The sequence below is a fragment of the Hemitrygon akajei genome, chromosome 8 (genome assembly GCF_048418815.1).
Source record: "Hemitrygon akajei chromosome 8, sHemAka1.3, whole genome shotgun sequence".
Classification (NCBI taxonomy): domain Eukaryota; kingdom Metazoa; phylum Chordata; class Chondrichthyes; order Myliobatiformes; family Dasyatidae; genus Hemitrygon; species Hemitrygon akajei.
Window position 1 is genome coordinate 179,851,481 of NC_133131.1, and position 72,089 is coordinate 179,923,569.

General features: G+C 44.5%; 1 protein-coding gene across 4 annotated transcripts; it reads right to left on the reverse strand.

Annotated features, from left to right (window-relative positions):
* Positions 1–201: 201 nt before the first annotated feature.
* Positions 202–57,921, reverse strand: eppk1 (epiplakin 1). 4 transcript variants are annotated; one of them, XM_073055251.1, is made up of 4 exons: positions 57,775–57,921; positions 53,501–53,610; positions 46,561–46,663; positions 202–19,219 (listed from the first exon to the last, which is right to left on the reverse strand). In XM_073055251.1, exon 4 carries the CDS (start codon positions 19,136–19,138, stop codon positions 6,635–6,637), a length of 12,504 nt encoding a protein of 4,167 aa, XP_072911352.1. In that variant the 5' UTR covers positions 19,139–19,219; positions 46,561–46,663; positions 53,501–53,610; positions 57,775–57,921; the 3' UTR covers positions 202–6,634. The 4 variants fall into 4 exon arrangements, with proteins under 4 accessions (XP_072911352.1, XP_072911350.1, XP_072911351.1 ...); XM_073055249.1 differs by lacking the exon at positions 46,561–46,663; XM_073055250.1 differs by lacking the exon at positions 46,561–46,663 and having other exon boundaries at positions 53,488–53,610.
* Positions 57,922–72,089: the final 14,168 nt, after the last annotated feature.

Consider the following 72,089-nt stretch of genomic DNA (forward strand, 5'->3'; position numbering starts at 1 on the left):
AGCTCTAGGATCACTTCAGAGTAATAAATCCCCAGGAGAAGATGGTTTTCCACCCGAATTTTACAAAAAGTTTAAAGATTTACTAATTCCTCCTTTTATGGAGTTAAAACACCAAGCAGAAAGAATGCATAAACTTCCAGAATCTTTTTCGACAGCTATTTTAATAGTATTGCCAAAAAAAGAGATCTTTTAAAGCCAACATCATATAGACCTATTTCTTTATTAAACACCAATTATAAAATAATAGCAAACATTTTATCCAGTAGATTATCTAAATACTTACCAAAATTAATACATATGGATCAAACAGGATTTATCAAAAATAGACAATCGGCAGATAATGTAACCCGGTTACTTAGCATAATTCATTTGGCACAAAAGAGGGAGGAAATGAGTGTGGCAGTTGCTTTAGATGCAGAAAAAGTATTTGATAGATTGGAATAGGATTTTCTTTTTAAGGTATTGGAAAAATACAGATTAGGAGTATCCTTTATAAAATGGATTAAAACCTTAAATACTAATCCCAAAGATAAAGTAGTGACAAATGGTCAAATTTCAACATCATTTCAGTTAACAAGGTCAACTAGACAAGGTTGTCCATTATCACCTGCTTTATTTGTGTTGGCGATAGAACCATTAGCTGAATTAATTAGAACGGACCCAGATATTAAGGGTTTCAGAGTTAACCAGGAGGAATACAAGATTAACTTATTTGTTGACGATGTTCTGATTTATTTAACAAACCCATTGTATTCGCTATGTAAATTATCTTCTAGATTGGAAGAATATGGGAAAATATCAGGCTACAAAATAAATTGGGATAAAAGTGAAATTCTATCTCTTACTAAAGGAGATTATAGTCAATATCGATTAATAACTCAATTTAGATGGCCGATTAAATGGTATAAAATATTTAGGTATAAGAGTTGATAATGATATAAAGAATTTATATAAATTAAATTATTTACCATTATTGAAAAAAACTTCAAGAAGATCTTGATAAATGGATGATGTTACCAATAACATTAGTAGGCAGAGTAAATGCTGTAAAAATGAATATATTCCCTAGATTACAATATTTATTCCAAACACTACCAATACAATTACCCCAGAAGTTTTTTCAAGGGTTAAATAAATGTGTGAGGAAGTTCCTTTGGAAAAGTAAGATGTCAAGAATATCGTTGGAAAAATTGACATGGAAATTTGATCTAGGAGGGTTACAACTTCCAAATCATTGACATACAGGTCTCCATTGTCCTAGAATGAAAAGCCTTATCCTGAGAGCAGATGTGGTGGAGATGGAGGAATAGAGAGAAGAAGTGGATGGGGAGAGGTATAGTCCAGGTAGCTGTGAGAGTCTGTGGGTTTATAATAGACAATAGTAGATAAACTGTTTCCAGAGATAATGAGATTGAGAAAAGGGAGGGAGGTGTCGGAAATGGACCAGGTAAATTTGAGGGCAGGTTGGAAGTTGGAGGCAAAGTTGATGAAGTCGATGAGCTCGGCTTGGGTGCAGAAATCAGCACCAATGCAGTTGTCAGTGTAGCATAGGAAAAGTGGGGGACAGACACAAGTGTAGGCTTGGAACATAGACTGTTCCATGTAACCGACAACAAGGTAGGCATAGCTAGGACCCATGTGAGTGCCCATGGCTATACCTTTCATTTGAAACAAGTAGAAGGAGCCAAAGGAGAAATTATTAAGAGTGAGGACAAGTTCCACTAGATGGAGAGGAGTGGTGGTGGAGAGTAACTGGTTGGGTCTGGTGTCCAGAAAGATATGGAGAGTTTTGAGGCCTTCCTGGTCGGTGATGGAGGTGTATAGGGACTGGACATCCATAGTGAAATTAAGATGATGGTGGCCATTGAAAAGATCCAGAGTGTGTGAAGTATCACGGATACTCTCCCCACACCCTCAACTTTTAAATCTTCTCCTCATCTTTTTTCTCCAGTCCTGCCAAAGGGTCTGGGCCTGAAACTTCAACTATACTTTTTTCCATAGATGCTGCCTTGTCTGCTGAGTTCCTCCAGCATCTTGTGTGTGTTGCTCAACATTACATCCTTGCTTTTATATTCTAGTTCTCTTGAAATGAATGCCAACACTGCATTTGCCTTCCTCACCACAGACTCAACTTGTAAATTAACCCTCTGGGAGTCTTGCACGAGGACACCTTCATTTGAATTTTCTCACCATTTAGATAACAGTCTGCACTGTTGTTCCTTTTAGCAAAATGCATGATCATACATTCCCCAACACTGTATTTCATCTGCCACCTTCCCATTCTCTCAATTTGTCTAAGTCCTGCTGCAATTACATTGCTTCCTCAGCACTCCCTACCCCTCCACCTATCTTCGTATCATCCACAAACTCTGCCACAAAACCATAAATTCCATTGTCTAAATCATTGTCAAACATATGATAAGTAGCGGTCCCAATACTGACCCTCAGGAACACCACTAGTCACTGGCAGCCGACCAGAAAAGGCCGCTCTATTCCCACTCACTGCCTCTTGCCTGCCAGCCATTCCTCTATCCGTGCCAGTATCTTTCCTATAATGCCATAGGATATTGTCTTGTTAAGCAGCCTCGTGTGTGGCAGCTTATCAAGTGCCTGTGAAAATCCAAGTAAACGACATCCACTGCCTCTCCTTTGTCCACCCTGCTTGTTATTTCTTCAAAGAACTCTAACAGATTTGTCAGGCAAGGTTTCCCTTTACAGAAACTATACTGACTTTGACTTATTTTCTCATTAGTGTCCAAATAATTGTACCCCAAAACCTCATCCTTAATAATAGACTCCACCACTTTCCCAACCACTGAGGTTAGGCTAACTGGCCTGTAATTCTCTTTCTTTTGCCCTCCTCCCTTCTTAAAGAGTGGAGTGACATTTGCAAACTTCCAGTCCTCCACGACCATGCTAGAATCAAGTGATTCTTGACAGATCATGACCAATGCATCCATCATCCCTTCAGCAACCTCTCTCAGGACTTTGGGATGTTGTCCATCTGGCCTAAGTGTCTTATCCACCTTAAAGCCTTTGAGTTTGCCAGCACTTTTACCTTTGTAATAACAGTGGCACTCACTCCTACTCCCTAACACTCACAGACCTCTGGCACACTGCTAGCGTCTTCCACACTGAAGACTGATGAAAAGTACCCATTAAATTCATCTGCCATTTCTTTGTCTCCCATTACTATCTCACCAGCATCATTTTCCAGTGGTCCAATATCATCTCTCGCCTCCCTTTTACGCTTTATATAACTGAAAATACTATTAATATCCTGCTTTATATTATTGGCTAGTTTGCCCTCATATTTTATTTTTTTTCTACTTATAGCATTTTTAGTTGCCTTTTGTTGGATTTTAGAAGCTTCCCAATCATCCAATTTTACACTTATTTTTGTTACCTTATATGCCTTTCCTTGGCTTTTATGCAGTCCTTAACTTCTTTTGTTACCTAGCCCTGTCATTTGAGAACTACTTCTTCTGTGGGATTTATCTATCCTGCACCTTGTGAACTATTCCCAGAAACTTCAGCCACCTCTGATCTGCCATTATCTCCGCCAGTATCCTCCTATCACTTGGGCAAGCTTCTCTCTGAAGCCTCTGTAATTCCCTTTATTCCATTGCGGTATTGATACATGTGATTTATGCTTCTCCCTCTCAAAATGCAGTATGAATTTAATCATATTATGATCATTGCCTCCTAAGGGTTCCTTTACATTAGGCTCCCTAATAAGAACTGAGATTTTACAAACACCCAGTGTAAGATCACCTTTCCCCAAGTAGGCCCCAGCACACTTTTGCACAGGAAGCATGGCTACACTTGCAGTCTGCCCAGCAAAATCCTCATTGATTTGATTTGACACAAATGACGCATTTCATACATGTTTTGATGTACATGTGACAAATAAAGCTAATCTTTCAGATCTTTTATCTTCAATCAAATGTACTTTGATGAAAGGTTAAATGCCCCTCTGTTCCACAACAACCCCCAGTGACCGACTATTCACTGTACAAGAGATATCTGGTTTAACTTACTAAAATTCAACACTTTACAGTTCTCTGAATTTGCCAATCTCCTGCTCACTTATCCTGCTTATCAACATCACCCTATTATTTTTGATAACCATTTTCATTGTCGATTTGCACCTATTTCAGTTTCATCTGCGGGCTTACTATTCACATTGACCATCCATATTCACACACTGGAATTAGCTATACAAAGTGATAGTGAGGTAAAGAAAGTATATGGCATGTGTTAATAATTACAGGAGATTCTGCAGATACTGGAAATCCAGAGTAATACACACAAAATGTTGGATGAACTCAGGAAGTCAGGCATTTCTTTGGAGAGGAATAAACAAATAAAATTCAGACTGAGACCCTTCATCCAGACACAGCATATGGCATGCTTGTTTTTTTATTTAGGCCCTTAAACCAGCATGTATAACTTAATTCACCCCAAGCTGGACTGATTTTATGAGCTGCACACTCACTTTCAAAGACGCTTTACAACTTGACTTCTCAGTATTTTTAATTTTCACAATTTGTCTTCCTTTCAACATCAGTTGTTTGTCAATTTTGATCTCTTCATGTATTGATTTTCTAAATTCTATTGTACATCTTTATTTTTCCTGTAGTTGCCTGCAAGGAAGTTGTCATACACACTGTAATTGATAATAAATTTATTTTGAACTTTGAAGTGAACTCAAGAGTTGGTAATCATGTTACAGCTTAATAAAACTCTGGTTAGTCCGCATCTAGTTTTGGTCATCCCATTAACAGAAGGATGTTGAGGCCATGAGAGGGTTCAAAAGAGGTGATTACTGGAAGATTAGTTGGACATTTGAATACTAATTAATTTAGCTTAGTAGAACATTATGGATCAAATCCCCTACAGTATAGGAAAATGAGGGGAGATCATATAGGTGATACACAATGGTGAGGGGTGTAGACAGGGTAAATACATGCAGGCTTTTCCCCCTCGTGTTGGGTGGGACAAACTAGAGGTCATAGTCACAGAATTATGAAGCGAAATATTTGATGGGGAGCCTGAGCGGGAGCTTCTTCACTCAGTGGCTGTTGCGGATGTGGAACAATTTGCCAGTGGAAGTGGTAACTGTGGGTTGAATTGTATTATTTAAGAAATGTTTGGATAGGTACATGGATGGGAGGGGTTTGAGCAGTGTGGTCTTTGTCAATGTAGATTGGACTAGACAGAAGATCAAGTTGGCAATGTCCTCTTTCTGTATGGTAGTACATATGCCTCTATAGTTTATTGACTACAGTTCTGACTTTAGTACTCCAAATAAAAAAATTAATCACCAAAATCCTAGACCTGAGGTGTCAATGCCTCACTCTGCAACTAGATCCTTAACTTCCTAACCAACAGACTGCAACCATTAAGGATTCACAGCAACAGCTCAACTATAATTATTCTCATCAATGTTACCCCATACGGTTGTGTCGTCGCACCCCCCTGCTCTTCCCCTGTATATTCATTACTCCATGGCCATATTGTGCTCAAACTCCATCTCTAACTTGGCAGATGATACCACCATAGTCAACATACTTCAAATAATGATCACTCCGGATACAGGAAGGAGATAGATAGCTTAGTGTCATTTGTCATGACAAAGGAGCTGGTCACTGACTTCAGAAAGTGTGTGGGGGGGAGAGCACATGCTGCTGTCTACATCAATGATTTTAATGCTGAGAGGGTCGAGAGCTTCAAGTTCTCACAAGTAAACATCACCAATAGCCTGTCCATTACTCAGCGCCACAACTAAAAAAACTCAGCAATGTCTTTACTTCCTCAGGAAATTAAAGAAGTTTGGCATGTCTGTCAACACGGAGTCATTTATGATTCGCCACGGAAAGCATCGGATCGAGATGGACGATGGCTTTGTACAGCTTTGAAAATTAATACAGGAACAGGAAATCAGGCTCTGTTTACACTTCTTGCTGAAGCAGTCAGCATAACCAAAGACCTCAACAAGCCTGGATTTTCTTCTTTCCAATTGCCAAATCCAACCGTATGCCTCCTTTCTTTTGCTAACCACAGACTCGATATCGGATAATGGCCTGAATTCCCCAAAGCTGTCCACATTACCCTGTGCTCCAATAGGATCATGCTGAACGTGTACAACACAGAAGGTCTGAATGGAACTGCACAAACTGAAGAAAAGCCATATTACAAAGAACTTCTCTCACAGCTGCTCAACCATCTTATTTGCCTCCTCTCAGTTCTGAGGGAAATTCTTCAATGTGTCCTCTATCCGCAGATGCAGCAGGACAATGGCGAGTGAAATGCCACAATGCTAATTATATTGGGGCTTGAAATGAAATGTGTTAAAGTCCTCATCAGTCTCATATCAGATCTGGAGTCAGGTGAGGGGGACAGTATGAATGGAAAGAGAAAGACAGGAGAGGAAACTTAAAGACAATGGAGCACACAGGCATGGGGGAAGAAGGACCAGTTGTTCCATTGAAGAGGGGAAGATACAAGCTTAGGACTGCAGAGCTATGGCATGTGGACATGACAGGGAATTAATTAAAATTATATAATACACTTAAACAGTAGTACCTAATAATAATAATAAGATTAGTCAACAAGACTATTCAACTATTTATCAACTCAGTAACAAAAAACACAGATCTGTCATAGGATCCTGAATACATCTCTGCTTCAGCTGTAGATAGGTGAGGTTCTCCTTGGTGTTGGGGTCCAAGAATCCCTTGGTGTCATCTCCTGCATCGGCCAGAATCTTGTTCATCTCCTCGTTAAACATCCCTCTCTTGTACGCCACATCGACAGGGAGGCGATGGCTGTGTACCGGGTCGATGATGCCTCCCGTGGCAATCTGTGCCTCCAGCAGGCGAATCCCATGTTCCTTGACGATCAAATCCTGCTGCAGAGCCTGGAACAAGGAGATGATGTTGCCGGTGTAGGGGTCTTTGTATCCAGTAACTGCCCTTTCTGCAGACAGCAGCTTCTGATGGAGCTCTTTTCCAATGAGACCGCTCTTAACCGCCTCATCCACTGTGAGCTTCACGTTTTTGACTGGGTCAATGAGAAAGCCGGTCGCCGCCTGAGCTTCCAGCAGGATCAGGGCCGTTCCAGGCATCAGCAGACCTTTCTTCATGGCTTGGTAGATGCTCATCTTCTCACTGGTTGATCCTACCAGGATGCCGGCAATGCTGTCTGATCCCTTCAGGTAGACCTTCACCGACTCCAGCTCACTGACTTCTTGCACAGTCTTCTTCCCCTCCTTCAGATCCAGCAATGTTGCTTCATCAATAACCTCTGACTCCACCAATTCCTGAAGGGAAATATCTGCTCGGAGACCGGCGAAGGTGACAGAGGTGTCCAATTGGATTTGTCTTGCCTCAACTCTTGTGGTGATGGTTGCGATCACCGTTGCCATATCAATCTCCTTCCTGATATACCTGTCAATCAAAGTAATGCGCTCCTCTTCAGTGAAGAGCTTAGAATGAAGAAGACACCAGAGCGTGAAGGTGAGTGTTGTCTTTTTAAAGGCGGCTTCAGTCTCTTCTGCAGTGTAGACCAGGGGGCTCTGACATGGCACAGCCACAGAGGGTGTCACAGCAATGGTCTGGTCTTGAGTTTGCTCAATAATGGTGTTTATTTTTGTTATGAGGGTCTTTATGTCAACTTCCCTCAATCTGTACATCGCCATCAGCTCCTTCCTCTTTTCCTCTGTGAAATATTCAGAGTGGAGGATTTCCCAAATTGAGATAGATCTGCCTTTGAACTTGCCACATGATACAAACATGGTCTCCTTCTGAAATGCGCTCATTATTTCATCAATGGTATATCCCTGGTGAGTCTGCATGCTTCCATTTGATATCTTCAGCAAGCACAGACCAGTGTCCTGGTCACTGACACATCTCTGTTTCAGCTGTAGATAGGTAAGGTTCTCCTTGGTATTGGGGTCGAAGAATCCCTTGGTGTCATCTCCTGCATCATCCAGAATCTTGTTCATCTCCTCATCAAACATCCCTCTCTTGTACGCCACATCGACAGGGAGGCGATGGCTGTGTACCGGGTCAATGATGCCCCCTGTGGCAATCTGTGCCTCCAGCAGGCGAATCCCATGTTCCTTGATGATCAAATCCTTCTTCAGGGCCTGGAACAAGGAGATGATGTTGCCGGTGTAGGGGTCTTTGTATCCAGTAACCGCCCTTTCTGCAGACAACAGCTTCTGATGGAGCTCTTTTCCAACGAGACCGCTCTTAACCGCCTCATCCACAGTGAGCTTCATGTTCTTGACTGGGTCAATGAGAAAGCCGGTCGCCGCCTGAGCTTCCAGCAGGATCAGGGCCGTTCCAGGCATCAGCAGACGTTTCTTCATGGCTTGGTAGATGCTCATCTTCTCATTGGTTGATCCTACCAGGATGCCGGCAATGCTGTCTGATCCCTTCAGGTAGACCTTCACCGACTCCAACTCACTGACTTCTTGCACAGTCTTCTTCCCTTGCTTCAGATCTAGCAATGTTGCTTCATCAATAACCTCTGATTCCACCAATTCCTGAAGGGAAATATCTGCTCGGAGACCGGCGAAGGTGACTGAGGTGTCCAATTGGATTTGTCTTGCCTCAACTCTTGTGGTGATGGTTGCGATCACCGTCGCCATATCAATCTCCTTCCTGATATACCTGTCAATCAAAGCTATGCGCTCCTCTTCAGTGAAGAGCTTAGAATGAAGAAGACACCAGAGCGTGAAGGTGAGTGTTGTCTTTTTAAAGGCGGCTTCAGTCTCTTCTGCAGTGTAGACCGGGGGGCTCTGACATGGCACAGCCACAGAGGGTGTCACAGCAATGGTCTGGTCTTGAGTTTGCTCAATAATGGTGTTTATTTTTGTTATGAGGGTCTTTATGTCAACTTCCCTCAATCTGTACATCGCCATCAGCTCCTTCCTCTTTTCCTCTGTGAAATATTCAGAGTGGAGGATTTCCCAAATTGAGATAGATCTGCCTTTGAACTTGCCACATGATAAAAACATGGTCTCCTTCTGAAATGCGCTCATTATTTCATCAATGGTATATCCCTGGTTGGTCTGCATGCTTCCATTTGATATCTTCAGCAAGCACAGACCAGTGTCCTGGTCACTGACACATCTCTGTTTCAGCTGTAGATAGGTAAGGTTCTCCTTGGTATTGGGGTCGAAGAATCCCTTGGTGTCATCTCCTGCATCATCCAGAATCTTGTTCATCTCCTCATCAAACATCCCTCTCTTGTACGCCACATCGACAGGGAGGCGATGGCTGTGTACCGGGTCAATGATGCCCCCTGTGGCAATCTGTGCCTCCAGCAGGCGAATCCCATGTTCCTTGATGATCAAATCCTTCTTCAGAGCCTGGAACAAGGAGATGATGTTGCCGGTGTAGGGGTCTTTGTATCCAGTAACCGCCCTTTCTGCAGACAGCAGCTTCTGATGGAGCTCTTTTCCAATGAGACCGCTCTTAACCGCCTCATCCACAGTGAGCTTCATGTTCTTGACTGGGTCAATGAGAAAGCCGGTCGCCGCCTGAGCTTCCAGCAGGATCAGGGCCGTTCCAGGCATCAGCAGACGTTTCTTCATGGCTTGGTAGATGCTCATCTTCTCATTGGTTGATCCTACCAGGATGCCGGCAATACTGTCTGATCCCTTCAGGTAGACCTTCACCGACTCCAACTCACTGACTTCTTGCACAGTCTTCTTCCCTTGCTTCAGATCTAGCAATGTTGCTTCATCAATAACCTCTGACTCCACCAATTCCTGAAGGGAAATATCTGCTCGGAGACCGGCGAAGGTGACTGAGGTGTCCAATTGGATTTGTCTTGCCTCAACTCTTGTGGTGATGGTTGCGATCACCGTCGCCATATCAATCTCCTTCCTGATATACCTGTCAATCAAAGCTATGCGCTCCTCTTCAGTGAAGAGCTTAGAATGAAGAAGACACCACAGTGTGAAGGTGAGTGTTGTCTTTTGAAAGGTTGCTTCAGTCGCTTCTGCAGTGTAGACCGGGGGGCTCTGACATGGCACAGCCACAGAGGGTGTCACAGCAATGGTCTGGTCTTGAGTTTGCTCAATAATGGTGTTTATTTTTGTTATGAGGGTCTTTATGTCAACTTCCCTCAATCTGTACATCGCCATCAGCTCCTTCCTCTTTTCCTCTGTGAAATATTCAGAGTGGAGGATTTCCCAAATTGAGATAGATCTGCCTTTGAACTTGCCACATGATAGAAACATGGTCTCCTTCTGAAATGCTCTCATGATTTCATCAATGGTATATTCCTGATGAGTCTTCACATTTCCATCTGATATCTTCAGCAAGCACAGACCAGTGTCCTGGTCACTCACACATCTCTGTTTCAGCTGTAGATAGGTGAGGTTCTCCTTGGTGTTGGGGTCCAAGAATCCCTTGGTGTCATCTCCTGCATCGGCCAGAATCTTGTTCATCTCCTCGTCAAACATCCCTCTCTTGTACGCCACATCGACAGGGAGGCGATGGCTGTGTACCGGGTCGATGATGCCTCCCGTGGCAATCTGTGCCTCCAGCAGGCGAATCCCATGTTCCTTGACGATCAAATCCTGCTGCAGAGCCTGGAACAAGGAGATGATGTTGCCGGTGTAGGGGTCTTTGTATCCAGTAACTGCCCTTTCTGCAGACAGCAGCTTCTGATGGAGCTCTTTTCCAATGAGACCGCTCTTAACCGCCTCATCCACTGTGAGCTTCACGTTTTTGACTGGGTCAATGAGAAAGCCGGTCGCCGCCTGAGCTTCCAGCAGGATCAGGGCCGTTCCAGGCATCAGCAGACCTTTCTTCATGGCTTGGTAGATGCTCATCTTCTCACTGGTTGATCCTACCAGGATGCCGGCAATGCTGTCTGATCCCTTCAGGTAGACCTTCACCGACTCCAGCTCACTGACTTCTTGCACAGTCTTCTTCCCCTCCTTCAGATCCAGCAATGTTGCTTCATCAATAACCTCTGACTCCACCAATTCCTGAAGGGAAATATCTGCTCGGAGACCGGCGAAGGTGACAGAGGTGTCCAATTGGATTTGTCTTGCCTCAACTCTTGTGGTGATGGTTGCGATCACCGTCACCATATCAATCTCCTTCCTGATATACCTGTCAATCAAAGCTATGCGCTCCTCTTCAGTGAAGAGCTTAGAATGAAGAAGACACCACAGTGTGAAGGTGAGTGTTGTCTTTTGAAAGGTTGCTTCAGTCGCTTCTGCAGTGTAGACCGGGGGGCTCTGACATGGCACAGCCACAGAGGGTGTCACAGCAATGGTCTGGTCTTGAGTTTGCTCAATAATGGTGTTTATTTTTGTTATGAGGGTCTTTATGTCAACTTCCCTCAATCTGTACATCGCCATCAGCTCCTTCCTCTTTTCCTCTGTGAAATATTCAGAGTGGAGGATTTCCCAAATTGAGATAGATCTGCCTTTGAACTTGCCACATGATAAAAACATGGTCTCCTTCTGAAATGCGCTCATTATTTCATCAATGGTATATCCCTGGTTGGTCTGCATGCTTCCATCTGATATCTTCAGCAAGCACAGACCAGTGTCCTGGTCACTCACACATCTCTGTTTCAGCTGTAGATAGGTGAGGTTCTCCTTGGTGTTGGGGTCCAAGAATCCCTTGGTGTCATCTCCTGCATCGGCCAGAATTTTGTTCATCTCCTCGTCAAACATCCCTCTCTTGTACGCCACATCGACAGGGAGGCGATGGCTGTGTACCGGGTCGATGATGCCTCCTGTGGCAATCTGTGCCTCCAGCAGGCGAATCCCATGTTCCTTGACGATCAAATCCTGCTGCAGAGCCTGGAACAAGGAGATGATGTTGCCGGTGTAGGGGTCTTTGTATCCAGTAACTGCCCTTTCTGCAGACAGCAGCTTCTGATGGAGCTCTTTTCCAATGAGACCGCTCTTAACCGCCTCATCCACTGTGAGCTTCATGTTCTTGACTGGGTCAATGAGAAAGCCGGTCGCCGCCTGAGCTTCCAGCAGGATCAGGGCCGTTCCAGGCATCAGCAGACCTTTCTTCATGGCTTGGTAGATGCTCATCTTCTCACTGGTTGATCCTACCAGGATGCCGGCAATGCTGTCTGATCCCTTCAGGTAGACCTTCACCGACTCCAACTCACTGACTTCTTGCACAGTCTTCTTCCCCTCCTTCAGATCCAGCAATGTTGCTTCATCAATAACCTCTGACTCCACCAATTCCTGAAGGGAAATATCTGCTCGGAGGCCGGCGAAGGTGACTGAGGTGTCCAATTGGATTTGTCTTGCCTCAACTCTTGTGGTGATGGTTGCGATCACCGTCGCCATATCAATCTCCTTCCTGATATACTTGTCAATCAAAGCTATGCGCTCCTCTTCAGTGAAGAGCTCAGAATGAAGAAGACACCAGAGCGTGAAGGTGAGTGTTGTCTTTTGAAAGGCGGCTTCAGTCTCTTCTGCAGTGTAGACCAGGGGGCTCTGACATGGCACAGCCACAGAGGGTGTCACAGCAATGGTCTGGTCTTGAGTTTGCTCAATAATGGTGTTTATTTTTGTTATGAGGGTCTTTATGTCAACTTCCCTCAATCTGTACATCGCCATCAGCTCCTTCCTCTTTTCCTCTGTGAAATATTCAGAATGGAGGATTTCCCAAATTGAGATAGATCTGCCTTTGAACTTGCCACATGATACAAACATGGTCTCCTTCTGAAATGCTCTCATGATTTCATCAATGGTATATCCCTGGTGAGTATGCACACTTCCATTTGATATCTTCAGCAAGCACAGACCAGTGTCCTGGTCACTGACACATCTCTGTTTCAGCTGTAGATAGGTAAGGTTCTCCTTGGTATTGGGGTCGAAGAATCCCTTGGTGTCATCTCCTGCATCATCCAGAATCTTGTTCATCTCCTCGTCAAACATCCCTCTCTTGTACGCCACATTGACAGGGAGGCGATGGCTGTGTACCGGGTCAATGATGCCCCCTGTGGCAATCTGTGCCTCCAGCAGGCGAATCCCATGTTCCTTGATGATCAAATCCTTCTTCAGAGCCTGGAATAAGGAGATGATGTTGCCGGTGTAGGGGTCTTTGTATCCAGTAACTGCCCTTTCTGCAGACAGCAGCTTCTGATGGAGCTCTTTTCCAACGAGACCGCTCTTAACCGCCTCATCCACTGTGAGCTTCATGTTCTTGACTGGGTCAATGAGAAAGCCGGTCGCCGCCTGAGCTTCCAGCAGGATCAGGGCCGTTCCAGGCATCAGCAGACGTTTCTTCATGGCTTGGTAGATGCTCATCTTCTCATTGGTTGATCCTACCAGGATGCCGGCAATGCTGTCTGATCCCTTCAGGTAGACCTTCACCGACTCCAACTCACTGACTTCTTGCACAGTCTTCTTCCCTTGCTTCAGATCTAGCAATGTTGCTTCATCAATAACCTCTGACTCCACCAATTCCTGAAGGGAAATATCTGCTCGGAGACCGGCGAAGGTGACTGAGTTGTCCAATTGGCTTTGTCTTGCCTCAACTCTTGTGGTGATGGTTGTGATCACTGTCGCCATATCAATCTCCTTCCTGATATACCTGTGAATTAATGATATGCGCTCCTCTTCAGTGAAGAGCTTAGAATGAAGAAGACACCACAGTGTGAAGGTGAGTGTTGTCTTTTGAAAGGTTGCTTCAGTCGCTTCTGCAGTGTAGACCGGGGGGCTCTGACATGGCACAGCCACAGAGGGTGTCACAGCAATGGTCTGGTCTTGAGTTTGCTCAATAATGGTGTTTATTTTTGTTATGAGGGTCTTTATGTCAACTTCCCTCAATCTGTACATCGCCATCAGCTCCTTCCTCTTTTCCTCTGTGAAATATTCAGAGTGGAGGATTTCCCAAATTGAGATAGATCTGCCTTTGAACTTGCCACATGATAGAAACATGGTCTCCTTCTGAAATGCTCTCATGATTTCATCAATGGTATATTCCTGATGAGTCTTCACATTTCCATCTGATATCTTCAGCAAGCACAGACCAGTGTCCTGGTCACTCACACATCTCTGTTTCAGCTGTAGATAGGTGAGGTTCTCCTTGGTGTTGGGGTCCAAGAATCCCTTGGTGTCATCTCCTGCATCGGCCAGAATTTTGTTCATCTCCTCGTCAAACATCCCTCTCTTGTACGCCACATCGACAGGGAGGCGATGGCTGTGTACCGGGTCGATGATGCCTCCTGTGGCAATCTGTGCCTCCAGCAGGCGAATCCCATGTTCCTTGACGATCAAATCCTGCTGCAGAGCCTGGAACAAGGAGATGATGTTGCCGGTGTAGGGGTCTTTGTATCCAGTAACTGCCCTTTCTGCAGACAGCAGCTTCTGATGGAGCTCTTTTCCAATGAGACCGCTCTTAACCGCCTCATCCACTGTGAGCTTCATGTTCTTGACTGGGTCAATGAGAAAGCCGGTCGCCGCCTGAGCTTCCAGCAGGATCAGGGCCGTTCCAGGCATCAGCAGACCTTTCTTCATGGCTTGGTAGATGCTCATCTTCTCACTGGTTGATCCTACCAGGATGCCGGCAATGCTGTCTGATCCCTTCAGGTAGACCTTCACCGACTCCAACTCACTGACTTCTTGCACAGTCTTCTTCCCCTCCTTCAGATCCAGCAATGTTGCTTCATCAATAACCTCTGACTCCACCAATTCCTGAAGGGAAATATCTGCTCGGAGGCCGGCGAAGGTGACTGAGGTGTCCAATTGGATTTGTCTTGCCTCAACTCTTGTGGTGATGGTTGCGATCACCGTCGCCATATCAATCTCCTTCCTGATATACTTGTCAATCAAAGCTATGCGCTCCTCTTCAGTGAAGAGCTCAGAATGAAGAAGACACCAGAGCGTGAAGGTGAGTGTTGTCTTTTGAAAGGCGGCTTCAGTCTCTTCTGCAGTGTAGACCAGGGGGCTCTGACATGGCACAGCCACAGAGGGTGTCACAGCAATGGTCTGGTCTTGAGTTTGCTCAATAATGGTGTTTATTTTTGTTATGAGGGTCTTTATGTCAACTTCCCTCAATCTGTACATCGCCATCAGCTCCTTCCTCTTTTCCTCTGTGAAATATTCAGAATGGAGGATTTCCCAAATTGAGATAGATCTGCCTTTGAACTTGCCACATGATACAAACATGGTCTCCTTCTGAAATGCTCTCATGATTTCATCAATGGTATATCCCTGGTGAGTCTGCACACTTCCATTTGATATCTTCAGCAAGCACAGACCAGTGTCCTGGTCACTGACACATCTCTGTTTCAGCTGTAGATAGGTAAGGTTCTCCTTGGTATTGGGGTCGAAGAATCCCTTGGTGTCATCTCCTGCATCATCCAGAATCTTGTTCATCTCCTCGTCAAACATCCCTCTCTTGTACGCCACATCGACAGGGAGGCGATGGCTGTGTACCGGGTCAATGATGCCCCCTGTGGCAATCTGTGCCTCCAGCAGGCGAATCCCATGTTCCTTGATGATCAAATCCTTCTTCAGGGCCTGGAACAAGGAGATGATGTTGCCGGTGTAGGGGTCTTTGTATCCAGTAACTGCCCTTTCTGCAGACAGCAGCTTCTGATGGAGCTCTTTTCCAACGAGACCGCTCTTAACCGCCTCATCCACAGTGAGCTTCATGTTCTTGACTGGGTCAATGAGAAAGCCGGTCGCCGCCTGAGCTTCCAGCAGGATCAGGGCTGTTCCAGGCATCAGCAGACGTTTCTTCATGGCTTGGTAGATGCTCATCTTCTCATTGGTTGATCCTACCAGGATGCCGGCAATGCTGTCTGATCCCTTCAGGTAGACCTTCACCGACTCCAACTCACTGACTTCTTGCACAGTCTTCTTCCCTTGCTTCAGATCTAGCAATGTTGCTTCATCAATAACCTCTGACTCCACCAATTCCTGAAGGGAAATATCTGCTCGGAGACCGGCGAAGGTGACTGAGTTGTCCAATTGGCTTTGTCTTGCCTCAACTCTTGTGGTGATGGTTGTGATCACTGTCGCCATATCAATCTCCTTCCTGATATACCTGTGAATTAATGATATGCGCTCCTCTTCAGTGAAGAGCTTAGAATGAAGAAGACACCAGAGCGTGAAGGTGAGTGTTGTCTTTTGAAAGGTTGCTTCAGTCGCTTCTGCAGTGTAGACCGGGGAGCTCTGACATGGCACAGCCACAGAGGGTGTCACAGCAATGGTCTGGTCTTGAGTTTGCTCAATAATGGTGTTTATTTTTGTTATGAGGGTCTTTATGTCAACTTCCCTCAATCTGTACATCGCCATCAGCTCCTTCCTCTTTTCCTCTGTGAAATATTCAGAGTGGAGTATTTCCCAAATTGAGATAGATCTGCCTTTGAACTTGCCACATGATACAAACATGGTCTCCTTCTGAAATGCCCTCATGATTTCATCAATGGTATATTCCTGATGAGTCTTCACATTTCCATCTGATATCTTCAGCAAGCACAGACCAGTGTCCTGGTCACTCACACATCTCTGTTTCAGCTGTAGATAGGTGAGGTTCTCCTTGGTGTTGGGGTCCAAGAATCCCTTGGTGTCATCTCCTGCATCGGCCAGAATCTTGTTCATCTCCTCGTTAAACATCCCTCTCTTGTATGCCACATCGACAGGGAGGCGATGGCTGTGTACCGGGTCGATGATGCCTCCCGTGGCAATCTGTGCCTCCAGCAGGCGAATCCCATGTTCCTTGACGATCAAATCCTGCTGCAGAGCCTGGAACAAGGAGATGATGTTGCCGGTGTAGGGGTCTTTGTATCCAGTAACTGCCCTTTCTGCAGACAGCAGCTTCTGATGGAGCTCTTTTCCAATGAGACCATTCTCAACAGCCTCGTCCACCGTGAGTTTCAGATTCCTGACTGGATCGATGATAAAGCCAGTCGCCGCCTGAGCTTCCAGCAGGATCAGGGCCGTTCCAGGCATCAGCAGGCGTTTTTTTAGTGCCTCGTAAATCCCCATCTTCTGATTAGTGTTTTCCATAATTATGCCTGCAATGCTGTTTGATCCTTGCAGGTATCTCTTCACTGACTCCATCTGCAGAATGTCTTGCACTGTTGTCCTGCCTTCGCTCAGGTCTTTGAATGTATCACTTCTTATAATTTGCGAGTTCACAAGTTGCTGCATGGTAACTTTCTTTCTGAATCCATCTATAGTCATTGTGCAGCTGGATATTCTTTCAGTCTCCTCAATGATCCTGGTAAAAAGGCTAATGATCTGTTGTATTGTCAATGATCCAGAACTGTATTGCTGTAGCACTTCTTTTCTCTTTCTGTCTGTGACATATTTAGAATTTAGAAATTCCCAGATTGTCAAGGTCTTTCCCTGAAACATGCCCATCGTGCTGGAGAAGGTGGTCTGTTTGAAAATCACTTCTGTCTGTTTATCTATATAATTGAGGTCTCTCAAGCACAAGAGACAGAGGCCAGTTTCCTCCTCATTCACACATCTCTGCTTCAGCTGTAGATAGGTGAGGTTCTCCTTGGTGTTGGGGTCAAAGAATCCCTTGGTGTCATCTCCTGCATCAGCCAGAATGTTGTTCATCTCCTCATCAAACATCCCTCTCTTGTACGCCACGTCGACAGGGAGGCGATGGCTGTGTACCGGGTCGATGATGCCCCCCGTGGCAATCTGTGCCTCCAGCAGGCGAATCCCATGTTCCTTGATGATCAAATCCTTCTTCAGAGCCTGGAACAAGGAGATGATGTTGCCGGTGTAGGGGTCTTTGTATCCAGTAACCGCCCTTTCTGCAGACAGCAGCTTCTGATGGAGCTCTTTTCCAATGAGACCGCTCTTAACCGCCTCATCCACAGTGAGCTTCACGTTCTTGACTGGGTCAATGAGAAAGCCGGTCGCCGCCTGAGCTTCCAGCAGGATCTGGGCTGTTCCAGGCATCAGCAGACGTTTCTTCATGGCTTGGTAGATGCTCATCTTCTCATTGGTTTTCTCCACCAGGACACCAGCGATACTGCATGTTCCTGTTAGATACTGCTCCACAGACTGGAATTTGGTAACTTCTTTAACTGTGGTGATCCCTTCCTCCAATTTGTCGTAGAGTTTCTTATCAATGATGTTTGATTTCAGGAGTTGCTCTGCAGTCACCCTGCGCCTCAGTCCACGGAAGGTGGCCATCTTTTTCTCCCTCTCTGTTTGTTCAATTGTTGTCATGACAACTGTGATTATTTTCTCGATGGTGGCTTTACCGGACTCAAAATCTTTGATAAACTCACAGATTTGTTCGGCAGTGAAATATTCTGAATTGATGACTTCCCATAATGCCACTTTTCGTTCTCTGAACCGGCCAGCTTTCACTGAAACCAAAGTCCTTCTGAAGGTGTTCTTTGTTTTTTCTTCAGTGGTAATCTGGATTCCTTTCACTACTTTATCCGTGATGATCAGCAGGCAGAGACCGGAGCTTGGCTCGGTCACACACCTCTGTTTCAGCTCCAGGTAGCTGAGGTTTTCCTGGGTGTTCGGGTCAAAAAATCCCTTGGTGTCATCACTGGGGTCAGAGAGAATATTGTTCATCTCCTGATCAAACATTCCTCGCTGATAGGCATCCTCCATGGAAATCCGACAGCCAGAGGTTGGATCGATGATGCCGCCTGTGGCCAGTTGTGCTTCCAATAGCCGAATGCCATGAGAGCTCACCACCAGCTCCTTCTTCATGGCTTGGAATAGGGAGATGGTATTCCCTGTGCTGGGATCCTTGTAACCTGACACGGCCTTCTCTGCAGACAGCAACTTGTTGTATACGTCATGACCAATGATCCCAGCCTGTACAGCATCATCCACGGGCAGCCTCTGCTCTGTCACAGGGTCGATGAGAGTACCCGTCGCAGCTTGGGCTTCCAGCAGAAGTAGAGCTACGCCAGGCGGAAGCAGTTCCTTTTTGAATGCCTGGTAGATGCTCATCTTCTCATTAGTTGAATAAATTAGGAGCCCAGCAATGCTGCTGCTGGGGGTTGTGTCGGGAGCTTTCATAGCGTTGCAGGCCACTGTAGTGGATCCTTTGTCGAGCTCATCACCTTTGGGCAAAGAGGTGATGTCGCAGGCAGAGCTTGCATCCTCCCGACATCCTGTGTTCTGCATCATCTCCAACTGGCTCTAGCTCTTGGCCTGTCTTCTGTGCTGCCTCTGGCTGATTAAGTACCTCTTCTGCAGTGTTAGTAGAGCCTGTCAATCAAGGACAGAAGAAGTCATTACTGGTCATAGCCTGGCTGTTGGTCAGCTCTTAGAGAATCATGCAACACAGATTTGGCCTCTTGGGTCCATGCCGAACAAAATGCCCCTCAAATATAGTCACCCGTGTGTGGACTGTATCTGCTGAACCATTCCTATCCATGTACCTGTCCAACTGTCTTTTAAATGTTAATGCATTACACCAACCACTTCCTCTAGTAGCTCGTTCCACATACCCACCATCCTTTTTGTAAAAAAAAACAAAGCTGACTCTTGGCTTTCTATTAAAGCTTTCCCCTTACCTTCAATCTATGCCCTCTAATAAAAAAGGCTCTAAAAGTAATCTGGGAAATTATAGGCTGGTAAGTTTGATGTCAGTAGTGGGTAAATTATTGGAAGGAGTACTAAGAGATAGGATCTACAAGTATTTGGATAGACAGGGACTTATTAGGGAAGAGTCAACATGGTTTTGTGCGTGGTAGGTCATGTTTAACAAATTTAGCGTTTTTTGAGGAGGATACAAGGAAAGTGGATGAAGGGAAGGTAGTGGATGTTCAGTAAGGCCTTTGACAAGGTCCCGCATGGGAGCTTAGTTAGGAAGATTCAGTCACTAGGTATACATGGAGAGGTAGTAAATTGGATTAGACATTGGCTCAATGGGAGAAGTCAGAGAGTGGCAGTGGAGGATTGCTTCTCTGAGTGGAGGCCTGTAACTAGTGGTGTGCCACAGGGATCAGTGCTGGGTCCATTGTTATTTGTCATCTATATCAATGATCTGGATGATAATGTGGTAAATTGGATCACCAAATTTGCTGATGATACAAAGATTGGAGGTGTAGTGGACAGTGAGGAAGGTTTTCAAAGCTTGCAGAGGGATCTGGACCAGCTGGAAAAATGGGCTGACAAATGGCAGATGGAGTTTAATACAGACAAGTGTGAGGTATTACACTTTGGAAGGAAAAAACAAAGTAAAACATACAAGGTAAATGGTAGGGCACTGAAGAGTGCAGTAGAACAGAGGGATCTAGGAATACAGATACAAAATTCCCTAAAAGTGGCATCACAGGTAGATAGGGTAGTAAAGAGAGCTTTTGGTACATTGGCCTTTATAAATCGAAGTATTGAATATAAGAGTTGGAATGTTATGGTGGGGTTGTATAAGGGTTTGATGAGGCTGAATTTGGAGTATTGTGTGCAGATTTGGTCACCAAATTACAGGAAGGATATTAATAAGTTTGAAAGAGTGCAGAGAAGGTTTACAAGGATGTTGCCAGGACTTGAGAAACTGAGTTACAGAGAAAAGTTGAATAGGTTAGGACTTTATTCCCTGGAGTGTAGAAGAATGAGGGGAGATTTGATAGAGGCATATAAAATTATGATGGGTATAGATAGAATGAATGCAAGCAAGTTTTTTCCACTGAGGCTAGGGGAGAAAAAAACCAGAGGACATGGGTTAAGGGTGAAGGGGGAAAAGTTTAAAGGGAACATTAGGGGGAGCTTCTTCATGCAGAGAGTGGTGGGAGTGTGGAATGAGCTGCCAGATGAAGTGGTGAATGCGGGCTCACTTTTGACATTTAAGAAAAATTTGAACAGGTATATGGATGACAGGTGTATGGAGGGATATAGGCCAAGGTGCAGGTCAGTGGGTCTAGGCAGAAAAATGGTTTGGCACAGCCAAGAAGGGCCAAAAGGCCTGTTTCTGTGCTGTAATGTTCTATGGTTCTAATTCTTGATTCCCAAACCTGAGATAAAAGACTGCGTCACCCATCTCTGCCCATCATGACATTGTACACCTTGGTAAGTTCATCCCTTAGTCTCCTACACTCCTGCCAACTGCTCCCTATATCTCAATGTGTCAAGTCGTGCAACATGCTGGTCAATCTGTTCTACACTATTTCCCATAGTTGGCACACATTGCTGCCTCAGAGCCGTGAACTTAATGCTTTGTAAGGTGGATGGATGCTTTTGAAGAGTATAAAGGAAACAGCAGAGAATTTAACCAGGTAATAGAGAAAGCTAAAGGGGGCCAGGCGAATAAGATTATTTTCATATAACAGTGGGATAGAAGCTGCTCCTGAGCCTGGCCGTACATGCTTTCAGGCTGTTGAATCTTCTGACCAATGGTAACGGAGTTGTGGGTGGGTGGTAGAAGAAAGACTGTCTGGAGTGGCTGCTGAACAAAATAAAATCCTGTGGAGTTACAGGAAAGCTACTGTAACTAGACGGCACAGCCTCAAAATTGAGGGTGAACGTTTAGAACAGAAGTAAGCAGAATTTTTTTTTAGCCAGAGAGTAGTGTATCTGTGGAACACTCTGCCATAGACCGCTGCAGAGGCCAAGTTGTGGGTATATTTAAGGCAGAAGTTGATCGTTATATCAATGGCGGGAAGGCAGGTGTATGAGGTTGAGTGGGATCTGGGATCAGCCATGATGGAATGCAGAGCAGACTCGATGGGCTGAATGGCCTAATTCTGCTCCTATGTCATATGGTTGGGGTCTTTGTCTGCTTTATCGAGGTAGTGAAAAGTATATGTTTCGGCACGCACCCATCCATACCAACCTACGAGGTTTAGAGTATCTAACTTCCCAGCTGGCTCAGCCCCTTAAAGTTTCGGAACAGTCCCGCTAATCTGCAATCATGTTTTGGGCACCAAGGATTGAGTATTTAAGGAGCACCTGAACAGAGTTCTGGTGCTTGGCTTGGACTTTTACCTGCAGGGTTTTCAAACCATTGGATCGGAGGAGTGGTGGTTGGTGGCACGGGCTGAGGGGATGTTGGGAAATAGTGTAGTTAGTTTGGGGTACATTAGTTATAATGTACGAGCTTAAATTCCACCCCCACTTAAATGTTACAAATGTTGGAGATTTTGCCATGTTGTGGCAGTATGTCGTGGGAAACTAAGATGTAGTAAATGTGATGGGGAACATAAGTATGAAGATTGTGAAGGTATAAAGTTTAATTGTGATTGCAAAGGAGAACATAGTGCAGCTTATAGAGGATGTGAAGTGCTTAAGAAGGCAGCTGAAGTTCAACAGGTTAAAGTACAGTTAGGTGTGTCTTATGCAGAGGCCTTGCAAAAAGTTAAATTGCATGTTCATAAAGTATTACCAGTCAGCGAACAATGTGAAATGGGATGCTAAATGTCAGCATCATAGTTTTCTTACTACAGATACTTTTCTAGTTGATAAAATCAAGTTTGTGATGTTTATAATGGATGTGGTGAATTATACTGCTCAGACATCTAGTCGTACTGTGAAAATTAAAATTGTGAAAGCTGCTCAAAAGTATCTTGTTATAACTGGTGTTATGTGGGAAGCTGGAAATGAAGCTCTGATGGGTTGGATATCTGTATTTCATTCTCTTTGTGAAGCTACATAATGGACATAAGAATATTGCAATGGAGTGTGAGAAGCCTGATTTCTAATGTTCAAGACTTTAAGTTCATTTCTGATTTATCAAATCCACCCGACGTTATATGTATTCAGGAAACCTGGCAGTTGCCACATTGAAGTTTTTTCTTTGCAGGATTATATTGTTATTAGGTGTGCTAGGTTAGCCGGTAGAGGGGTGTAAGTTTTATAAGAAGTTATGGAAGTGAATGAAGAGTATGATGCACTTGTAGTAGAAGTATTTGATTCAATAGGTAGGGGTGTCAAAGTTGTAAATTTTTACAACCCTAGTGGAAAGCTTTCAATTCTTTTGTTAGAAAGCATATGTAGATCTACAAATGTTGTAGCTCACTAAGGATTGTATGGTGTGGAGATTTTTATGCACATGGTTCATTGGGGGTTGTTTGTAGAATGATGTTAATAGTTCAGTTTTAAAAGAATTTTTAGATATTTTCCTTTTTGTGCAGCTTTATAATGGGAGGGGTATGAGATTTGATGTTCGGAATAGTTCTGAAACTGCTGTAGATTAACTTTAGTTTTGAACATCCTGGCTTGAGTGCGTGGGATGGCATGGGAGATGAAACATTAGGAAAATGCTCATTCTCCATTTACATAAGCTTGGGCTTGGATTTGTATAGGGGATAGGAGGCCACTTTTACGAGGTGGAATTTTGGTAAAGCAAATTGGAAGAAGTTGAGCTTTAATGTGATGAACATCTGTCAGGGCTGATTGTTGATGATCTGGATTTTTGAAATGGAAGGTTATGTCACATTATTCAGCAAACAGAGGTTGAAGTGATTCCTATTAAAAAGGGCCTGAATAGGTGAAAGGCTGTAGCATGGTGGACTGAGGAGTGTGCAGAGGCAATTGGGGAGAGAAATGAGGCATTTAGGAAAGTTTTGAGTGACCTTATCAAGTATAAAAGGGTACAGGCTGGGTGAGGAAAGTGACGTTACATCATGTTTAGATTTAGAGAAGATTTGTTGTTCAATTTCTGAATCTCATCAAAACTTTCAAACATTGCGGCGACCTTTTCTGAATTATTTTCAAAACCTTCAATTTTTTGTTTAAACAGATGTTGGCTATTATTAATTTTTATTATATGAGAAGGTATTTTACCATCTTTTCTCCTTAATAAACAGCTTCGGTCTTGGTAGGGGCATAAAGCATATTAGTTCATAAGGCACATCTTAGAGTAAACATTGCTACATACACATGGCTTGTATCCCCCAATCACTTGTGCCTGTCCACATACTAACTTCATGGGAAGTGTTCTATTGGGATACATTACGGCTTGCTGAGGTAACTGACCTGCGGTGATGGCAAGAAACTGCACAGAGATGTGGATACAGCTCAGCACATCAGAAACCGGCCCCCTCTCCATGGATTGCTGTTTGTATTTCTCACTGCCTCATTGAAGCAACCAGCATAATCAAAAACCCCACCCACCCAGACATTCTCCCCTCTCCCTCACATATGCAAAAGACTGAAACCATACCACCTATCTCAAGGGCAGCTTCTATCTCACCATCATAAGATAATTGATCAGTCCCAGAGTACTAAAAGATGAACTCTTGACCTCACAATCAACCCTGCCATGTTTCCTACTATGATAATATGGACTTGAGCTCACAAACTACCTCTATTTCATCTTGTTCTTTGTTTTCCTACAGTGCACTTTCTGTAGCTGCTGCACTTTATTCCACATTGCCACTGTCTTACCTCAATGCACTATGTAATGATTCAATCTGTGTAAACAGTATGCTCAATAGCAAACCATCTCCTCTGACAGCTCATTGTGTGTCCCAATCAGTCTCTCAGATTTATTGACTCAACATATACCTGAACGTTATATCAAATATCTTGACAACTGTGTAAGTAATGACATCATTCCATCTATGGATAGTGAGCAGAGCCTTGTGTATTGGAAATCCTGTCACACCAATTTATTTGTTTTTCTGAAGTCTTGATAAAGTCCATGCATAACAAGTTTTCTTTCAGCAAGAGAATTGACCACATAACTTACTTAGTTTACATGGCTATTTGCAACGCCCTGAGTGGTAGGCTGGTCTGAATTTTGAAATCATGTGGGATCCAGGAGAAGCTAGTCAACTGGACACAAAATTGTCTTGTTGGCAAGAGTTGGAGGGGGATAGTGGAAGGCAACACACACAAAATGCCAGAGGAACTCAGCAGGCTAGGCAGTATCTATGGAAAAGAGTACAGTCAGCTCAGATTTGCAGTGTCTGCAGATTTTCTCATTTGTGATTGGCCAGTGGAAGGCTCTTGCTTAGATCAGAGGCCTGTGACCAGTGCTGTGCAGCAAGGATTAGTGCTACATCAACTTTGTTTGTCATGCATATTAACAATTTCACCCAGAGAGTGGTGGATATGTGGAATGCTCTGCCTCAGAAGGCAGTGGAGGCCAAGTCTCTGGATGCATTCAAGAGAGAGTTAGATAGAGCTCTTATAGATAGCGGGGTCAAGGGATATGGGGAGAGGGCAGGAAAGGGGTACTGACTGTGTATGATCAGCCATGATCACAGTGAATGGTGGTGCTGGCTAGAAGGGCCAAATGGCCTACTCCTGCACCTATTGTCTATAATTTGGATGACAACGTTGTTAATGTGGCTAGCAAGTTTGCTGATGACACCAAAATTGACAGTGAAGAATGTTCAAACAACAACACACACAAAATGCTGGTGAAACACAGCAGGCCAGGCAGCATCTATAGGGAGAAGCGCTGTCGACGTTTCGGGCCGAGACCCTTCGTCAGGACTAACTGAAAGGAAAGATAGTAAGAGATTTGAAAGTAGTGGGGGGGAGGGGAAAATGCGAAATGATAGTGTTACGAATGTGAAGCAACTCTGAGGGGCCGAAGGGTACAAAGTCGCCCCCTCCTTTTTGAGAATCACAAGATCACTATTAATTCGGGTCTGAGACCCAGGAAATGAGAGAGAGACATCCAGAATACACAAGGTTTGGAATGTGTCCTGACCTCAGCGGAACGGAACCACTGATAACGGCCATTGTCTCTTGGAGACGGAATTGTGTATTGAGTACTGTACTATTCATTGAAACCCCTCAGGGGATGTTGAGGGATTGCATCATTCCAACCTGATTGACATCTGAGACCCCGTGAGTGAGGATAAAAGAGGGGTCTGGGGAACAACCCCTTTAGACACACCAGGAGAAACGCTAGAAATCCCGTGACAGCGTTTAATAGCGAAAGCTGGTGGGGGCTCGTGTGCGTCCTCCCTTTGCCTGGGGTGGCGAGCTCATCACGGAAGAATGGTTTAGCTAAAGGAGAGGCCACAAGTGAAAGGCCACGACAACGAGACTCCTGACGGATCGAAATCATAAAGGAAAGCCGGCAAGTTCTTCTCCAAATCTCTCTCTCTCTCTCCAACAATTGCAACACAGCAGTCCCCAACGGCTGCAGCCTGTATGAACTGAGTGAACTTTATATTTCCATCGGACAATACATTATCCCCTAGACAACGATAGAGCTTATTTTTTATTGATTATTATTATACCCACACTTTTAGATTTAGTATTGACGAAGTATATTATCTGTATATTTGCATTGATATTATTTTTGTGTATTTTTACTAATAAATACTGTTAAAAATAGTATCATCAGACTTCAACGGACATCTCTATCTTTGCTGGTAAGTGAGCCAGTTACGGGGTTCGTAATAATAGGAGAAGACCAGAGGGGGTGGGATGAAGCTAAGAGCTGGAAAGGTGATTGGCGAAAGTGATACAGAGCTGGAGAAGGGAAAGGATCATGGGACGGGAGGCCTCAGGAGAAAGAAAGGAGTGGGGGGGGGGGGGGGAAGCACACACATTTTAATTCCACGTCCCATTCCCATTCTGATATGTCTATCCATGGCCTCCTCTACTGTCAAGATGAAGCCACACTCAGGTTGGAGGAACAACACCTTATATACTGGCTGGGTAGCCTCCAACCTGATGGCATGAACATTGACTTCTCTAACTTCCGTTAATGCCCCTCCTCCCCTTCTTACCCCATCCCTGACATATTTAGTTGTTTGCCTGTTCTCCATCTCCCTCTGGTGCTCCCCCACCCCCACTCCTTTCTTTCTCCTGAGGCCTCCCGTCCCATGATCCTTTCTCTTCTCCAGCTCTGAATCACTTTCGCCAATCACTTTTCCAGCTCTTAGCTTCATCCCACCCCCTCCGGTCTTCTATCATTTCGCATTTCCCCCTCCCCCCACTACTTGCAAATCTCTTACTATCTTTCCTTTCGGTTAGTCCTGACGAAGGGTCTCGGCCCAAAACGTCGACAGCACTTCCCCCAATAGATGCTGCCTGGCCTGTTGTGTTCCACCAGCATCTTGTGTGTGTTGTTGTTTGAATTTCCAGCATCTGCAGATTTCCTACTGAAGAATGTTATCTGTTTTGTGGAGGATATAGACCACATTAGGAAGTGGGTCAGGGAATGACTAATGGAATTTCATTGGCAGTTGTTTCTCATTTACATTGGTAGATGTGTGGCATTGTAGACTTATTGTTGCAGAAGCATTGAGGATCTTGGCACCCATGCCATCATCTGTTTGATCCACTTCTGCCAGGAAGGATGTGCATGATAGAAGGACTGGGACGGCCAGACTGGATAACAGCTTTTTCTGTCAGGCTGAGAGATTAATGAATACCCTGCCATCTCTGTTGTCTTGTCACTAGGACAGCAAGCTGTTTACTGTTTATCTGTGATGCACACTACATGCATTTTGAATTATATTTTCACTTTGTGGTAATGTTTTTTTGTTTTGTGAGTGCACCTTGACCTGGAGGAATGTTGTTTCGTTTGGTTGAATATACGTACAGTGAGGTGACAATAAGCTTGAACAATCATTGTCATACGTGTGTGGATGATAGCAAAATGGAAGGCCATGTAGCAGGGAGGGGTTAGATTTATCATACAATGGGTCAAAAGACTGGCACAGCATGGTGGGCCAAAGTTTCTGTACTACCCTGTAGTGGTCTATAGAGGATACTGGTAATCTTTGCCATTTATGCCTCACATAACTTTATAAATTTCCATCAAAATCACTCTTCAAAATTAGACTGGTAATAAGTGCAGATAAGTGTATGATGTTGCACTTTAAGTTAAATAAGGGCAGGAGGTACTTGGTGAAAAACAGAGGCCTGGAGATCACTGTAGAACTTAGAGACTTTGGGGTACAGGTACATAGTTCCTTGAAATGGGACAGACGTAGACATATTTGGCATGCCTGCTTTTGTCAGTCATGGCACTGAGTATGAGTTATAACATCTTTGTAATTTGATAATATGAGGGGTGATTGGTAGGTTTGTGGCCTTTGTTAGAAGGAGACAATTTTAGAAAACTTAGCACATTTATTTTTCAACATAGTCCCCTCCTACATTTACACACTTAGTCCAGCGGTCGTGGAGCTTACAGATCTTGGACCTGCAGAAAGTGTCCACAGATGGGTGATTGATAAGTTCATGGTCTAAGGGAGAAGGAGATGAGTTATACAGCTCTCGTTATAAGCACATACAGTTCAACTCTTTGACTGATTATGCAGAAAGTTTGAAGTTAATAACTCATCTCCTTCTACCTTAGGCCACAAACTTATCAATCATTCTTGATGAGTTATTAACTGATGAGTTATTAACTTCAAACTTTCTGCATAATCACTCAGAGTTGAAATGTATGTGCATTTTAAAGAGAGCTGTATAACTCATCTCCTTCTACCTTAGGCCATGAACTTAACAATCACCTCTGCTGTGGACACTTTCTGGAGGTCCAAGATCTGTAAGCTCCATGATCGCTGGACTAAGTGTGTAAATGTAGGAGGGGACTATGTTGAAAAAGAAATGTGCTAGGTTTTCTAAAATTGACTCCTTCTACCTTAGGCTACAAATTTATCAATCACCCCTGGTAATGAGACCACACATGGGAGCACTGTGTGCAGTACTGGTTGCCCTACTACAGAAAGAATGTCATTGAGCTGGAAAGGGTGCAGAAAACTTTCACAAGGATTTTGCTGGATTGGAGAAGTTGAGTTACAGAAATTGAATAAACCGGGACTTTTACCCTGAGTGAAGGGGACTGTGGGATGACCTTAAAGTGGTTTATAAGATCAGAAAAGGAACAGATAAGGTGGATGATTAGTCTTTGCCCTGAGTGGGGGAGTCTTAAACTAGAGGGGATAGGCTTAAAGTGAGGGAGACCTGAGGGCAGGCTTTTCCAAAAAGTAGCTGGTGGGTATGTGGAAGTGATAGGGGCAGGCACAATTACAGCATTTAAAAAATATGAATAGGAACAGTTTTGAGGGAAATGGCCAAATCCAGCCAAATGGGATTTGATCAAATAGACATCTTGATTGGCACAGATGAGATTGGCCCAAAGGGCATGTTCCCATGCTGTATAATTCTGTGAATCAGTCAATCTCTCTACAGATAGCAAGCATTGAATTGATGGGCAGAATGGAATTCTGATGCGCTTTTGTATAATGCCTACCAAATACCTATCCCTTAAAAAACCTGACAGGAAATCAGACAGGGTTCCAGTACATAATTCTCCGTAACTTCTGCCATCTCCAACAGGATCCCACCACCAAGCATACCTTTCCCTCTCTTTCCCCCACCTCATAGGGATCATTCTCTACACAACTCCCTTGTCCATTCGTTCCACCCTGCTGATCTCCCTCCTGGCACTTATCCTTGCAAGTGGAACAAGTGCTACACCTGCTCCTACACCACCTCCCTCATTACCATTCAAAGCCCTAAACAGTCATTCTAGGTGAGGGGACACTTCACCTCTGAGTCTGTTGGGGTCATTTACTGTATCCAGAGCTCCTGGTGTGACCCAATGTAGATTGGGTGACCGCTATGCTGTGCCCTTATTCTCTATCCACCATAAAAAGTGGGATCTCCTAGTGACCACCCACTTTAATTCCACTTCCCATTCCCATTCTGATATGTCAGTCCATGGCCTTTTCTACTGTTGTGATGAGGCCACACTCAGGTTGGAGGAACAACACGTTGTATTCTGGGTATTCACTAAACTGATGGCAAGAACATCAATTTCTCAAACTTACAGTAATGACCCCTCTCCCTCACCATTCCCTATCCCCTCTTTCCTCCCTTGCCTTATCTCCTTGCCTGCCCATTGCCTCCCTCTGGTGCTCCTCCCCACCCCCTATTCTACCATAGCCTTCTGTCTTCTCCTATTAACTTCCCCCTTCTCCACCTCTATCACTCACCAATCAACTTTCCAGCTCTTTACTTCACCCTTCTGCCTCCCAGATTCACCAATCACCTGGTTTCTCCTGTCCCTTTCTCCACCTTTTAACTCTACTCCACATTTTTTTTCTCCCATCCTGCTGAAAGGTCTCAGTCCGAAATGTTGACTGTACTATTTTTGGCCAGCTGAGTTCCTCCAGCATTTTGTGTGTTGCTTGGGATTTCCAGCATCTGCAGATTTTTCTCTTGTTTAGGGTGGATTATCTGAATATTGCTGAGAGCCAGTTACATAGGTTTCTGTGGCCACGTTTGCCTGCTATATTCCCTGCATTACAAGAGTTATCATATCCCGACAATGCTGGCAGTGGAGTCCCCTTATTTATGGTGGTGGAAATTCAACCTTTGCTTAGGAATTAAACATAAGCTGAAGATTGTGCGTTACCTGTGGGTATGTGTTCAGTCACAGGTGGGCAGGTCCAAGTGGCCAAAACTGAAGACTGCATTGCAAGGCAAAGGACTGGCAGTTGAATGGGCAATGTTCTTTAGGTCAGGGCCCAGTACAGCTCAAGCTAGGGATTCTTCATCACTGACCTCCTTGACTACTTGGATTATACTTGACTATTTGTACCCATGGGCTTCCTCCCATTATCCCAACAAACATGCAGGTTATTGGATTAACTAGCCACAGTGAATTGCTGCTGTTGTCTGAACTCTAGGTTCAAGATTGTTTGATGTTATTTCCTGTACACAAGTGTAAGGAGAATGAAATAATTATTACTCTGGATCTAATGCAGCACAGAAACACAAGATAAAGAACACAATAATAAAAACACATACGACAAATATGTAAGATAGCTTATATACATTGATTGAACGTCCATAAAGTGACACTAGGCTGTACACATGGTGACTGATAGGACGCAATGAGAAGCTGGGTGGGGTTAATAGGAATGTGGGAGAAACTGGAAGATGTGGTATTACAGTAACAATGGGCACTTGATGATTAATATGGAGGTGGGGGTCCAAAGGGCTTACTGCATTACTAATTTTGTTTTCATGACTATTTGCATAGTGATCTCTATCTCTCTGAGGAGTAGGTTTGGACTTTGGGCGTGCAGTAATCAGCAATGATTTATCTGCTTTTGACTCCAAACCACACCCCAATGGATGATTACAAACATAAGATGTGTATGTTTTCCTCCGGAGTTTGTTCTGCCCAATTTATCACTCCTTCCATCAACTCTCCCTCATCTGAGCCCAGGCTCTGTGCTGTGCTTTCAATGAATATTGATATATGACCTATTTCATTGTAGCAGCTGCACCTGCCAACACACCTCACCACACCCATTGTCACTTTCATCCCATTCTTGTTTCCAAAGGTAAAGTTCATGGTTCGCTGAAAATGACTACACGGTTAGATAGGATGGTAAAAAAGGCATATGGCATGCCAAAAGATTAAGGATAAGAGTCAGGATTTCATGGTCAGAATATGGTGTGCAGTTCTAATTGCTCTGTTGCAGGCCACCGCTCTTCTAGGATACATCTTGATCAACCTGTTGTGGTTTAGAGGGTATGTGCTATAAGGAGAGGATGGACAAATGTGGTGTTTTCACTGAAGTGGTTGAGGAGACCTGTTGGATGTTTATAAAATGATAGGGAACATCGATAGAGTACAGGGATGGAATCTTTCCCACAGAGTAGAAGTCTCAAGTACAAGAAGACATGCGTTTTCGCTGAGAGGGAGAAAAGTTAAAAAGAGATGTGCAGGCATGTTGTTTACAGAGTGGTGGGTGCCTGCAACTGTCTGAAAGGGAGAGTGGTGGAAACAGACACAATAGACACATTTAAGATAGGCACTTGAATATATTGGGAGTGGAGGAATAAGGTCAGATGTAAGCAGAAGGAATTGGTTTAATTTGCTGTGCTTTTCAGCACAAACATCGTGGGCCAAAAGGCTGTCCCTATCTTTGCACTATACTGTTCATAAACTGTCATATTTGCATGCCTTTGGCACATATCCCTTTAACCTTTCTAAAGATGTATTTTTTCAAATGTCTTTACTTACGATCATGAGTTTTTACCACCTCACCATGGAAGACATCTTCAAGAACCTGTGGCACAAGAAGATGGAAGCTGGCACCAAGCTGCCTCACTGGTGCCCCTTTTCTCATTACTATCACCAGCAAGAAGGTACGAGAGCCTGGAGACCACACAATGGTTCAGGAACAGCTTCACCTCCATGAACACCACCTCTTTTCACAATATTTATAGATTTTGTAATTTCCTTTCTTTGCACTGTACTGTTATTACAAAACGACGTATTTGACATCATTGTTTCATTTCCATCAGGGAATGAGGTGGGGCAGGTGACAGAAGTGTGTGAATGGGAAAACTTTGGATCTAGTGACCATAATGCTGTTAGTTTCAAAATAATTATGGAGAAGGACAGGTCTGGTCCTCAGGTTGTGATTCTAAATTGGAGAAAGGCTAATTCTGATGGTATCAACAAGATCTGGCAGTGTGGAGAGGGACAGGACAAGTTGTTTTCAGACAAAGGTGGGCTTGGTAAATGGGAGGCCCTCAAAAATGAAGCTAAGTGTACAGAGTTTGCATGTTTCTGTCAGAGTAAAAGGTAAGGCTACAGGTTTAGTGAATCTTGTTTATTGAGCAATACTGAGGCCCTGGTTGGGAGGAAAGAGGAGGTGCACAGCAAGTATGTATAAGCAGGAAGGAACTTTCACAGGGGTCAGTGTTGGTCCCGTTTCTGCTGTATATGACTGATTTAGATGAAGGAGTAGATGCCTTTGATGCTAGGTTTATAGATGATGCAAAGACTGGTGGAGGGGTAGGTAGTGTTGAGGAAACAGGTAGGATGCAGATGGACTTAGACAGATAAGGAGAATGGGCAAGAAAGTGGCAAATGAAAGACAATGGTGGAAAATGCATGCTCATGCACGTTGGTAGTAGAAATAAATGTGCAGACTATTTCCTAAACAGGGAGAAAATCCAAAAATCTGGGATACAAAGGGATTTGGGAGTCCTTGTGCAGAACACCCTAATGGTTAACTTGCAGGTTGAGTCGGTGGTGAGGAATGCAAATCCAATGTTAGCATTCATTTCAAGAGGTCTATAATACAAGAGCAAGGATGTGACGCTAAGGGTTTATAAGGCACTGCTGAGGCCTCACCTTGAGTATTGTGAACAATTAGGAGCCCCTTATCTTAGAAAAGATGTGCTGTCATTGAAGAGGATCCAGAGGAAGCTCACAAGGATGATTTCAAGAATGAAAGGATTACCATATGAGGGACATTTGATAGCTCTGTGTCTGTACTCACTGGAATTTAGAAGGATGGGGGGGAATCTCATTGAAGCCTTTCAAAATTTGAAAGGCCCAGACAAAGTAGATGTGGAAAGGATGTTTCCATGGTGGGAGAGTCTAGGACAAGAGGGCACAGCGTCAGGATAGAGGGGCATCCATTTAAAATGGATGCGTGAAATTTCTTTAGCCAGAGGGTTGTGAATTTCTAGAATTTATTACCACAAGTGGTTGTGGAGGCCAGGTCATTGGGTGTATTTAAGGCAGAGCTTGATGCAATCTTGCTTGGCCACGGAATCAAAGAAAGACAGAAAGTGGGGCTGGGGAGGGGGAGAAAAGGATCAGCCATGATTGAATGGTGGAGCAGATTTGATGGGCCAAATGGCCTAACTCTGCTTCTATATTTTATGGTCTTATGGTACAAATGAGATACTTGAGTTGGATAAAAGATGAAAGAAAGCAATTAAGAAGGAAATCCGGAGGGTGAAAAGAATATATGCATTTGCTCCATTAGACAAGTGAAGGAGAATCCCAGGGGCTTCTAAAGAAATGTGAAGGGCAAATGGATAGTTAGGGACTAAACCAGTTGTCTAGAAGATCAGAATGGTAATCTATGCATGGAGCCAGAAGAGTTGGGGAAGATCTTAAATGATTTTTTTTTGCATTTTAAAAATTATTTGCTGGTGGACTCAATTTATGGGGGTCATTAACCTCCCAGGGCCCGATGAGGTCCTCTGACCCTGTGCTTACAACACAAATACTTACAATTTCCTTAACCACAGGAGATGTGTTGGAGGAATGGAGGATAGCTAATGTTGTTCTGTTATTTAAGAATGTGTCTCAGAATAAGTCGGGGAAATAATAGATCAGTGAGCCTGATATCACAAGAGGGTAAATTATTGGAAAGTATTCCAAGAACTGGATATGTATTGGGATAGATGGGCACAGGTTAAGGATAGACAATATGCCTTTTTGCATGGCAAGTCATGTTTAACCAATCTTCTGGAGTTTTTCAAGGAAGTTACTATGAAAATTGATGGAAAGGCAGTAGATGTTGTTGACTTGGACCTTAGCAAGGCCTTTGACAAACTCCCGCATGGGACGTTAGTCAAGAAAGTTCAATCACGGCATTCAAGATAAAGTATTGGATTAGACATTGGCTTCATGGGAGAAGCCAGAGGGTGGTAATAGATGGCTGCCTCTCTGCTGGAAGCCTGTGACTAGTGGTGTTCAGCAGGGATCAGTGCTGGGTCCATTGTTTTTCTGTCATCTACATCAATGATCTGGATGATAACGTGGTAAATTGGATCAGCAAATTTGCAGATGACCAAAGGTTCAGGGTGCAGCTGACATTGAGGACGACCATAAAAGTTTGCAGCGGGATCTGAACCAGCTGGAAAATGGGCTAAAAGAATGACAGGTGGAATTTAATGCAGACATTAATGCAGCTGGAATTTAACCCAGGGTAGGGCTTGCATGGTGAGCAGGAAGACATTGCAGAATCTAGGAGAGCAGATGGATCTGTCAATATAGTTCCAAAGTTTCCTGAAATTGGCATCACATGTAGATGAGTTGTAAAGAGCATTTGATAAGTTGGTTTATGAAAGTCAAGTTATTAAGCACAGGAGTTAAGATATTATGTTGAAGTTTTACAAGACGCTGCTGAGGCTTAATTTGGAGTTTCGTGTCCAGCTTTTGTCACTTGCCTACAGGGAGGATGTAAATAGGATTGAAGGGGTGCAGAGAAAAATTATAAGGATGTTGTCAGGATTTGAGGACATGACTTGTAGGTGAAGATTGAATAGTTTAGGACTTTATTCCCTAAAGCATGTAGGAGCATGAAGAGAGATATGATAGAGGTGTACAAAATTCTGATGATATAGATAAAGTAACGCAAGCAGTTTTCTCCCCACTGAGTGTGGGTGCGACTAGGATTAGCGGTTATAATTTAAGGGTGAAAGGGGAATATGAGGGGGAGCTTCAGTAAGAGGGTGGTGAGATTAAGGAATGACCTGCCAGTGGAAGTGGTTTAAGAGACATTTGGATAGGTACTTGGATGGGAGGGGAATGTAGGACTATGATCTGCATGCAGGTTGACGGGACAGGCAGAATAATAGTTTGGCATGGACAAGTTGGGCCCAAAGGCCTATTTCTGTGCAGTAGAATTCTCTGATGCTATAAATCATCACCCTCTAGGTCAAACAACAAACTCCCCAGCACCTCTTTGAATATCCCTTTTTCACCTTTAACCTATGCCGTCAACCTCAGCCTCTCAAGCCCCAGTGAGAGCAGCTGCTTTTGAACTTAATCATTAACATTCCACAATATGTCACTTCTCTCCCCAACCCTCCAGCTGATAGATCCCCTCATAATTTAATGTCATTGGAAAACTGACTAAACATATCCTCCACATTTCTCATCCAACTCATTTTTTTTTACACACGAAACAACAATTAAGTTTTCAGCATCGATCCCTGGAGTATAGAATTCCAATCAGGAAAAAAACAACAGCCCTCCACCACCAAACCCATTTTGGATTCAGATTGCCGACACATTGCAACTTGCACCTGGTATAACTTTGTGGACTAGCCTACCACGTGGGGCCTGGCCGGAAGTCTTACTGAAGTCTACGTAGACAACATCTACTGCCCCTCATTCATCTCATTTTTAGTGTCCTTCTTCTCAGATTCAAGATCTGCACTACAGGAAACCACACTAATCTGTCCCCGTCTTTTTAAGCCGTCCCTCAGGATCTTCTCCAACAAATTCCCGCACACTGACGCAAGGCCCACCAGCTTGCAGTTTCCATGTTTATTTTGACTGAAAAAGAGAATGATGTTATCTCTCCTCCTGGAATGACATATCACACACGATAAGTCAGAGTAAAGCAACATCGACTGTGTCAAATCAAACACTGTCGTGAAGTAGAAGCACAATGGTGTCTCCTGTTTCAAGTACATTATGATCTGATTCATTTCTGTATCTTTAGAAAGAGGGGACATCATAAGAACATAAGAAATAGGAGCAGGAGTAAGCCACCCAGCCCATCGAGCCTGCTCCTCATTCAATAAGATCACGGCTGATCTGTCCGTGAACACAGCTCCATTACCTGCCTTTTTCCCATAACCTTTAATTCCCTTACTATGTAAAAACCTATTTGTTGCTTAAATATATTTAGTGAAGAAGTCTCAACTGCTTCCCTGGGCAGAGAATTCCACAGATTCACCACTCTCTGGGGAAAAACAGTTTCTCCTAAATCTTCTTCCCTGAATCTTGAGGCAATGTCCCCTATTTCTGGTCTCACTTACCAATGGAAACAACTTTCCTAATGTTATCTATCTCTTTCAAAATGTTATATGTTTCCCTAAGATCCCCTCTCATTCTTCTAAACTCCGGAGAGTATAGTCCCAGGCGACTCAATCTCACCTCATAGGTTAACCCCTTCATCCCTGGAATCAACCTAGTGAACCTCCTCTGCACTGTCTCCAAAGCCAGTATATCATTCCTCAAGTACGGAAACCAGAACTGCACACAGTACTCCAGGTGCAGCCTCACCAGTACCCTGTATAGTTGCAGCATGACCTCCCTGCTGTTGAATTCAATCCCTCTAGCAATGAAGGCCCACATTCCGTTTGCCTTCTTAATAACCTGTTGTACCTGCAAGCTAACTTTTTGCGATTCATGAACAAGCACTCCCAAGTCCCTCTGCACAAGAGCATTGCTGCAACCTTTCACCATTTAAATAAAATCTGCTTTTCTATTATTCCTTCCAAAGTGGATGATTTCACATTTACCAACGTTGTATTCCATTTGCCAGACCTTGGCCCACCCACTTAATCTATCTATATCCCTCTGCAGACTCTCCACATCCTCTGTACAATTTGCTTTTCCACTCAGTTTAGTGTCATCAGCAGATTTTGCTACACTACACTCAGTCCCCTCTTCCAAATCATCAGTGTAAATGGTTAACAGCTGCGGGCCCAGCACCAACCCCTGTAGCACCCCACTCATCACTGACTGCCAACTGGAGAAACACCCATTTATACCAACTCTCTGCCTTCTATTGGTTAACCAATCCACCATCCATGCCAATAAACTTCCTCTGACTCCATGCATCTGTATCTTATTGATAAGTCTCTTGTGTGGCACCTTAACGAACGCCTTCTGGAAATCCAAGTATATGACATCCACTGTTCCCCTCTATCCACTGCACTCATTACGTCCTCAAAGAACTCCAGTAAGTTTGTCAAACAGAACCTGCCCTTTCTGAATCCATGCTGTATCTGTCTAATGGAACCACTCCTTTCTAAATGTTTCACAATTTCTTCCTTAATGACAGCTTCAAGCATTTTCCCAACTACAGATGTTAAACTAACTGGCCTATCCACCAGGAACTGCCCAGAGTCTAGAGAGTTTTGGTAAATGATTACCAATGCATCTACTATAACCTCCACCAATACAATCACCCTGGGATACATCCCATCAGGACCAGGGGACTTATCTACCTTCAGGCCCTCTAGTTTGCTCATCACTATCTCTTTAGTGACAGTGATTTTACCAAGGTTCTCACCTCCCATTTCGTCCATAACATAATTCTTTGGTATTTTAGACATGTCCTCCACCGTGAAGACTGACACAACATAGTCGTTCAATGCCTCAGCCATTTCCTTATCACCCAATATCTATTTCCCTTTCTTGTCTTCCAAGGGACCTATGTTGACTTTAGCCACCCTCTTCCGCTTTATATACATAAAAACTTCTGCTATCTGTTTTTATATTTTGTGCTAATTTACATTCATATTCTATCTTCCCTTTCCTTATTTCTTGTTTAGTTGTTCGTTGTTGCTTTATAAAGTTTTCCCAATCCTCCAGTCTCCCACTACTCTTTGTGACTTTATATACATGAGCTATTAATTTGATACTATCTTTTATTTCCTTAGTTATCCAAGGATTGCTCTCCCCACACTTGCTGTCCTTACTTTTGACTGGAATAAACATTTGTTGAGCACTGTGAAAAATCTCTTTGAAAGTATTCCACTGTTCCTCAACTGTCCTACCAAACAGCCTGTGCTCCCAATCCACATTAGCCATCTCCTCCCTCATCCCATTGTAGTGTCCCTTGTTCAAGCATAATACACTATGTTTAGATCTAACTATTTCATCGTCCATCTGTATGTGAAATTCAATCATACTATGATCACTCTTTCCAAGAGGATCCCTGACTACAAGATTGTTAATCTTACCTGTCTCATTGCACAGGACTAGATCTAAGATAGCATTTTCCCTTGTAAGTTCACTAACATGCTGCTCAAGAAAGCCATCACGGATGCATTCTATGAAGTCCTCCTCAAGACTTCCTTGACCAACCTGATTCACCCAATCTATGTGGAAGTTAAAATCCCCCATGATAACTGCTGTTCTGTTCTTACAAGCCTTAGTTATTTCTTGGTTAATCGCCTCTGCCATTGTAATATTTTTATTAGGTGGCCTATAGACAACTCTCACCAGTGATTTTTCCCTTTACTGTTCTTAATCTCTACCCAGATGGACTCAACATTCTGCTCCATAGATCTTATATCGTCTCTCACAATTGCCCTGATCTCATCCTTAATTAAGATCGCCTCCCGACCTCCTTTACTTTCCTGCTTATCTTTCCATATTACCTGATACCCTTGGATATTTAATTCCCAGTCATCGCCACCTTGCAACCAGCTTTCTGTAATGGCCACTAAATCAGATGCCTTGGTACTGATCTGTGCCACTGAAATGTGGTACTGAAATGTGGGCATTTAGATAAAGTGTCCTTATACTCATTGTCCTTTTAGAATCTAGTGACCTATGTGATTTTTTGACAGAGTCAGAGAATGTCAAATCCTTGTGGGTAGAGATAAGAAACTGCAAGGGTAGAAAAAAGCATTATGGGTATCATATACTGTACAGTATAGGCCTCAAATAGTAGTCAAGGTGTGGGGTTGAGATTACAAAGGGAGCTGGAAAAGACATGTAACAAGGGTAATGACACAGTTGTAATGGGGGACTTCAATATATAAGGGGACTGGGAAAATAAGGTTAGTGTCAAATTGCAAGAGAGGGAATTTGTTAATGCATACGAGATGGGTTTTAGAGCAGCTTATGCTTGAGCCTGCTTAGGGAAAGGCTGTCTTAGATTGGGTGTTGTGTAATATCCTAGATTTTATTTGTCAGCTTAACATGTAGGAACCCTTAGGAGGCAGTGATCATAATGTGATTGAACTCATACTGCAATTTGAGAGGAGAAGCATAACTCACATGTATCAGTATCACAGTGGAATAAATGGAGTCACAGAGGCATGAGAGAGGAGCTTGCCCAGGTGGATTGGAGGGGGATGCTGTTGGGGATGATGGCAGAACAGAGGAGGTTGAAGTTTCTGGGAATAGTTCAGAAGGATAGATATATCCCACAGAAGAAGTTGTTCCCCAATGGCAGAGGTAGGCAAGTGGCGGACAAGGGTAGTTTAGGACTGCATAAAAGCCAAGGAAAGGGCATATAAGGTAGCAAAAGTGAGTGGGAAGTTGGATGATTGGAAAGTTTTTAAAATCCAACAAATGGACAACTAAAAAGGTACAAGGGAAAAGATATGAGCAAACTAGCCGATAATATAAAGCAAGATACAAAAAGATATCTTCAGTTATATAAAGAATAAAGGGAGGTGAGAGTTAATATTGGACCACTGGAAAATGATGCTAGTGAGGTAGCAATGGGTGATAATGGGGGACAAAGAAATAGCAGATGAACTGAATAAGTACTTTGCTTCAGTCTCTACTCTGGAAGACACTAGTGCCAGAGGTCTGTGAGTGTCAGGAAGCAGGAGTATGTGTCATTACTATTACAAAGGAAAAAGTGCTAGACAAACTCAAAGGTCTTAAGGTGGATAAGTCATCTGGACCAGATGGATGACATCCCAGAGTCCTGAGAGAGGTTGCTGAAGAGATAATGGATGCATTGGTCATGATCTTTCAAGAATAATTTGATTCTGATATGGTTCCGGAGGACTAGAAAATTGCAAATGTCAGGAGAAAAGCAAAAGAAACATAGAAACATAAAAAATAGGTGCAGGAGTAGGCCGTTCAGCCCTTCGAGCCTGCACCACCATTCAGTATGATCATGGCTGATCAGAACCCTGTACCTGCTTTCTCTCCATACCCCCGATCCCTTTAGCCACAAGGGTCATATCTAACTACCTCTTAAATATAGCCAATCAACCGGCCTCAACTGTTTCCTGTGGCAGAGAATTCCACAGATTCACCACTCTCTGTATGAAGAAGTTTTTCCTCATCTCGGTCCTAAAAGGCTTCCCCTTTATCCTTAAACTGTGACCCCTCGTTCTGGACTTCCCCAACATCGGAAACAATCTTCCTGCATCTAGCCTGTCCAATCCCTTTAGAATTTTATATGTTTCAATAAGATCCCCCCTCAATCTTCTGAATTCCAGTGAGTATAAGCCTAGTCGATCCAGTCTTTCTTCATATGAAAGTCCTGCCATCCCAGGAATCAATCTGGTGAAGCTTCTCTGTACTCCCTCTATGGCATGAGTGTCTTTCCTCAGATTAGGGGACCAAAACTGCACACAATATTCTAGGTGCGGGCTCACCAAGGCCTTGTACAACTGCAGTAGAACGTCCCTGCTCCTGTACTCAAATCCTTTTGCTATGAATGCCAACATACCATTTGCCTTTTTCACAGCCTGCTGTACCTGCATACCCACCTTCAATGACTGGTGTACAATGACACCCAGGTCTCATTGCACCTCCCCTTTTCCTAATCGGCCACCATTCAGATAATAATCTGTTTTCCTGTTCTTGCAACCAAAGTGGATAACCTCACATTTATCCACATTAAATTGCATCTGCCATGAATTTGCCCACTTACCTAACCTATCCAAGTCACCCTGCATCCTCTTAGCATCCTCCTCACAGCTAACACCGCCACCCAGCTTCGTATCATCCGCAAACTTGGAGATGCTGCATTTAATTCCCTCGTCTAAATCATTAATATATATAGTAAACAACTGGGGTCCCAGCACTGAGCCTTGCGGTACCCCACTGGTCACTGCCTGCCTGTAAGAAATTACAGGCCAGTTAGCCGAACCTCAGTGAATGGGAAAGTGTTGGAGTCTATTATTAAGGGTGAGGTTTCAGGGTACATGGAGACTAATGATAAAATAAGTCAAAGTCAGCATGGTTTCTGTAAAGGGAAATCTTGCCTGACAAATCGATTAGAATACTTCGAGGAGTTCAATGAGTTTCAATAGGTACATTTAATGTCAGAGAAATGTATACAATATATATCGTAAAATTCTTTTTCTTCTCAAACATCCACGTAAACAGAAGAGTGTCCCATAGAATGAATGACAGTTAAACGTTAGAACCCCAAAGCCCCCCCCCCAGCTCCCCCCTCCCAAACACAAGGAGCAGTAAGGCAACAATCCCCCCTCCCTCACCAGCAAAGATGCATCGGCACCCCCCTTTCAAGGACTCAAGCGTGCAGCAAAGCCTCAATAAAGACACAGACTTGCAGTACTCCAAAGACTACGCATTCACCTGGCTCTCTCTCTCTCTCTCTCTCTCTCTCTCTCTCTCTCTCTCTCTAATAAGGGAAAAAGAGATGTCCCCATTTCACAGTGAGAGGGGAGTAACAAGTGGAGTGGACAAAGGAAAGGTAGTAGATGTCAATTACTTGGATTTTCAGAAGGCGTTTGATAAGGTGCCACACATGAGGTTGTTTAACAAGGTAAAATCCTATAACGTTATAGGAAAGATACTGACATGGAATGGCTGACATGCGGGAGGCAGTGAGTGGGAATAAAGAGGACCTTTTCTGGTTGGCTGCCTCAGGGGTTAGTCTTGAGACTGCTAATTTTCACATTCTTTGTCAATGTTTTAGATAATGGGATTGATGGATTTGTGGTAAAGTTTGCAGATGATACGAAGATAGGTGGGGGGTAGGTAGTGCTGAGGAAGCAATGCGTTTGCAGCAGGATTTTATTAAGGGATTGGACAAGATAGAGGCAGGAAATATGTTCCAGATGCTGGGAGAGTCCAGTACCAGAGGGCATGGTTTGAGAATAAGGGGTAGGTCATTTAGGACAGAGTTAAGGAAAAACTTCTTCTCCCAGAGAGTTGTGGGGGTCTGGAATGCACTGCCTCGGAAGGCAGTGGAGGCCAATTCTCTGGATGCTTTCAAGAAGGAGCTAGATAGGTATCTTATGGATAGAGGAATCAAGGGATATGGGGACAAGGCAGGAACCGGGTATTGATAGTAGATGATCAGCCATGATCTCAGAATGGCGGTGCAGGCTCGAAGGGCCAAATGGTCTACTTCTGCACCTATTGTCTATTGTCTATTTAGACAAATTGGAAGAATGGGCAAAATAGTGGCAGATGGAATACAGTGTTGGGAAATGCATTTTGGTAAAAAGTGCACAATCATGCAGACTATTGTGAAAATGGGGAAAAAATTCAAACATCAGAGGTGCAGAGGAGCTGAGCAGTCCTTGTGTAAGACTCACAGAAGATTAATTCACAGGTTGAGTCTGTGATAAGGAAGGCAAATGCAAAGTTGGCATTTATTACAAGGGGAATAGAATATATAAAAAAATGGAGCTAATGCTGAGGCTTTATAAGTCACTAGTCAGGCTGCACTTGGAGTATTGTCAAAAGTTTTGGGCCCCAAATCTCAGAAAAGGTGTATTGTCATTGGAGGGAGTCCAGAGGATGTCCACGAGGATGATTCTGGGAATGAAGGAGTTAACATATAAGGAGTGTTTGGCAGCTTTGGGCCCGTATTCACTGGAATTTAGAAGAATGCATGGGGATTTCATTGAAACCTACCAAATGTTGAAAGGACTAGATAAGGTAAATATGGAAAGGATGTTTCCTTTGGTGGAGGTATCCAGAACTAGAGGGTACAACCGCAAAATTGAGGGGCAACCTTCTTGAACAGAGGTAAGGAGGAATTTTTTTTAGCCAAAGGGTGGTGAATCAGTGGAATGCTCTGCCACAGACTGTGGTGGAGGCCAAGACTGTGGGTATATTTAAAGTGGAAGATGAGTTTCCTAATCAGTTGGGGCATCTAGGTAGGTGAGACTAGAACTAGGGGACATTGCCTCAAGATTCAGGGAAAAAGATTTAGGACGGAGATGAGGAGAAACTGTTTTTCCCAGAAAGTGGTGAATCTGAAATTCTCTGCCCAGAGAAGCAGTTGAGGCTTCTTCACTAAATATATTTAAGATACAGTTAGATAGGTTTTTACATAGTAAGAGAATTAAGGGTTATGGGGAAAAGGCAGGTAGATGGAGCTGAGTTTACAGTCATGATCTTATTGAACAGCAGGGCAGGCTCGATGGGCCGGATGGCCTACTCCTGCTCCTATTTCTTATGCTCTTATGTTATGTAAAAGGGGAGACAAAGGGAGAAAACAATTTTATGCTGTTGGAGTGTTGACTAGTCTGAGGAAAATGAGACTTTTGCTTGTATTGGACCTCTTTCTAGCAGTGAGGAGGCTAAGTACAGACAGGACAGTGTGGGAATAAGACCATATAACGATAAGAATAGGACCAGAATACTGCTATTTGGCCCATCGACTTTGCACCACCAATCCATCATGCTTGATTTATTAACCCTTTCAACCACATTCTACATAAAACATTAAGATATAGAGGATGAATTAGGCCAGTTTGCTCTGCCATTCAATCATGGCTGATATTTTTTTCCCACCTCTGCAGCCCCACTTCCTGGCCTTCTCCCTGTAACCTTTGATGCTGTGTTCAATCAAGAACCTATCAAGCTATGCCCTAAAGGCACTCAATGACCTGGCCTCTACAGCTGCCTCTGGTAATAAATTACATAGAATCACCACCCTCTGCTAAAGAAGTTTCTCTGCATCTCCATTTTAAATGGACACCCCTCTATCCTGAGGCTGTGACCTCTTGCTCTAGACTCTCCCCACCATTGGAAACATCCTTTACACAACTATTCTGTCTAGGCCTTGCAACATTTGAATGGTTTCAATGAGATAGAAACATAGAAAACCTACAGCACAATCCAGGCTCTTTGGTCCACAAAGCTGTGCCGAACATGTCCTTACCTTAGAACTACCCAGGTTTACCCATAGCCCTCTATTTTTCTAAGCTCCATGTATCCATCCAGGAGTCTCATAAAAGACCCTATCATTTTTCCCATTCCACGCACTCACCACTCCCTGCATAAAAAACTTACCCCTGACATCTCCTCTGCACCTACTTCCAAGCACCTTAAAAATATGCCCTCTTGTGCTAGCCATTTTATCCCTGGGAAAAGCCTCTGACCCATCATCCTTCTGAATTCCAGCGAGTACAGACCCAGAGCTTTCAAATGTTCTTTGTATGATAATCCTTTCATTCCTGAATCATCCTTGTGAACCTCCTCTGATCACTCCCAATGCAAGTGCATCTTTCCTTTGATAAAGAACCCACACCTGTTCATAATACTCAAGATGAGGCCTCACCAGTGCCTTATAAAACTTCAGCATTACATCCCTGCTCTTGTATTCTAGACCTCTTGAAATGAATTGCATTTGCCTTCCTCAGCACCGTCTCAAACTGCAAGTTGACCTTTAGGGTGTTCTGCACAAGGACTCCCAAGTCCCTTTGCATCTCATTTTTTCCCAACTACTAAGGTAAGGCTAACAGGTCTATACTTTCCTTTCTGCTGCCTCCCTCCTTTCTTAAAGAATGAACTGACATTTGCAATTTTCCTGTCCTCTGGCACCATGCCAGTGTCCAATAGTTATTGAAGGAACATTACTAATGCCTCCATAATCCCTACTGCTATCTCTTTCAGAACCTTGGAGTGCAGTTCACTTGGTCTGGTTGACTTTTGTAGTCTTAGGACTTTCAGCATTTTGAGCAGCTTCTCCCTTGTAACAGAAACAGCACTCACTTCTCTTCCCTCTCACCCTTCAACACCTGGCACACTGCTAGTGTCTTCCACAGTGAAGACTGGTGCAAAGTACTCATTTAGTTCATCTGCCATCTCCGTGTCCCGTTAGTATTTCTCCGGCCTCATTTTCTAGTAGTCCTATATCCATTCTCAAAGAAAAAGCTTTTACTGTCCTCTTTGATATTATTTGCTAGCTTGTTTTCATATTTCATCTTTTCTGTCCTAATGCTTCTCTTAATTGCTCTCTGCAGGTTTTTAAAAGCTTCACAATCCTCTGTCTTACCACTAATTTTTTGCTTTGCTGTATGCCCTCTTGTGTTTACATTAGCTTTGACTTCCCTTGTCAGCCACGGTTGTACTAGTTTGTTATTTGAGTATTTCTTTGTTTTTGGAATTCATCTATCCTGCACCTTCCTCATTTTCCCAGAAACTCACACCATTGCTGCTCTGCTGTCATCCCTGCCAGCAGCTCCTTCCAATTTGCTTTGGCCAACTCCTCTCTCATACCACTGCAATTTCCTTTACTCCACCTTCTCCCTGAGAAATACCTTCTCCCTGTTGAATTTCAAGTTAAGCTCAAATATATTGTGATCACTGCTTCCTAAGGATTCTTTTACTTTAAGCTCTCTAATCACCTCTGGTTTATTATATCTAGTATAGCTGACCCCCCAGTAGACTCAATGGCAAACTGCTCTAAAAAGCCATCAAAGCATTCAACAAACTCATTCTCTTGAGATCCATTTCCAACCTAATTTTCCTAATCGACCTGCATGTTGAAATCTATGTCCGTCACAGCATTGCCCTTTTGCATAGGCGGCTTTAGCTATGTGTCACCCATTTCAACTGAAACGGGCCCCGCCCTCCCAGGGAACCCCGACTGACATGCAAAAATTTAATGCACAGCTCCCAGACGCCACAATATTCTCCTGATGGTCACCAGTGGGCGCTCGCTGACTGACATCTGAGAAAACTGTAAACATTGCTCCTAGCTAAGGCGGCTACTTTTCAATGAGAGGAAAATGAAACACTCCTATCCTAGTGGTGCTGAAAAATGGAAAATATTAGACAACAAAACAAAACGTTTAAAGAGTCTCCCAAAAGTGTCATCTTTCTTTGGTCCAGCATCTGTAAAAGGCCCGCCGACTGCAGTTGCTGCTGCACCATCGTCACAGCATGGGGCTGGAGTGCCAAGTGACAGTGTAAGAGGTACAGGAGATGTTGATAATCAGAGCAATGAAAATAAGCAGAACAATTCTACTCAAACAGATGGTGATAATGATAGCCAAACTTTGTTTGATGAACAAGCACCACAGCATGATGACAGTCCTACAACTGAGACAGGTGAGGGAGATGCCGCCACCAGCACACCAGACAGAGGGAAAGCCCCACTAACATTCACAGAGACCGATCCGGCACGGTAGCCAACGCATATTACCAGTGACCAACGGATCGACGTTGTTAGAAGAGGTCCTGTTCAGTTAGAGGACATTAACTTTCCAAAGAGCCAATCACGCTGTCGTTTTACCAAGGACAGATACCTTATGAAGATGAAAAATGGAGAAACCATTCGCAGGTCATGGTTAGTGTACTCAGAATCATCTGTTCAATCTTCTGTTTCTGCTGTACCCTATTTGGCAAGCGAAATCACAGTCTCACTTGCGGAGGTTTCAGAGTGTGGGAGCGACTACTCTCACACTCCAGGATCACGAGAAGTCAAATGCGCAGCGTGCCAACATGGAGAGCTGGTGCGAGCTGGAAACGCACAGTGCCATTGACAGCAAGTACCAAGAAATGCAATTGCTGGAAATAACACTGGAATGATGTCATGAAGAGGGTCATTGCCATAGTCTGTCCCCCTGCAGAACGAAACCTTGCTTTCCGTGGCCACAATTCCACACTACAGGAACCAAGTAATGGGAAGTTTCTAGGTCTGGTGGAGCTGCTTGCCGAGTTCGACCCAGTGATGAGCGAACATGTCAGACGAGCTGAGGAAAAAGAGATTGCTGACCACTACAAGGGGAAAACCATACAAAATGAGTTAATCACACTTATTGGAGACAAGACACTGGAAGCGATAACAGAAAAAGTAAAACAATCACGTTACTACTCGGTGCTAATGGACTGCGCCACTGACGCTGCACACATAGAGCAGCTCTCTGTGACACTGCGCATTGTCACATGCCAAGTAAATGTCGGAGCTACTGTTAGTGAGCATTTTGTCGGTTTCCTACCAGTGCTTGACACAACAGGTGCAGGCCTAACCGACGTTTTTTTAACGCATATGGAGAAGTTAGGATTAGATATCTCAAAGTGCAGGGGCCAGGTACATGATAATGGGAGCAATATGTGGGAGAAAAATAGCGGGGTGCAGAAGAGGGTGTTAGATATTAACAAAAAAGCACTGTTCATGCCATGCACCAGCTGCAGCCTAAACCTAGTCATTGTCGATGCTGCAAAATCAACAGTGGAGTCTGTGAGCTTCTTTGGGGTGCTGCAATGTCTATACACACTATTCAGCTCATCGACACAGAGATGGGAGCTTTTCAAGGAGAACGTGCCACAGATGACCCTCAAGGCCATATCCAACACGCGATGGGAGTGCCGCGTGGAAACTGTGATAAGTCCTACACTACCAGCTTCCCGATGTTGGCAATGCGCTCCTGTCACTGATTGAACATGCCACACAGAAAGGTGACACTGAAACCACATCTGCAGCCAGAGGCCTAGAACAGGAGATCATGTCATGGAAATTCCTGCTGACTGTTATCATCTGGTACAACGTTTTACATGAGGTGAATCGTGTCAGCAAGCTGCTCCAGAGCCCACAAGTGGGAATCGATGTGCTACAGCGCGAGGTGGAATATGTTCTGAAATTTCTCAAGGAATACAGAGAGAACGGCCTTTCATCCGCCCAAACAGATGCCAGAGACATAGCTGAAGAGATAGGGATGTCAATGGTCTTTCCTACTGCACGAATCAGAAAACCAAAACGCCAGTTCCAGTCCGAGTCCCAACGTGCAGACCCTTCGCTGCCAGTGGCACCCGAGGAACGGTACAAGAGAGAAGTTTTCTTTCCACTAGTGGACTCTGCCATCACTGGCATTAGTGAGCGCTTCAAGCTGATGGAGTCATTTTACAGTCTGTTTGGCTTCATTTATGGAAGAGAGGAAATGAAAATAGCCACCCAAAGTCGCACACTGAAAGACAGCTGCGTAAACATGGAGAGGACACTTGGTGATGTGGATGCTGAGGAACTTTTGCGCGAGGTGTCGGCTGCTGTCAGTGCCGTGCCTGCAAAAGAAACCACTGGCCTGCAGATTCTCAGCTACATTTACAGCAACAATCTGATTGAACTGTATCCTAACCTCACCATTGCTCTAAGACTCATGCTGACAGTGCCTGTGACTGTAGCGAGTGGAGAGAGAAGTTTTTCGAGGCTAAAGCTCATCAAAACGCATTGGAGGACAACCGTGTTCCAGGAGTGTCTGTCAGCTCTTGCTCAGATATCAATTGAGCATGAAATAACAAGATCGCTGGACAAAGATGAGCTCATTAAAGCATTCTCAGCACTTAAGTGCGAGACGCAGTTTGTTGTAAACTTCCAGTAGTTAACTTTCAGACGCCATTCATTGAATAAATAAAGTGTGAATTTTCATTAAATATGACATTTTTTTGTTATTAATTTAATTAGAGGGAAATTGTTTAAGCTGTTCTTATGTCAGCTAATACCTAACACATAGTGCCATTCAATGCAGACTCGCTGCTGAAAAGGGCGAGGCTTCTCACTCCAAAGCAAAAAATGTAATTGTTTCAGTTTTTAATTAAGAGAATTGTTTGGATTATGTTGAGCTGTTTGTCCATTATGCTGAAAGTGCATATAATGCATCAGCGTTTAAGTCCGAAGTTGTCCCATTATTGATGCAAACCAACTTGAATATTCGCTTTTTTTCTTTCTTTTTTTTTGGGAAGCGGGGGTAGGGCCCCACATTAACTCTTGAACTGGGCCCCCAGATGCTTAAGGCCGCCTATGCCCTTTTGACATGCTTTTTCTATTTTCCACTGTAATCTATGGACAACATCTTAGCTACAGTTGGGAGGCCTGTAGATAAATGCCATTAGGGTCCTTTTACCATTACAGTTTCTTAGCTCAACCCACAAGGATTCAACGTCTTCTGAACCTATGTCACAACTTTCTACTGATTTGATGCCATTCTTCACCAGCAGAGCCACAGCACCCCCGGCCTACATCCCTATTTCTCTGACACAACGTGTAACCTTGGACATTCAGCTCTGAACCACAGTCATCCTTCAGCCACGATTCAGTGACAGCCACAACATCATGCCTGACAATCTGTAAAAGTGCAACAAGATCATCCATCTTATTTCTTAGACTCCATGTATTGAGATATAACACTTTGAGTACTGCATTTGCTATCCTTTTTGATTCTGCATCCTTAATGCACTGATACTCACCCAGCTGGCTGCAGTTTTGTCCTATCATCTGGCTGCCCTTCTGAACAGTTTAACAGGATGCTATCTTAGCTTTTTTTACCATCCGTCCTATGCTGAATTCCATCAATCCGATTCCCATCCCCCTGTTAAATTAGTTTATAACCTCTCAACAGCTCTAACAAACCTGCCTGTGAGAATATTGGTCCCCCTTGGCCTTAGGTGCAACCTGTCACTTTTGAACAGGTCATAGCTCGCCCAGAAGAAATCCCAATGATCCAAGAATCTGAAGCCACATATTAATCTGCCAAATCATCCTGTTTCTACCCTCACTGGTGCATGGCACAGGCAGGAATCCAGAAATTAATACATGGGAGGTCCTGCTCCTCAGCTTTCTACCTAGCACTCAAAATTCTCTTTTCAGGACCTCATTGCTTTTCCTTCCTATGTCATTGGTACCAATATGTACCAAGACATCTGGCTGCTCTCCCTCCCTCCGAAATTCCATGGATGCGATCTGAAACACCTGTGATCCTGGTGCCAGGGAGGCAACACACCATTTGGGTATCCAGTTCACACCCACAGAATCTCCTGTCTGTTCCCCTCACTATCGTCCCCTATCACAACCGTTCCGCTCTTCTCCCTCAATCCCTTCTGCACCACTGACGCGTGCTTAGTGTCAGTAACCTGGTCTCCGTGGCGTTCCCCTGGGAGGTCATCCCCCACAACAGTATCCAAAGCTGTTTACATATTATTTTTAAATGGCCACAGGGGTGCTCTGCACTAACTGCCTATTCACATTTCTGTTTCTCCTGACAGTCACACAGCTACTCGCCTCCTGCAGCTTCGGGGTGACTACTTCCCTGTAACTCTGATTGATTATCTTCTCACTTTCCCGTAAAAGCTGAAAGTCATCCAGCTGCTGCTCCAGATCCCTAACACGGTCTTCAAAGAGCTGCAGCTGAATGCACTTCACGCAGATGTAGTTCCCTGGGAGACTCTTGGTCTTCCAGGACTCCAACATCTGGCATGAAGAATACACAAGGGGCATTTAAGCTATTTAAGGGTGTTGTTCCCTTATTCAAGAAAGGGACGTGAGATAGCCCAGGAAATTATAGATCAGTGAATCTTACTTCAGTGGTTGGTAAGTTGATGGAGTAGATCCTGAGAGGCAGGATTTATGAGGCATAATATGATTAGGAGTAGTCAGCATGGCTTTGTAAAGAGCAGGTCATGCCTTACGAGCCTGATTGAATTTTTTGAGGATGTGCCTAAACACATTGTTGAAGGAAGAGCAGCAGATGCAGTGTATATGGATTTCAGCAAGACATTTGACAAGGTACCCCATGCAAGGCTTATTGAGAAAGTAAGGAGGCATGGGATCCAAGGGGACATTGCTTTGTGGACCCAGAACTGGCTTGCCCATAGAAGGCAAAGAGTGGTTGTAGATGGGTCATATTCTGACATCGGTGGTGGGGAAAATGCTAGAGTCAGTTATCAAAGATGTGATAACAGCACATTTGGAAAGAGGTGAAATCATCGGACAAAGTCAGCATGGATTTGTGAAAGGAAAATCATGTCTGACGAATCTTATAGAATTTTTTGAAGATGTAACTAGTAGAGTGGATAGGGGAGAGCCAGTGGATGTGGTATATTTAGATTTTCAAAAGGCTTTTGACAAGGTCCCACACAGGAGATTAGTGTGCAAACTTAAAGCACACGGTATTGGGGGTATGGTATTGATGTGGATAAAGAATTGGATGGCAGACAGGAAGCAAAGAGTGGGAGTAAATGGGACCTTTTCAGAATGGCAGGCAGTGACTAGTGGGGTACCGCAAGGCTCAGTGCTGGGACCCCAGTTGTTTACAATATATATTAATGATTTAGACGAGGGAATTAAATGCAGCATCTCCAAGTTTGCGGATGACACGAAGCTGGGCGGCGGTGTTAGCTGTGAGGAGGATGCTAAGAGGATGCAGGGTGACTTGGATGGGTTAGGTGAGTGGGAAAATTCATGGCAGATGCAATTTAATGTGGAAAAATGTGAGGTTATCCACCTTGGTTGCAAGAACAGGAAAACAGATTATTATCTGAATGGTGGCCGCTTAGGAAAAGGGGAGGTGCACCGAGACCTGGGTGTCATTGTACACCAGTCATTGAAGGTGGGCATGCAGGTACAGCAGGCGGTGAAAAAGGCAAATGGTATGTTGGCATTCATAGCAAAAGGATTTGAGTACAGGAGCAGGGAGGTTCTATTGCAGTTGTACAAGGCTTTGGTGAGACTGCACCTAGAGTATTGTGTGCAGTTTTGGTCCCCTAATCTGAGGAAAGACATTCTTGCCATAGAGGGAGTACAAAGAAGGTTCACCAGATTGATTCCTGGGATGGCAGGACTTTCATATGAAGAAAGACTGGATCGACTAGGCTTATACTCACTGGAATTTAGAAGATTGAGGGGCGATCTTATTGAAACGTATAAAATTCTAAAGGGATTGGACAGGCTAGATGCAGGAAGATTGTTTCCGATGTTGGGGAAGTCCAGAACAAGGGGTCACTGTTTAAGGATAAAGGGGAAGCCTTTTAGGACCAAGATGAGGAAAAATTTCTTCACACAGAGAGTGGTGAATCTGTGGAATTCTCTGCCACAGGAAACAGTTGAGACCGGTTGATTGGCTATATTTAAGAGGAAGTTAGATATGGCCCTTGCGGCTAAAGGGATCGGGGATATGGAGAGAAAGCAGGTATAGGGTTCTGAGTTGGATGATCAGCCATGATCATACTGAATGGCGGTGCAGGCTTGAAGGGCTGAATGGCCTACTCCTGCACCTATTTCTATATTTCTATGTTTCTGCATGGAGGTTGGTGACCAGTAGTGTGCCTCAGGGATCTGTTCTGGGATCCCTACTCTTTGTGATTTTTATAAATGACTTGAATGAGGAAGTGGAGGGATAGGTTAGTAAATTTGCTGATGACACAAAGGTTGGGGGTGTTGTAGATAGTGTGGAGGGCTGTCAGAGATTATAGTGGGATATTGATAGGATGCAACACTGGGCTGAGAAGTGGCAGATGAAGTTCAACCCAGATAAGTGTGAAGTGATTAATTTTGGTAGGTCAAATATGATGGCAGAATATAGTATTAATGGTAAGACTCTTGGCAGTGTGAAGGATCAGAGACGCCTTGGGGTCCGAGTCCATAGGACACCCAAAGCAGTTGCGCAGGTTGACTCTGTCGTTAAGAAGGTGTACGGTGCATTGGCTTTCATCAATCGTGGAATTGAAATTAGGAGCCGAGAGGTAATGTTGCAGCTATATAGGACCCTGTTCAGACCCCACTTGGAGTACTGTGCTCAGTTCTGGTCACCTCACTACAGGAAGGATGTGGAAGACATAGAAAAGGCGTTGAGGAGATTTACAAGGATGTTGCCTGGATTGGGGGGCATGCCTTTTGAGAATAGGTTGAGTGAACTCGGCATTTTTTCCTTGGACGGAGAATGAGAGGTGATCTGATAGAGGTGCATAAGATGATGAGAGGCATTGATCGCGTGGATAGTCAGAGGCTTTTACCCAGGGCTGAAATGGCTAGCACGAGAGGGCACAGTTTTAAGGTGCTTGGAAGTAGGTACAGAGGAGATGTCAGGGGTAAGTTTTTTTCACAGAGAGTGGTGAGTACATGGAATGAGTTGCCGGTGACGGTGGTGGAGGTGGATATGATAGGGTCTTTTAAGAGACTCCTGGACAGGTACACGGAGCTTCAAAAAATAGAGGGCTATGGGTAACCCTAGGTAATTTCCAATGTAAGGACATATTCGGCACAGCTTTGTGGGCCACAGGGACTGTATTGTGCTGTAGGTTTTCTATGTTTCTATATTACTCTAGGAATCCCTGACACAATGAGAAAAAAAGTGAAGCTTACCCTGACAACTTACTCAGTGCCAATGCTTTTTCCGAGCTGAAGCCTCCTCTGAGCCAGAACCTGAGAGATGCCTGGTCTCCAGAACTCCAACATCTGGCAGGAAGGACACGCAACAGCCACTTGCTAAGGTAGATACAGTAGAGGGAAAAAAAGGAATCTTAACAGAAGCTTACCCAGAGCCAAGGCCTCTTTTCAGCTGAAGCCTTCTTTGAGCCAAAACCTGGCACTCCTACTCTCATCACTGGCTTACTCCCAGCAATGGCTGCCTCACTTGTCCCTTCTGCACTTATAAACAAGCTTCACTGACCTGCGAGAAACCCTGTCGCTGTGGCCTGGTCTTGCCACTGATTGGGCCACTGGAATTCTCCTGACTGCTCTCCAGATCCTTTGATGCCCTGACTAATCAAGAACCAATCAACCTCTATTTCAAATATACCCAAGACTTGGCCTCCTTGGCTGTCTGTGGAAATGAATTCCAGAGATACACCGTCATCCAGGTAATGAAATTTCTCCTCATCTCCATTCTTGATGGACTTCCTTATATTATGAGATATGCTCCCAATCCTAGACTCCCCTACTTCTTCTCCAACTCCATTCTTTCTCGACTTTGCAATATTAGATGGATTTTGATGTGACTCTGCTGCCCCCCCCCCCAGCCACTCCTCCTAAACTTCAACGAGTACAGGCCCTGAGCCATCAAACTGTCCTCATATATTAACACTTTGATTAGCAGAATCAATTTTACTAATACCTGGACCCACTCTTACACCAGCACATCTTTTTTTAGATATGGGGCACAAAACTGCTTGCAATATACCAAATACAGTCTGACCATTGCCTTACAAAATCCTCTGCTTGCATCCTTGCTTTTATATTCTAGTCCTCCTGACATGAATGCTAACACTGCATTTGCCTTCCTTACTACCAGCTCAAGCTACAAGTTAACCTTCAGGGAATCCTGCACTCCCAAATCCCTTTGCACCTCTGTGATTTGAATTTTCTCCTCATTTAGAAAATAGTCTACTCCTTTATTCCTTCTACCAAAGTGCAAGGCCACACACTTCCCCACACTACATTTCATCTACCACTTCCTTGCCCATTCTCCTAACGTGTCTGAGTCCTTCCGCAGATTCCCTGTTTCCTCAAAGCTACCTGCCACTCCACCTGTCTTGATATTGTCTGCAAACCTGGTCACAAGGACATTAAATCTATCATTCCAATCACTGGCATATAACAGGCCAAGAAGCAGTTCCAACACTGAGCCCTGTGGACCTGAAGTGGAATTATAGGCTGCTAGGTAGAAAGCTGAATAGCAGGATATCCTAGATGGCAGTGCCACAAGTCAGTGAGGGTAAGAATAGGACAATTTGGTAGATGAATGTGTGGCTGAGGAACTGGTGCATGGGGCTGAGCTTAAATTTCTGGGTCATTGTGATCCCTTCTGGGGAAGTATGTCTTGTACAAAAGGGATGTGTTACACCTGAACCCAAGGAAAACCAACATCCTTATGGGCACATTTGTTGGAGCTGTTCTGGAGAGTTTAATCTAATTTAGCAGGGTGATGGGAACTGGAGTGTCAGGGCCGAGGATGGGGTAGTTGGTTGGCAAACAGAGGCAGTGTGTAATGAGACTGCTAGCAAGGAGAGGCTGAATAATTGCAGGCCCAGCACCAACCCCTGAGGTACAGCACTCACCACTGAATGCCAAGCAGAGTAACATCCATATACCCCAATTCTCTGCTTTCTATTAGTTAACCAAAACTCTATCCATGATAATACATCACCCCAACTCTATGTATCCTTATCTAAGGATATCTTTTATGTGGCACCTTATTGAACACCTTCTGGAAATACAAGTAAATAATGCTCATCTGTTCCCCTCTATCCACTGTACTTGTTATATCCTCAAAGAACTCTTGTAAGTTTGCCTTTGCTGAATCCATGTTGCATCTGCATGATGGATCCATTTCTTTCCAGATGCCTCACTATTTCTTCTTTAATGATAGCTTCAAGCATTTTCCTAACTACAGATATTAAACTAGCGGGCCTATAGTTACCTGCCTTCTGCTTGCATCCTTTTTTGAATAGTGGTGTGACATTCTAAACTGTCTTCCAATATGCTGGGACCTGCCCAGAGTCCAGCAAATTTTGGTAAATTAGCACCAAAGCCTCTACTATAACTTCTGCCATTTCTTTCAGTAGCATGGGATGCATTCCATCAGGACCAGGGGACTTGTCTGTCTTCAGGCCCACAAGTTTGCTCAGCACCACCTCTTTAGTGATACCTACTGAATCGAGATCATCACCTTCCATTGCATCTATATTATTTCTCTTCAGCACATTAGACGTGTCCCCCATCATGAAGACCAACACAAAATATTCATTCAAAGCCTCTGTCATTTCTTCATTACCCAATACCAATTCCCTCTTATCATCCTCCAAGGGACCTACACTCACTTTAGCCACCCTTTTCTGCTTTATATAATTATAAAAATCTTACTATCCATTTTTATATTTTGTGCTAGTTCATTTTCAGAATCTAGCTTCCCTTTCTTTATTACTTGCTTAGTGATTCTTTGTTCCTTTTTTTCTCAATCTTCCAGTTTCTCACTACTCTTGGTGACTTTGTACACACGAGCTTTTAGCTTGCTGCCTTCTTTCATTTCCTTAGTTATTCAAGGCTGACTCTCCCCACCCTTACTGTCCTTGCTTTTAACTGGAATATATTTTTGTTGAGCACTGTGAAAAATCTATTTGAAAGTCTTCCACTGTTCCTCAACTGTCTCACCATATAGCCTGTGTTCCCAGTCTACACTAACCAAATCCTCCCTCATCCCATTGTAGTCTCCATTGTTTAGGCAAAATACCCTGGTTTATGATCAAACTATTGCCCCCTCCATGCAGCCATCTAAAAATGTATAAAAAGAAAAAGAGAAGCATCTAAAAATGTGTAAAAAGAAAAAGAGAAGGCATACAGTATAGTGAAACGTAGTGGGAAGTTCAAGGATTGGGAAGCTTTCAAACCAACAGAAGTCAACTTAAAAAAATAGTAAGGAGAGAAAAGATGAGTTACAGAGGTAAGCCAGCCAACAGTATACAGTAAAAGAGGATGCTTAACAGTTTTTCATACATATGACGAGAAAAATAGTGGTGAGAGTGTACCTACTTCCAAGCACCTTAAAACTGTGCCCTCTCATGCTAGCCATGTCAGCCCTGTGGAAAAGCTTCCTACTATCCACATGATTAATGCCTCTCAATATCTTGTATACCTCTGTCGGGTCACCTCTTATCTTTCATCGCTCCTAGGAGAAAATGCCGAGCTCACTCAACCTATTCTCATAAGGTATGCTCCCCAATCCAGGCAACATCCTTGTAAATCTCCATAGCACCCTTCCTATGCTTTCCACGTCCTTCCTGTAGTGAGGCGACCAGAACTGAGCACAGTACTCCAAGTGGGGTCTGACCAGGGTCCTATATAACTGTAACATTACCTCTCGGCTCTTAAACTCAATCCCACAATTAATGAAGGCCAATACACCATACGCCTTCTTAACCACAGAGTCAACCTATGCAGCAGCTTTGAGTGTCCTATGGACTTGGACCCCAAGATCCCTCTGATCCTCCACACTGCCAAGAGTCTTACCATTAATACTATATTCTGCCATCATATTTGACCTACCAAAATGAACCCCCTCACACTTATCTGAGTTGAACTCCATCTGCCACTTCTCAACCCATTTTTGCATCCTATCAATGTCCCGTTGTAACCTCTGGCAGCCCTCCACACTGTCCACAACACCTCCAACCTTTGTGTCATCAGCACATTTACTAACCCATCCCTCCACTTCCTCATCCAGGTCACTTACAAAAATCACAAAGAGTAGGGGTCCCAGAACAGATCCCCGAGGCACTCCACTGGTCACCAGCCTCCATGCAGAATATGACCTGTCTACAACCACTTTGCCTTTTGTGGGCAAGCCAGTTCTGGATCCACAAAACAATGTCCCCTTGGATCCCATGCCTCCTTACTTTCGGGATTAAATTCACGCCCCCCTCTGCCCTACCGTTCAGCCTGGATTAATTGCGCACACCATTGATACTTCACACGGTTTAACCCAAATCGGAACAGTTACCCGCATTAATCACTCAAGCCCCTTGGCTCTTTAAACGAGATTAATCTCACACTCCTTCGCGGAGCATTTACTGTCCCAGGTACTGCTATCCCATCGGTCTCACTCTCTGCCTCGCAGACAGATCGACTCGGCGTCTGTTCCTGGGACTGACTTACAGCGGCGGGACAGAAGCCGGACGTCGGAAGAACGGACGGTCGCTCGGTCAGGCAGTCATGGGATTCACAGCAAGTCGGCAGCCACTCTCAGCTCCGGTCTCTGCCTCCCTGTGCAAGCAGCGCCTTTTCTAGTGAGCGTCTTCCACACCCTAGCGGTCGAACAACTGCAGTCAGCACTTGTGTTCTGGAAACTCCGGACAGCGAGCAGCGCCGCACCCAGCCGCCCATCCCCGACAAGGAATGCAGAACGCTCTCCCTCACCTTAGCCTTAACCCTTAGCCGGCCGGGCCTCACCAACTGGCCTCCACACCCCCGTTTCCTTTCCAGAGACTATCCAACACATCCCAGCCAGTCAGTCATTTCTATCTATCCCTTTCTTTCCATTCCCTAAAAATCTCACCCAACTCATGCCCACACCTTCTCACATTATCCCAGTAGTTCTCAGCTAAGTTCTAGCCTTCATCCAAACTCCACATGATCTTGTCTTCACCCGGCAACACAAAAGATCCTGGATCACGAGGCAGCAGGGACCCCCGTACTGATTTCAAGTTTTGCTGTAATTCATGTATTCACATTGCATGGAAACAAGTTCCTCGGCTCAAACCCTCGAAACCGAACAAGATTCGATCAAGGCGGGGGAATAACTGACGGCGAAGACATGTTCCCGGAAAGGATACATGGCTGTAGTAGCAGTCAAAATTCGATCAAAATTCAATGTACTTGCATTTGGCCCATAATCCTTTAATTTTCTAATCCCATAATTCTCTAATGTCAATGCTTTTCCAATTCTAATAAAGCCTGGCTCGAACGATCCTCTCCAGTAACTCTTCCACTACTGATGTTCGGCTCACTATCCTACACCACACACACGCAAATACTGGAGGAAATCAGCAGACCAGTCAGCATCTAGGAAAGAGTACAGTCGACCTTTCGGGCTGAAACCCTTCGACAGGACAGGGTTCTAGCTTGTCATTTGCAGCTCTGAAATCAAGACACCACATTACCCAGCCTCCAGTCTTTGGGTACCTCACTTGCCGGCATAGATATAATGGCAGGGCGCCAGCAATTCTTCACCAGCTTCCCGTGTCAGCTGGTCATTTGGGGTCATTACCCAGTTTAACGTGCCTCAATATAACCATATAACAATTACAGCACAGAAACAGGCCATCTCGGCCCTTCTAGTCCATGCCGAACTCTTACTCTCACCTAGTCCCACCGACCTTCACTCAGCCCATAACCCTCCATTCCTTTCCTGACCATATACCTATGAAATTTTACTTTAAATGACAATATTGAACCTGTCTCTACCACTTCTACTGGAAGCTCGTTCCACACAGCTACCACTCTCTGAGTAAAGAAGTTCCCCCTCATGTTACCCCTAAACTTTTGCCCCCTAACTCTCAACTCATGTCCTCTTGTTTGAATCTCCCTTACTCTCAATGGAAAAAGCATATCCACATCAACTCTATCTATACCCCTCATAATTTTAAATACCTCTATCAAGTCCCCCATCAAACTTCTACACTCTAAAGAATAAAGACCTAACTTGTTCAACCTTTCTCTGTAACATTCTAGTAAATCTCCTCTGTACTCTCTCTATTTTGTTGACATCTTTCCTATAATTCAGTGACCAGAACTGTACACAATACTCCAAATTGGCCTCACCAATGCCTTGTACAATTTTAACATTACATTCCAACTCCTATACTCAATGCTCTGATTTATAAAGGCCAGCATACCAAAAGCTTTCTTCACCACCCTATCCACATGAGATTCTACCTTCAGGAAACTCTGCACCATTATTCCTGGATCACTCTGTTCTACTACATTCCTCAATGCCCTACCATTTACCATGAATGTCCTATTTTGATTAGTCCTACCAAAATGTAGCACTTCACACTTATCAGCATTAAACTCCATCTGCCATCTTTCAGCCCACTCTTCTAACTGGCCTAAATCTCTCTGCAAGCTTTGAAAACCTACTTCATTATCCACAATGCCACCTATCTTAGTATCATCTGCATACTTACTAATCCAATTTACCACCCCATTATCCAGATCATTAATGTATATGACAAACAACATTGGACCCTGAGGCACACCACTAGTCACCGGCCTCCAACCTGACAAACAGTTATCAACCACTACTCTCTGGCATCTCCCATCCAGCCACTGTTGAATCCATTTTACTACTTCAATATTAATACCTAACAATTGAACCTTCCTAACTAACCTTCCATGTGGAACCTTATCAAAGGCCTTACTGAAGTCCATATAGACAACATCCACTGCTTTATCCTGGTCAACTTTCCTAGTTACCTCTTCAAAAAATTCAATAAGATTTGTCAAACATGACCTTCCACACACAAATCCATGTTGGCTGTTCCTCATCAGACCCTGTCTATCCAGATAATTATATATACCATCTCTAAGAATACTTTCCATTAATTTACCCACCACTGATGTCAAACTTACAAGCCGATAATTGCTAGGTTTACTCTTAGAACCCTTTTTAATCGATGGAACCACATGAGCCTGTAAACTAATTAAATCACGCTGAGAAGATCTGGACCTGGTCAGAGTAAAGGCACTAACAGCTGAGTGTTAGGATCCTGATAGCTGGGATGATCTTGCTGTCTGACATACTGAAGTCCCTAGGGTCTCCCACTGAGGCAAGAGCGGGGCCCTAAACATCAGAGCACAATAGGACATAGTTTGGCATAGACAGGATGGGCCAAACAGCCTGATCCATGCTGTAGTGTCTATGACTACACACCTGTCCAGTGATAGAGGTAGACAAAATTATGAGTGGTATAGATAGGGTAAATGCAAGTCGGCTTTTCCCATTGAGGTTGTGTGGGACTGCAACTAGAGGTCATGGGTTAAGGATTAAAGGTGAAAGTGAAAAGTTTAAGGGGAACAAGAGGGGAAACTGTCACTCAGAAGTGGTGCATGTAATCTGGATTTCAATGTTGAAGAGAAGCTTGGTAGGTACATGGATAGTAGGGATATGGAGGGCTGTGGTCGATGGGAGTAGGCAGATTAAGTGGCTTGGCTGCAAGGTTTTGTTTGGCAAAGAACAATTGCAGAATTTTCGAAAGGGAGATGGTGGCTATAGTGCCGGAGGTTGCAGACCACATTTTAGTCCTGAAATAGGCAAAAGAATAATAGATTCTGCAAAACAGAAAGACAACATAGAATGCTGGAGCACAGGAATAGGCCCCTCGGCCCATCTGGTCTGTGCTTATCCTGGGGTCAATCCAAAGTAATCAGAATGCCGCTGCTAGACTTCAAACCTAAATCAGGATGAGGGAAAATATCACTCCCAAACTAGATGCTCTGCATTGGCTTCCTTTATCTTATAGAATAGATTTTAAAGTTCTTTTACTTTATTTTAATGCCCTTGATGGCCTGGAACTGGAGTACATCTTAGAATCATTTTCATTCTACAATCTTGCTTGAGCTGTCAGGTGTTCTTCCGCCGGTACCTTACATTTTAAACAGTCCTCCTTCAATAGAGCTTTTCTGAACTACGCCCCTGAACTGGAATCCAAAGCTTAAAACTAAAAAAGATGCAAACTCTATTGACGCTTATAAACACCAGCGTTATTTATGTAATCTTGCTTTTAACTGTAATCTTTTTGTCTTTTATTTTCATGTTAGTACTTTTATCTCATTATAAGTTACATCACTGGTATGAAAAGTGCTCTATAAATAAAGTTAGTATTATTATTATGAACCCCAGCTTTCTGCATCTGCTTGGTATCTGCCTTAAACATGGCCGACATTTGAAGTTGTTTGGTGGATTTTTAATTTATTCCGGCCAGTGGAGTCGATCTGTCTGTGAGGCAGAGAGAAAGAGACCGACTAGGATAGCACTACCTGGGACAGTGAATGCTCTGAGAAAGAGGGAGAGGAGTGTGAGATTAATCCTGTTTAAAGAGCCAAGGGGGAGAATGAGGTGTGCCCTGAAGGGTTCTTTTCCTGAAGAGATGGGGTGCTATAATCAAGAGGGTGGAGGTTGAAGGTCAGAGGTGAGTTTAGAGATACAGCACAATAACAGGCCCTTCCGGCCTAACGAACCCGCACCGCCAATTACAACCAACTGACCAATTAACCTTCTAACTCGTACGTTTTTGGAATGTGGGAGGTGTTATGAAATACTTGTACATGCACTCGTGAGCAAACGATTAAAGTTGGTGTGCATATGCTGTTGTTTTTATCTGAAATATCTGTTTTGAAACATGGTAGCAGCCGTGGTGCTCAGAAAATTGCTTTTTACAACCGCAGCACCAGATTTTTTCAACTTGCAGTTGGCAGCATAATAACAGCGCAACTCTGAAACATCGGAGGGTGAGTGTAAGAGTAGAAGAATGTCAACCGAGACGAGAAACTAGCCACAAATAGAGACAGGTGCAGTAGCAATGTCTGGAAGTGAGACAGCAGAATCTCAGTGGCACCCAGCACCCGTGGGTGACACCATGCCGGGGAACCATGGTCGGGCCAGAAGTCCTCCTCCAGTCAGCGGCATTCGCCCGCCACCACCCGTGATGGTCAACCACGGACTGATAGACAGATGGAAGACATGGCGGCAGATGTGGATTAACTACAGCGTCATAGCACAACTGCACAATCAAGTTCCAGCATACCAGATGGCATTAATATTGCATACAATTGGACCATCAGGACTCGAGGTCTACAACAGTTTTGTGTTCGCAGATAAGGCTGAAGGACAAGACCTCACAAAGATTTTAGCTGCATTTGACAGATATGCTATCGGTGAGAAAAATGAGGCGTATGAACGGTATTTGTTCAACAAGTGGCAACAAGATCAAGGTGGGACCTTTGAGTCGTTTCTTGCTAGCCTTAGATCTCTTGCAAAGACATGTAATTTTTGCTCATGTATGTCAGACAATCTGCTGAGAGACAAGATCGTACTGGGCATTTACGACTCCCAAACCAGAAAATGTCTTTTACAAGAGAGAAATCCAATGCTCAATAACTGCACTGACATCCGTAAAAGCACAGTACTGGCTGAATCACACCTACAAGCATTCAGCACAGCTGCAGATAGTGGGTGCGCTACTGTCCATGGGATTAAACCTCGTGCTAACAAGAAGGGTTCAAAGCATCCTGGACAGAAGGTGAGTGCTAGTGGTGGAGCCAGAGCAAAAGGCACCTTGAACAGCCACAGAAGCAAAGTGAACCTTTGCAAGTACTGTGGCACGGAACATGCAAGAGACAAGCAACAATGCCCAGCATATGGACAAGCGTGCAAGGCCTGTGGCATTCGAAATCACTTTGCAAAGGTATGCCAGCAGAAGCCCGTGCGTGAGGTGGAAGCACAACGCGATGACCAAACCGACAGTGACAGCAGCACCGAGTTTATCGACAATGTCATACTGGCGGTCAACAGTTTGAAGACAAAGCATGACGTATTCGCACAGACGCTCATCAATGGAAAGCCAACAGACTTCCAAGTCGACAGCGGGGCGAGCATTAATATTTGACCCCGGAAATACTTGGAGGGAGTAGATCACACACTAAGGCAGGGGTGGGCAAACTTTTTGACTTGTGGGCCACAAAGGGTTCTAAAATTTGACAGGGGGGCCGGACCAGGAGCAGATGGACGGAGTGTTTTGGTAATACACCTCATAAGAGAAAATAAAATATCATGGGATATGTAGAAAACATGTGCTTTAATTTCAATTGAAAATGAACAAATGCATTACAACAAAATATCTGTCTTTGAAGTCCCATGGTATTTAGCTATTTATTGAAATGACTTTTAAAACACTGAAAATTAAATGAATAAAATACAGCTTTTTAAAATAGTAACAGTTATTATTTTAAAGCACTGAAAATTCTGTTATCCTTCAAGATAGTATCATCATCACTCTCCTCCTGACTGTCTTTATTTCAAAAACGGTAGGAGATGCAGGTCTACTTGTCCTGCTCCTTCTTATTCAATTGTCCCCTGTGCCAAAACTCAACAACGACCAGCACAAGGACAGAACAGTGACAGCGCGCCAGTATGCGGAGCGCGTTATTTGATCTGGAGCGCATTTTTTTTATTTTGAGAACGTACGTGCACCTGCACACTACTCATGTCCATCACTTAACAGAAATGACATGTAACATGTAAGGCTTATTGAAAAAAATATTTTCAAATGCATTTTTTACATAACACAACGAAGAAACTTATTTTTAATTTCAGTGGGAACAGTGTTGTTGGTCTCCCTTTTTAGCCAGTGCATCAAAGTCTGGATTTAGTTTTGTTGTGGCGATTCTCAGGATGGATCTGAGGTGTTAACAAGGTTTATTAATATAATTTCATCAAGTTCTGCGGGCCGGATTAAAAAGCTTAACGGGCCGCATATGGCCCCCGGGCCGTAGTTTGCCCATGCCTGCACTAAGGCAATGCACAAGAAGCTGCTGGTGTGGAACAAGACCACCATGGATGCGGAAGGGATGTGCAGAGTGAAACTCCGTAACCCCGTGACGAACGGCAAGTATTCTGTTGAATTTGCCGTGGTCACTGACGACTTTAACACCATTGCTGGGAAACAGCGCCAGCCAACAAATGAAGCTGAATTACGGTCAATGATGGCAACTTTCGCAGGGTGCATGCATCTACACTCACAGAAAAACAATGCACACCAGAGGAAGGCTATGCAGAGGAGTTCGATGATGCGCTCGGGGAGCTTCAGGGTGCAGCCCACAGTGTTACCCCCCACGACATTTACCTCCCGCTATGCAGAGGTGTTCGATGATGCGCTCGGGGAGCTTCAGGGTGCAGCCCACAGTGTTACCCCCCACGACATCTACCTCCCGCTATGCAGAGGTGTTCGATGATGCGCTCGGGGAGCTTCCGGGTGCAGCCCACAGTGTTACCCCCCACGACGTCTACCTCCCGCTATGCAGAGGTGTTCGATGATGCGCTCGGGGAGCTTCCGGGTGCAGCCCACCTGCAGAATGATGAGGAAGTTCAACCCAGTGTTACCCCCCACGACATCTACCTCCTGCTATGAAGCGGAAAGTGAAAGCTGAGCTCGATCAGCTGGTAGACCGCAAGGTGATAGCTCCAGCCCATGAACCTACAAGATGGGTTAGCCAGCTAGTGGTTGCAGAGAAGAAGAACGGCAATCTTCGTATATGCATTGACCCTCGACCATTGAACAAAGCGCTGAGGAGAGAACACTACCTCCATCCGGTGATACAGGACATTTTGCCAGATCGTGACCAGGCTAAGGTTTTCAGCAAGCTTGATATGAGTTCTGCATTCTGGCAAGTGAAACTGGACAGTGAATCAAGCGTGCTCACCACCTTCAGCACACCTTTCAGGCGGTATAGATGGCTCAGACTTCCGTTTGGAACCAATGTTTCATCAGAGATCTTCCAGCACAGACTGTATCAGGCACTGGAAGGACTACCAGGAGTGATCGGCGTCGCGGACGACATTCTGGTGTACGGAAAAGGGGAAACGCAGGGAAAGAGCAATCGCCGATCATGATGTGAAACTTGAGCAGCTGTTACAGCTATGCAGAGCAGCATATCAGGCTCAACAAGAACAAATCTGTCTTCAGAGCGACAGAGATACCCTTTTGGGGCATCTCATCACAAGTGACGGACTTCAGCCTGATACTATAAAGGTCGCTGACGTTCTCAACATACCGGCACCCACAAATGTGCAGGGAGTGCAGAGACTGATCGGATTTGTCAACTACCTGAGCCGTTTTCTACCACGTCTCTCAGATATCCCGAGCCAATAGGACAGCTGACAAAGCCAGATGTAGCATGGGAGCGGTCAGCTGAGCAGCAAAACGCTCTCTGCAAGATCAAGCGATGGTATCCGAAGCACCGGTGTTAACATACTACAATTCAAAGGAAGAGCTGACCATCCAATGTGACGCCAGCAACAAAGGCCGAGGGACAGCACTCCTCCAGAAAGGGCGCCGGGTCGCATATGCAAGCAGAGCGCTAACGGACACAGAAGTGCATTAAAAGGAAATGCTCGCAATCGTTTTCACACTTGAGCGTTTTCATCAATACACTTTTGGCCGCTTCACAAGAGTACTCAGCGATCACAAGCTGCTGGAAATGATAGTTAAGAAGCCGTTGGTGAAGGCACCAAAGCACCTACAGGGAAAGCTTCTTCGCCTGCAGAGCTATGATTTCGACTTCACCTACCGTCAAGGCAAGCTCATGCACCTCGCGGATACACTATCGCGAGCAGTCAGCGGTACTCCAGGCCGGGAGAACAGCTTCGACCAAGTCAACATGCTATCCCACCTGCCAATCCGTGATGAGCGTCCAGAGCAGATTCGCATAGAAACAGCGAAAGATGTCACGCTACAGATGTTCAAACGCGTGATCATCAGCGGATGCGCGCTACCACCTTACTATATCTATAGAGATGAGCTCGCAGTCCAAGACGGCTTAACCTTCAAAGGTGAGCGTGCCATCATACCACAAAGTGAGCGAAAGCAAATGAAGGAAAGAATTCATTCGTCACACTTGGGCATACCTCAGACTCGCACACGAATGTCTGTTTTGGCCAGGCATGAGCAGCAACATCAAGCAATATATCGCTACATGTGATGTTTGTCGCACATACGAAATGAGTCAGCAGAAAGAATCGCTTATGAGTCATGAGGTATCTGCTCGGCCATGGGAAAAGATAGGTTCCGACCTATTTACATTCGAAGGAAAAGAGTACCTCGTCACCATTGATTACTTCAGCAATTTCTTCGAGGTAGATCTTCTTTGCAATATGACCAGCGCAGCCATTATTTGCAAATTGAAGGATTATTTTGTGAGATATGGTAGCCCAACACAAGTGGTTAGTGATAACGGGCCACAATACATGTCAACGGAGTTTCACAGATTTGCACGAGAATGGGATTTTGAGCACTTGTGTAGCAGTCAGTCCCGGAAATAGCAAAGCGAAGGGAAAAGCTGAATCAGCAGTTAAAGCAGCTGAGCGGATCCTCACAAAGAGCAACAAATTGCGAGCAGATCCCTACCTCGCACTTCTAGACCATCGCAATACACCTTCGCAAGGGCTCAGCACGAATCCTGCCCAGCGTCTGATGAATCGCTACACACACACGCTCCTGCCTACAACAGCCAGTTTACTGGAACCCAGAGCTGTATGCGAACTCGAGCGTATGAAACAACGCGTCCAGCAGCAGGCCGACAATGACAACAAATCACCCAAAAATGTTGCCCCACTCGACGAAGGGGATACCGTGTGCATGCAACCCCTGGCGCAAGGTAAAAAGAATTGAGAGAAAACAATTGTGTGTCGGTGCCTTGATGAGCGTTCAAATGTAGTTCAAACCCCTTCTGGGATCTACCGACGTAATCGCACACATCTACGAAAGACGCCTGAAAAGCTAATCAGACATGAACAGGCAAAATCAGGTCAAACAACTGAGATCAATGACCACAGTGTGTCTACCGCATCAAATGCACACAGCCTAACACTAGCAGAGGCCAATGACAATGACCACAGTGTGTCTACCGCATCAAATGCACACAGACAAACACTAGCAGAGGCCAATGACAATGACCACAGTGTGCCTACCGCATCAAATGCACACAGACAAACACTAGCAGAGGCCAATGACAATGACCACAGTGTGCCTACCGCATCAAATGCACACAGACAAACACTAGCAGAGGCCAATGACAATGACCACAGTGTGCCTACCGCATCAAATGCACACAGACAAACACTAGCAGAGGCCAATGACAATGACCAGTGTGCCTACCGCATCAAATGCACACAGACAAACACTAGCAGAGGTCAATGACAATGACCGCAGTGTGCCTACCGCATCAAATGCACACAGACAAACACTAGCAGAGGCCAATGACAATGACCACAGTGTGTCTACCGCATCAAATGCACACAGACAAACACTAGCAGAGGCCAATGACAATGACCACAGTGTGTCTACTGCATCAAATGCACACAGACAAACACTAGCAGAGGCCAATGACAATGACCACAGTGTGCCTACCGCATCAAATGCACACAGACAAACACTAGCAGAGGCCAATGACAATGACCACAGTGTGCCTACCGCATCAAATGCAAACAGACAAACACTAGCAGAGGACAATGACAATGACCACAGTGTGTCTACCGCATCGAATGCACACAGACAAACACTAGCAGAGGCCAATGACAATGACCACAGTGTGTCTACCGCATCAAATGCACACAGCCTAACACTAGCAGAAGCCAATGACAATGACCACAGTGTGTCTACCGCATCAAATGCACACAGACAAACACTAGCAGAGGCCAATGACAATGACCACAGTGTGTCTACCGCATCAAATGCACACAGACAAACACAAGCAGAGTCTAATGACAATGACCACAGTGTGTCTACCGCATCAAATGCACACAGACAAACACTAGCAGAGGCCAATGACAATGACCAGTGTGCCTACCGCATCAAATGCACACAGACAAACACTAGCAGAGGTCAATGACAATGACCGCAGTGTGCCTACCGCATCAAATGCACACAGACAAACACTAGCAGAGGCCAATGACAATGACCACAGTGTGTCTACCGCATCAAATGCACACAGACAAACACTAGCAGAGGCCAATGACAATGACCACAGTGTGTCTACCGCATCAAATGCACACAGACAAACACTAGCAGAGGCCAATGACAATGACCACAGTGTGTCTACCGCATCAAATGCACACAGACAAACACTAGCAGAGGCCAATGACAATGACCACAGTGTGCCTACCGCATCAAATGCACACAGACAAACACTAGCAGAGGCCAATGACAATGACCACAGTGTGCCTACCGCATCAAATGCAAACAGACAAACACTAGCAGAGGACAATGACAATGACCACAGTGTGTCTACCGCATCGAATGCACACAGACAAACACTAGCAGAGGCCAATGACAATGACCACAGTGTGTCTACCGCATCAAATGCACACAGCCTAACACTAGCAGAAGCCAATGACAATGACCACAGTGTGTCTACCGCATCAAATGCACACAGACAAACACTAGCAGAGGCCAATGACAATGACCACAGTGTGTCTACCGCATCAAATGCACACAGACAAACACAAGCAGAGTCTAATGACAATGACCACAGTGTGTCTACCGCATCAAATGCACACAGACAAACACAAGCAGAGGCCAATGACAATGACCACAGTGTGTCTACCGCATCAAATGCACACAGACAAACACTAGCAGAGGCCAATGACAATCACCACAGTGTGTCTACCGCATCAAATGCACACAGACAAACACAAGCAGAGTCTAATGACAATGACCACAGTGTGTCTACCGCATCAAATGCACACAGACAAACACTAGCAGAGGTCACGGACAATGACCACAGTGTGTCTACCGCATCAAATGTACACAGACAAACACTAGCAGAGGCCAATGACAATGACCACAGTGTGTCTACTGCATCAAATGCACACAGACAAACACAAGCAGAGTCTAATGACAATGACCACAGTGTGTCTACCGCATCAAATGCACACAGACAAACACTAGCAGAGTCTAATGTCAATGACCACAGTGTGTCTACCGCATCGAATGCACACAGACAAACACTAGCAGAGGCCAATGACAATGACCACAGTGTGTCTACCGCATTGAATGCACACAGACAATCACTAGCAGAGGCCAATGACAATGACCACAGTGTGTCTACCGCATCAAATGCACACAGCCTAACACTAGCAGAAGCCAATGACAATGACCACAGTGTGTCTACCGCATCAAATGCACACAGACAAACACTAGCAGAGGCCAATGACAATGACCAGTGTGCCTACCGCATCAAATGCACACAGACAAACACTAGCAGAGGCCAATGACAATGACCACAGTGTGTCTACCGCATCAAATGCACACAGACAAACACTAGCAGAGGCCAATGACAATGACCACAGTGTGCCTACCGCATCAAATGCACACAGACAAACACTAGCAGAGGCCAATGACAATGACCACAGTGTGCCTACCGCATCAAATGCACACAGACAAACACTAGCAGAGGCCAATGACAATGACCACAGTGTGCCTACCGCATCAAATGCAAACAGACAAACACTAGCAGAGGACAATGACAATGACCACAGTGTGTCTACCGCATCGAATGCACACAGACAAACACTAGCAGAGGCCAATGACAATGACCACAGTGTGTCTACCGCATCAAATGTACACAGACAAACACAAGCAGAGTCTAATGACAATGACCACAGTGTGTCTACCGCATCAAATGCACACAGCCTAACACTAGCAGAAGCCAATGACAATGACCACAGTGTGTCTACCGCATCAAATGCACACAGACAAACACTAGCAGAGGCCAATGACAATGACCACAGTGTGTCTACCGCATCAAATGCACACAGACAAACACAAGCAGAGTCTAATGACAATGACCACAGTGTGTCTACCGCATCAAATGCACACAGACAAACACTAGCAGAGGCCAATGACAATGACCAGTGTGCCTACCGCATCAAATGCACACAGATAAACACTAGCAGAGGTCAATGACAATGACCGCAGTGTGCCTACCGCATCAAATGCACACAGACAAACACTAGCAGAGGCCAATGACAATGACCACAGTGTGTCTACCGCATCAAATGCACACAGACAAACACTAGCAGAGGCCAATGACAATGACCACAGTGTGTCTACCGCATCAAATGCACACAGACAAACACTAGCAGAGGCCAATGACAATGACCACAGTGTGCCTACCGCATCAAATGCACACAGACAAACACTAGCAGAGGCCAATGACAATGACCACAGTGTGCCTACCGCATCAAATGCACACAGACAAACACTAGCAGAGGCCAATGACAATGACCACAGTGTGCCTACCGCATCAAATGCAAACAGACAAACACTAGCAGAGGACAATGACAATGACCACAGTGTGTCTACCGCATCGAATGCACACAGACAAACACTAGCAGAGGCCAATGACAATGACCACAGTGTGTCTACCGCATCAAATGCACACAGCCTAACACTAGCAGAAGCCAATGACAATGACCACAGTGTGTCTACCGCATCAAATGCACACAGACAAACACTAGCAGAGGCCAATGACAATGACCACAGTGTGTCTACCGCATCAAATGCACACAGACAAACACAAGCAGAGTCTAATGACAATGACCACAGTGTGTCTACCGCATCAAATGCACACAGACAAACACAAGCAGAGGCCAATGACAATGACCACAGTGTGTCTACCGCATCAAATGCACACAGACAAACACTAGCAGAGGCCAATGACAATCACCACAGTGTGTCTACCGCATCAAATGCACACAGACAAACACTAGCAGAGTCTAATGACAATGACCACAGTGTGTCTACCGCATCAAATGCACACAGACAAACACTAGCAGAGGTCACGGACAATGACCACAGTGTGTCTACCGCATCAAATGTACACAGACAAACACTAGCAGAGGCCAATGACAATGACCACAGTGTGTCTACTGCATCAAATGCACACAGACAAACACAAGCAGAGTCTAATGACAATGACCACAGTGTGTCTACCGCATCAAATGCACACAGACAAACACTAGCAGAGTCTAATGTCAATGACCACAGTGTGTCTACCGCATCGAATGCACACAGACAAACACTAGCAGAGGCCAATGACAATGACCACAGTGTGTCTACCGCATTGAATGCACACAGACAAACACTAGCAGAGGCCAATGACAATGACCACAGTGTGTCTACCGCATCAAATGCACACAGCCTAACACTAGCAGAAGCCAATGACAATGACCACAGTGTGTCTACCGCATCAAATGCACACAGACAAACACTAGCAGAGGCCAATGACAATGACCAGTGTGCCTACCGCATCAAATGCACACAGACAAACACTAGCAGAGGCCAATGACAATGACCACAGTGTGTCTACCGCATCAAATGCACACAGACAAACACTAGCAGAGGCCAATGACAATGACCACAGTGTGCCTACCGCATCAAATGCACACAGACAAACACTAGCAGAGGCCAATGACAATGACCACAGTGTGCCTACCGCATCAAATGCACACAGACAAACACTAGCAGAGGCCAATGACAATGACCACAGTGTGCCTACCGCATCAAATGCAAACAGACAAACACTAGCAGAGGACAATGACAATGACCACAGTGTGTCTACCGCATCAAATGCACACAGACAAACACTAGCAGAGGCCAATGACAATGACCACAGTGTGTCTACCGCATCAAATG

What these genes read in the sequence shown, in the direction of transcription:
- eppk1 (XM_073055252.1), bottom strand. Translation starts at nt 19,138, where the DNA reads ATGATGCAGAACACAGGATGTCGGGAGGATGCAAGCTCTGCCTGCGAC.